General features: G+C 44.5%; 1 protein-coding gene across 1 annotated transcript; it reads left to right on the top strand.

Annotated features, from left to right (window-relative positions):
* Positions 1 to 14,813: 14,813 nt before the first annotated feature.
* FOXI3 (forkhead box I3) lies at positions 14,814 to 18,614 on the top strand (the record flags this gene model as incomplete). Its single annotated transcript, XM_079777788.1, has 2 exons — positions 14,814 to 15,501; positions 17,998 to 18,614. The coding sequence occupies 2 exons, from the start codon at positions 14,814 to 14,816 to the stop codon at positions 18,612 to 18,614; spliced, it is 1,305 nt and encodes a 434-aa protein (XP_079633914.1).
* Between the last annotated feature and the right edge of the window lie 42,334 nt (positions 18,615 to 60,948).

The following is a 60,948-nucleotide window of genomic DNA, read 5'->3' as shown; positions in this document are numbered from 1 at the left end:
GACAACACTGGAAGCAATCTTTACAGCATACCACAGACTGAGGGCTCCCATTAGTACCTTTAATAGGGGTATGTTATCTGTCAGGCACCGCGTGGAGTGCCGTGAGGCCGTCCTGACACTGACCACAGCCTGCGCGTGGGTGTCTCACAGCACAGTGGCTCATCCAGGGCCGCAAAGCCACCACTGACTCGCTCCGTGACTCGCTCCGTGAGCAGCTGGGCAGATGAGCCCTGGATGAGGGTAAGCAACTAGGACGATAAGTAGGGCTGAAATCCACTGCCTGCTCTCCAAGCCCTGTGCCCTAGTGCAGGGTGGTGCCCACCTGAGGAGGGGGCGCCTTTCCTAATTTTTACAGAGGCACCTTATGGACTAGCATCCTGAACCAGGATAACTGCTTAGCAAAGTGCCTGCAGCAAGTGCTCAATGCAAGTTAACAATTATCATCCACATCAGCATTATTGTTCTCCTTCTCCAAATGAGAAAATTGAGGCTTAGAGAAGCTAAGTGATTTGTCTATCATGGACTTAATGCAAAGATTCCTATAAACACATAACAAAAAGTCAAGCAATTCAATAATAATGCACAAAGGACATTATTCACAGAAAAAGAACACACATCAAAAAATATATGAAACTAGGGGCCCAGTGCACAAATTCGTGCACCTTGAAAGGAACTGTGGGCTGCGAGGCTGCAGTGGGCACGGGAGCAGGTCTTGGCCCATCCTCTGTGCCCCGCCCGGCCCCTCCCACTTCGGCCCTGGTCCTCTGTCTGCTGGCAGCCCCACTGCCGCTGCTGCCACTCGCACACGCTGACGGCACGGGCCCCGCTCGCACGTGCTGACGGTGTGGAGCAACTGGGGCTGGCGCCAACAGCGGGTGAGAGCAGGGCCAGCACCGTCAGGGGGTATGAGTGGAGGCTGCTGCCCCAATTGCCCCTCAGGAACAGGGGGAGGTGGAGAAGCCCTCAGGGGCGATCGGGGCTGGCAGCCACTTGCACCCACTGGACCTGATCACCCCGATCAGGACTGTCACCGGGCACTGGCAATGGCTGCGAATGGGGCCGGCACCAGCAGCAGGTGCAAGCGCCGGGCAGGATTGTGGTGCGCACGGGAGCAAAGAATTTTCAGTAACCACCAGAGGCTCGCCCCGATGACAGCGATTGGCGCCCTGCCTTGGTCTGGTGTCCCTGCTTACCATCCCATTGGGGCCCATGCCTGCCATGTTCCTCATGTGACCCCTGGTGGTCAGCGCACGTCATAGAAACTGGTTGTTCAGTTGTTCCACCATTCGGTCTATTTGCATTTTAGGGTTTTATATATATAGATTACTAAAATTTAAAGCAGCAAGGTAAAATAATAAATGAGATATTTTTTATTTATAATATTAGCAAATTTTGTTTATATTCAGTCTTGATAAGGGCTGGGAGAAAAATCATACTGTTGATTGGCTTATATATTGGCCCCAGGCTTCTTTCTAATGAGAGTTTCAGAATTTTTGAATCTCAGGGCTCTGATCTTGGAACACTGGTGTTTGAGGCCAGCTGACCTGGACCCGTGCAGCCTCAGCTGGCTCATCATTGCGGACAGGGTTTCTCTGAGGTTTTCATATTCATTTTCATTTTAGTTACCAAGGAATTTTTACCATCTCAGAGCTTAAAAATAAGAAAAAGAGTGCTTCATTTTCTACTTTGTATAAGATTTATTTTGACTATTGGGTGATGAGATGTAAACTTTCTTTTTTTAAAAAAATATATTTTATTGATTTTCCACAGAGAGGAAGGGAGAGGGACAGAGAGCTAGAAACATCGACCAGCTGCCTCCTGCACAACCCCTACCGGGGATGTGCCCTCAACCAATGTACATGCCCTTGACCGGAATCGAACCTGGGACCCTTTAGTCCGCAGACCGACGCTTTATCCACTAAGCCAAACCGGTTTTGGCTAAACTTTCAAATAATTGCCTTTAAACAACAACAACAAAATGGTAAATGAGTATTTAAAATCATTCTATATAAATCATTCACTCCCTTTCCCTCTTAACAGAGGCTACACAATAATATGATTTAATATTTATTGTAGCCTCAGGTTCATTGTTATTGAATATCAGTCACTCTGCCATCAGAACTCAACACCAAACTGTTTTATATTATCTACAAGCCCAAACAACCTAAGGGGACTAATCAATACATGGTGTTAGGACATCTGGGTAGTCTTCTGGAAAAATAAAATTGAAGCCTTATCTCACATCCAGATGAGTCACAATGGATCAGAGATTTGAATATAATAAAAGAAACTGCATAAGAACTAGAAGGAAGCATGGGAGAATTGCTTCCTAATTTCAGAATGCGGAAGCCTGACAACTATGATGCAACACCCCGAAGCCCTTAAATAAGATGATGTAAAATGACATCTGCAGAGTAAAAACAAAACAAACACTGCAAAGTCATAAGAGAATATTGGGAAAAAATTATAACTCATATTACAGACAAAGGCTCAATCTTCCCCAAGTATAAGGAGCTCTAGAAAATAATGAAATTACTAATTTTTGTTACTAATAACTATTTACTAATAATTACTAGTAGTTTTATTACTAATAATTATTAATAAGTCCTTAATCCATGCTTTAACTATGATCAAAAGCAGTACACTTCATTCTCAGGTTTATCAATTTAAAAAATTAACAATAGGCAATAATAAAAGCTATCAGTGCTTTATGCACATGACTACCTTTAATCTTTTTAACAATCTCAGCAGCCATCTACATTTTACACATGAGAAAATCAAGACTCAGAGATTCTTATTGGTGGTTCTATTCCCTAAGCTTCAGAAGCAGCAACACTGAGACCTGAGCCCAGGTCTCTTCCATTGCAGAAACCAGACACCTGGGACCTGCTGCTCTGGGGCCCAGATGCTTCTGTGCTGCGTCCGCGGTCTGTGGGAGGACCTGCTCCAGGAGGGTAGATCTAACTGGCATCCCACGACGATTTTCTCTGCATTCAAGTTCACTCCATTTTCACCTTCCAACTCTCTATTATGGATTAAAAAATCTCCCCTTCCCCCAAAGAACTTCCCTTCTTAAAAAAAGTTATGTACACAAACACGTTTATAAGAAGTGTTCTTTGATTATTTCTGCCCCTTGTGTGCTCTTTGCTCCTCAGCATAGCTGTCAACTGTCTCCCCTGCCCCCGACTTCTGAGGGGTGACACAGGCACACACCCACTGGCCCCGGCTTGCCATGACAGCCCTCTCCAAAGAGGCAAGGGCAAGGAGCAGGACTTAGGATTTGAAAAAGATTTTGATATTTTTGTTTTAATCCTCAACCAAGGATATATTTTCATTGATTTTTAGAGAGAGAGGAAGGGAAAGAGAGTAAAAAAAATCAGTGTGAGAGAGAAATAATGATCAGGTTGCTTCCTGTACTCGCCCTGACTGGGGATCAAACCTGCAACCTAGCTATGTGCCCTGACCCGGGATGGAACCACAATCTTTTGGTGTACAGGAGGACGCCCCAATCAGCTGAGCCACCCAGCCAGGGCAACACTTTGATTTTTGATGGCCCTCTCTAATCTTCCCAACTTGAGAATCACTGCTTTATCATTTATGTGTATCTATAAAGCAACACTTTCTCTCATTTTAAAGTTTTGAATAGGTAATTATGCTCCCAAACTCAAGTGTCAGGGTAATGGGGTGAGGGGGGGAAATGGAGGTTATACAGCCTGAGGTACCCCACACCTAGAGAGTCAGACTCATGGGGGTGGGGCCAAGGAATCTATACTTTTTTTAAAATATATTTTTATTGATTTCAGAGAGGAAGAGAGAGGGACAGAGAGATAGAAGCATCAATGATGAGAGAGAATCATTGAATGGCTGCCTCCTGCACACCCCCTATTGGGGATCGAGCCCATAACCCGCATGTGCCCTTGACCGGAATCAAACCTGGGACCCCTTCAGTCTGCAGGCTGATGCTCTATGCACTGAGGCAAACCAGCTAGGACAGGAATCTGTATTTTAACAAGCTCTACCACAGACTGGGAAATACTGATTGAAAAATTAGGTCAATCCAGCTTCAGTTTCACCCTGGCTGAGTGGGGTTGACCCAAGCGATCATAGAGTCAGGAAGCAGCCATAAGGTCAAGTTTATCATCATCATTATCATCAAAAACTATCCATGGGGTACCTATTATATGAAAGGCAACTACCAATCTTAAAAAGTAGGGAAAAAAGTAAAGGGCTCCAGGACAGAAAGGCTGTGAGGACTGAAATTAGAAGAATGAATCTGGGTTCCACTGGACGTTGGCTAAAAACAGGGGCAGTAAACCAGTAAAATGCATCTGATGCTTATACAAAGGTTTTATATGGAATGGAGGCTAGCAAACTGCTGAAACCATGGATATTATAAAATCAGCTCATCTGTGTGTTTGCCAAACAGGCCCAATTAGGATCATAGATCTCTCTCTCTCTCTCTCTTTTTTTTTTAAATATAACTTTATTGATTTCAGAGAGGAAGGGAGAGGGAGAGAGAGATAGGAATATCAATGATGAGAGAGAATCATTGATCAGCTGCCTCCTGCAGGCCCCCTACTGGGGATTGAGCCCACAATCCAGGTAAGTGCCCTTGACCAGAATCGAACCTGGGGCCCTTCAGTCCACAGGCCGACGTTCTATCCACTGAGCCAAATCAGCTAGGGCTCATAGATATATCTTGACCTGCCTACTACATCTGAGGAAGAGAACTGACTTTTTAACTTTAAAAAAATATATATGTTTTATTGATTTCAAAGAGAGAGAGAGAGAGAAATATCAATGTGAGAATCAATTGGCTGCCTCCTGTACGCCCCGTCCTGGGGATCCAGCCCGCAACCCAGACATGTGCCCTGACCGGGAATCAAAAGTTCTGTGCACAGGACAACGCTCAACCAACTGAGCCACACTGTCCACGGCAGTGACTTTTTTTAACGTATTGATTCATTCATGGCAAAACAGGACAAGACATGGGAACAATGCATTAGGAAAAGCATGGAGGGTACTGGGGTTGTGGCTAGCTCAGTAGAGGAATGAACGTCCTTCATTCAGGCTGGAGAGCCAACACTATCCACTGTGTACCCTGGGCAAGTCCTGGCCACAGAAGAGAGGCAGGAAGATCAATGAGGCAGTTAAATTGTCAAGTTATGTTAACCATAGGTCACTGTCTTCTCAATCTTTTCAACTTGATGGAGTGTTGGGCAATGATGACTGCTTCGTATGCAGCCCCAGGCCTGTCTTTTCAAGACAGAAGAAGAAGTAAGTCTTTATAAGAAAACTTCTGTCTCCATGGACATCATCTGCATGATTGGTGAGGATTTGCAAGTTGGCATATCTTACAGAAAAGTCTTCTTCGTTTGAAAGCCCAATTTACCTTTGAAAGACAAGATTATTTCAGTATTCTCAAGCCAGATACAGTGACCGTGACAACCGTAAGCCTGTAGCCTGGGTCCCTTGGTCCTCGAGGTCATTTTGGGTGGAAACTTCTCCTTGTCTGAAGCTATGTGAGGGTAGGGACTCATGGTTTATCCTGTTTGTTTGGAGCCAGGGACAGGGTCTGTACTTCTCAATAACTATTTCTTGAATTTATAAATGAACCGGGTTATAAACACCTGAAAGATTTGCCGGAAATATTTTGAAGAGCGTAAAAAACACTTGACAGGATTGGGGACAGGATTCCATAGGCAGCACCCAGCGGCAGTAGTCAGGGCACAAGAATCCTTGCTCTATCCCATTTTGAAGGTAATCTTGGATTATGTCTTCACAAATTACCACAGATCCCAAGGATTACGTCAGATGGCTTCTTGAATCAACCTTTGTGAATACTAGCCAAACCTATCAAGTGGGGCGATTATGTGCCTTTTTCCATTCCCATGTAAATTGCAATTTGTCATGATGGTTAAAAATGTTTTACTAATGTAGAAATTTGTCTTCATCTTAATTTTAAAATAAACACCATTAAGCTGAGCATCACTGTTACTAAGTTGATCATTAGTTGAGGAATTTATTTTCAGTTTTGGATCAGCTTACAAAATGAGCTGACTCTCCAGGATCACTTACAGAGTTTGGACTTTATCTTTTTAAATACATTTTTATTTATTTCAGAGAGGAGGGAGGAGAGGGAGGAAGGAGAGAGAGAGAGAGAGAAGGAGGGAGGGAGGGAGAGAGACAGAGGTCAATGAGGAGAATCATTGATCAGCTGCCTCCTGCATGCCCCACCCTGGGGATCGGCCCACAAGCCGAGTATGTACCCTGACTGGGAATTTAACCATGACCTTCTGGTTCATAGATTGATGCTCAACGACTGAGCCACGCTGGCTGGGCTGGACTTTATCTTAAGAGCAGTGGGAGCCCTAGCTGGTTTGGCTCAGTGGATACAGTGTTGGTCTGTGGACTGAAGGGTTCTGGGTTCAATTCTGGTCAAGGGCATGTACCTCAGTTGCAGGCTTGATCCCCAGCCCTGGTCGGGGTGCATGTGGGAGGCAACCAGTCGATGTCTCTCTCATATTGATGTTTCTCTCTCTGTCTCTCCCCCTCCCTTCCACTCCATATTAAATATATATATATATGCATGCCCAGGGGTGAGGATTAACAAAAACAAAACAAAACAGAGTAGTGGGAGCCACTAAAGAATGAAAGCAGGAGAGGGTTTATGACTTTTACAGATTCATTATGAGAGTGGTGTGAAGAGAGGATTGATTGGACAGTGACAAGAGGAGGCAGGGAGGCCAGTTAGAAGCCAACTTCAATAATCCAGGAGACAGATGATGGTGGCCTAAACCTTGGTGTTGCAAGTAGGACAGAGAGAGTGAAGGGAGAAGAATTTCTGGTTTCTGACTTAGATACCTGGGTCAGGGGTGGAACGGGGCCCTTCAGAGAGATATGGAATACAGAAGGAGAAGTAGAGTTTAAGAAAATTATGATGACCTGCTTAGACATGTTGTACTTGAGGTGAATTGTAAGAAAATGAAAAAATATCCAGTAGGAGATATTTACTGGGCCAGGAGCTCATGGAAGAGATCTGGATTAGAGTCACCAGCACTTTCTTTAGAAAGAGACAAAAACTCACCTGTATCAATCAATCAGCTCCAGCTGCCAAAATAAAATACCGGTATCATAGACCGACTGGCTTAAACAACAGAACTTGATTTCTTCGTATATCTGGAGTTAGAAGTTCAGGATCAAGGAGTCAGCAGGGTTGGTACCTCTGAGGCTTGCAGGTGGCTGTCTCATTTCAGTATCTTCACACGGCTTCTCTGTGAGTGCGCATGTCTGTCCTGATCACTTCTTAAAAGGAAAAAGTCACATTGGGTTAGGGACCACCCTGATGATCTCATTTTACTTAAAAAATATTAACAATTTTAAAAATATTTTTATTAATTTCAGGGAGGAAGGGAAAGGGAGAGAGAATCATTAATTGACTGCCTCCTGCATGCTCCTTACTGGGGATTGAGCCTGCAACTTGGGCTTGTGCCCTGACTGGTAATTGAATGGTGACCTCCTGGTTCACAGGTCAATGTTCAACCACTAAACTATATTGGCCAGGCCCTAATGAACTCTTTAAAGACCCTATCTCCAAATAGATAGGATCACATTCTGAAATAGTAGGGGTTAGAATATCAACATATTAATTTAGGGGGTGGGGTGCGGAGACATGATTTAGCCTATAACAGATACCATCCTAACTTATTAAATGAAAAGGAAATTTGTTGGCTAACAAAACCAGGAAGTTCAAGGGCAGGGGGTAAAGGAGGATTCTGGATGAAAGGATTCATATCTTGGACCCAGGATGTTTTCACTTCTGTCACTTAACTTTACGTGGGGTCACCTGCATTCACAGGCAGGCTCTCTCTCATGGTACCCAAAGTGGCCATTTCAGGGCTATAATTTCTGCACAGAAAGCAATCCCTGTGAAGAAGGATAACCTGCAGAAGTCCTGAGGAAGATCTTACATGACCTGTCTGACATCACTCAGCACCTCAGATAGATCACAGGAACAGTGAGAAGCTCACTGGGCGGCCGGTCTCACTCTCCGGCCGATCCTCAAGGACCAGGGATGATGAGAGCTTTTCCTACAGGGCTGTTAAACAGGCCATCACAGCTACAACAGATTCTAAAGCCACAGAGGGAGCTGGGTCAACCCATGAAGAATGTGTAGAAGAAAAATAAGAGGGATGAAGTTAAGAGCCTGAGGGAAGAAACCACTGAAGGATGAGGGGAGACACAGATGTCCTTGAGGAAGATGTAGAAGAGGAAAGAAAACAGCCAGGACGGCCAGTTACCACAAATCCTAAGAGAAGGGACAGTTTTACATGGGAGCCATGATTTGCAACAGCCTTGATATGCTTAATTGCGAAGAGCTCAGACACATCAATTAAAAAAGATACACAAACAGAAAAATGGGCAAAATGTCAAAACAGGCAGTTCACAAAAAAAGAAATTAAAATGACATATGACAAGGTACTGAAATTCATTCTTAAAGAAAAAAATCAAAATATTGTTGAGAAATATTGTTGTGCTTTTAAGATTGGCAAAAATAAAAAGGCAAAGCCATTGTGAGCGAAGGTGAAGGAAAGCAGGGCACCTGCTGTGGTAGAACAGTGGCCTCGGGTAGGCGCTGTCAGAGTCAGACATTAAAGGCACACACACTCACCAACCCAGCAAACCCCAGCCAGGGGTTTCCTGTCATAAGTCAATTAAGCCATCTTTTAAAAAATATACATATTTTTATTGATTTCAGAGAGGAAGGGAGAGGGAGAAAGAGATAGGAACATCAATGATGAGAGAGAATCATTGATCAGCTGCCTACTGCATGCCCCCTACTGAGGATAGAGCCAGCAACCCAGGCATGTGCCCTTGACCAGAATCGAACCCGGGGCCCTTTAGCCCGCAGGCCGACGTTCTATCCACTGAGCCAAACCAGCTAGGGCTAAGCCATCTTTTTAAAACAATAGCCCTAGCCGGTTTGGCTCAGTGGATAGAGCTTCGGCCTGAGGACTGAACGGTCCCCGGTTCGATTTCGGTCAAGGGCATGTACCTTGGTTGCGGGCACATCCCCAGTAGAGGGTGTGCAGGAGGCAGCTGATCGATGTTCCTCTCTCATCGATGTTTCTAACTCTCTATCCCTCTCCCTTCCTCTCTGTAAAAAATCAATAAAATGTATTAAAATAGATAAATAAAAAAGGAAATAATCCAAATACACATAAAAAAGAAGTTAAATTCAAAATATTGCCCAACATGCATGGAGGGGCACAAACAAATTGGAGCGGACCCTGCTATGGACCACTCACAGCCATACCGGTGGGTCCTGCCTGAGACCCAGGAAAGGATTGTCAGGTGGGTAGAGTTAGGCTCACGCAGGGACATCTGGGCTGTTTTGGAAAGTGATCCAACAAATATTCATGTACGCGGAAGGTGCAGAGCCATGCGAGTAGCACGGGCTTCACTTTTGTACACTGTGAAATGTTACAGCTGTGTGGGTCAGCACCTCAGAACATCCCGGAGGAAAACAGAAAACACTGAGAGCCAGCAACTGCCTTTGCTGAGAGGCAAAGAGGGGTAGGAGGTTGTAGCGTGAGACTTTTTCCATTTTATACTTAAAGAAAAAAGCTCTTCAATTTAGTCAAGCAATAAGCAATAATTGAGCATGCATTAAGGTCAGGCACTGCACTGGGCACTGCAGAAACACTGGAGGAGGTCATTAGGGCATGGGCTCCACAGCAAATCACAGCGAAATTCCTGACTGCCTGCTGCTTGTAAGATGGGGGCTACCAGCTCTTATCTGATAGCATTGCTGTGAGAATTAAATGAGATAGTGCCAGGTATTTAGTACCTGTTCCTTACTTGTTAGCTCTAAAAAAAAGTGAGGTCCCCATCTAGTAACACCCAGTATAGTGAGTACTGACCTGCAGCAGAGGAGTTGGTTACTGGAAATAAAAGGCCAGGTTGTTGGATGAGCCATCCAGGCGTACGTGGGCAGCACCCAGCACGATAGCAGGGCTAGAGGGCCTTCTGGCCCAGAGGAGGGAGGAGTGCTGCGTGTGTGACCTTCACTTCAGGTGGCCCCAGGGCAGGGAGCTGTGCACAGCAACTCCTGAAGGAGAGCTGAAGACACTCTGGAAGCCTGGAGCAGAAGGAAGAGTCGGAGAAGTTAGCTGAGGAATGGGCTAATTAGCTGGAGCCAGAGGCCAGGAAGCATTCCAGAGGAGCAGGGAGGGGCAGGGAGGCAAGTGGAAGAGCTTCAGGGGGAGGGGAGGGGATGCAGATCAATAATTGTTCAAAGGAATTGGTTGGAGCCCAGTGTTTTGGCTGATTATTTTTTTCTGGATTAATTACATGGAACTTCTGTGGTATCCCCAGATACTTTAGGCTTCCACAATCCTCAGGATTTATCCCTTTTGCTACACTTCCTGTGCCTAATGTTGCAGTGGGAAGAGGGTCATGAGGCTTGGGGTCAGCTGCCTGAGGCTGGGTTATCTCTGGGCCATGCCCTTGCTTCTGAGACTCCCTGAGTTTGATTTTTGTCCCACTCTGTACTTGCAGCTCACTCCAGTCTTCCCTGACCCCCAGGGGCTGAGTGGGTGACTGGCTGGGGCAATTTGGCAACATCAACATTAAGGGCTTCCAAGGGAAAAGTATTGGAACAGGAGATAAATTCCAAATTGGTGGAAAGCTTGACGTTCTGGGAGAAAAGAGCTGCCTCAGTTTCCCATCAACACTCAGTAAGTAGAGCCCTAAAATACTTGTCAGAGGAAGAAATGATGGTCCCTCTGAGTTCTGCTTCAGTCCCCTGTAAGTCACAGCCTTTGAGGTATAGATGGGAGGGGACAAAGGCTCTTCAGTTGGCCCTCATTAATGACACTACCAGCTCTAAAATGAGAACCAACAGAGTGGTCAGAAATTGGAAATAAATTACAGCAAGTAAGGAATGAACTAATGGGTCCAGGTCTGGTTATTTCAGCATCTTTTCTTAAATAATCAATCCTTTCCTCGCCAAAACAGTAAGTTCACTTATTGTGGTAGTTATTCTCACCTCATTATTCTAAACTGCTCTTCAACTACAATTCAAGTTATCTTGTATCTTTTCTCACTTCTTCTAGGTCCTTTTTCATCCCTACTTGCACCAGAGTTTGTTTACCTTTTATCTTAGTCTGATTTCTGGTTTCATAAAAGCCAAGCTTTCTTATGTCTCACTGAGAACAAAACAGATATTTTCTAAAAAAAATTTCCCATTAACTTAGTAAATTATTTTGAGTTAGGCTTTTCCTCCACATCTAAGTAATGCTTCTATTCTTTTTTGTTACAGAAAATTTTCCCGAGTCCTGTGTGTGTGTGTGCGCGCGCCCATGAGTTTATACATCCTTGAGTGGGCTTATGTATATTCCACGTGGCACTTATTAGTAATTCTTTAATTCAACAGATACTATTTTTTTTTAAATTGATGTTTGTTTATTCTATGGTGGGCAAGATGTTTAAAAAACTAAATTACATAAAAGGATTTGTCTTTGCCCTGGCCCATGTGGCTCAGTTGGTTGGGGCGTTCTCCAGGTTGCAGGTTTAACCCCGGGCAGGGTGTATGCGACAGGCAACCCATCGATGTTTCTTGCTCACATTGATGTTTCACTTTCTTTCTCAGTCACCCTCTCCTTTCCCCTCCCTCTAAAAATCAATAAAATTATTCTTGGGTGAATGTTGTTTTAAAAAGGCTTTGTCTTGAAAAAAACCTCTGATTTACTAGAAGAGGTCACATAGGCATAATAATAATCATGCAAGGTGGAAAACCAAGTAAGAGACATGAGCAGATTTCATTATTTTCACCTGTGGCTTTTTCATAGATGATGCAGGTACACGTGATGCTGAGACAGGAGGACGACTCTGTGCACAGCTCAGTGTTCTTCTAAGTTGGCAGCCATTAGGAGTTAAGAGCACTGAGGCTATTTCCAATTTACATTACCGTTCGCTTCCTCTGGAAATGTGTAAAAATACTAGCAAACACTAATGTGCCAATGTTTCTGTGATGCTATAAATTCATGAGTGTAATACATTTTACATTCTGTTACATAATTTATTTAAAATGACAGCATTCCATTATAAATCACTCAGCTATTTCAAAGAAAAACAAGAATGTTATAAAATGTTAGTGGAAAATAAATGAGATTGTTTTTTTGTATAGAATCATATCCCAAATGTTTATTTTCCAGTGATGAACATATTGAACAGTCCATCCTTATTTTATACTGGCAGAGATACATGAATCAATTGCCTTGATTATATCTTTCTGTGAAAAGACATTTTGACAAAACATTATGGGGATCTTGTTTTTAAAAATTTGTTTAATCTTTAAAATAGAGATTTCAAAACATTATTATCATTTTGACATTAAAAAACACAGGCTATGACCAAGAACAGTTTTAATCTTGCCTAATTAAGATATGATTGGAAATAGAAAAGTAACTTCCAGATCTTTGGAGGGTGTGTCTGTCTCACAGATCCCTCCCCAGACAGACACTGTAACAGCGGCAAAGAGCCACTAGGTGGCTCTGTCATTTTTAAATAAAACTGAAGTCCGAAAAAGATACTGTATAGTTAAGGAACAAAATACTGTACAGCACCTCTAGTAGGCAAAACCTTTCATCAAAGCAAGAAACAAAAATCTGCAATTATGGCCTCTCAGAATAATTTGGAGCTATTCAATTGAGAATTAGACTTAAAAATAACCCTGCAAGACTGCAAAGTATGTATGGGTAAGCAATTTGCTAAAAAATAAGGGAAGGTATATTCTTAAGGACACTAATTACTAAAGGGAAGGTTGTTCCAAATTTTTCCTAATTTATTACCATCTAGGTTCCCAGCTTTTGCTGTTGTTGTTGTTAATCCTCACCTGAGGACATTTTTCTATTGATTTACAGAGAGAGTGGAAGGGAGGGGGAGAGACAGGGAGAGGGAAACATCTATGTGTCTCATAGATTGGCAAGCCTGCCACCAAGGTACATGTTCTTGACTGGAATTGAACCCACGACCCTTTAGTCCGCAGGCTGACACTCTATCCACTGAGCCAAACTGGCTGGGACCCCAGCTTTTCTTTTGGACTTTCCCTATTTAGTTTAGACTGTTACCTTTAAGAAAAAAAAGTTAAACTTGGTCATTATAACTCATTAAAAATTACTTTCCAACTTCCTGAACTATCCTTGTCATCCTTATTAACACCCCAAGAGAATAACAGAACAAAACAACGTCATTTAGGGCTATATGGGAAGGGGGGGGGAGACCATGTTTATCTAACTTAAGAAACATTTAGACCCTTAAATCAGAATACAATTAAGGCAAACACTATTCCACTCTAGCATTTGTCAGGAGATTGAAAGAAATAGTGTGATTTAAGAGTTGGCAAATAATTCCTTTCTGGTTCCAGAAAAGATGGGAAAATAGTTACATTTGAAGTGTGATTTGGATCTCAGGTACCAAAATTTGCTAGTTAAGTAGTTCTAGATTTCATTTGCCCTCCCCCCTCCCCTGAAGTTATATGCAGAAGACGATAATTTCCCCCCAAGTACATAACTAATTTTCTCATGAAAATAAGTGCAAGTTGGGAGGTGTGTGGGTTCAGGATTAAGTACTCTGAGCTGCCAGTCTGCAATTGGCAAGTAGGGGAAAAACGTTTTCCTCTCTCCTCTCCCTTAAATGAAAATTCTCCATCCTGTCACTTATTAAGAACATATTTAGGGAGAGTTTTAATTTGTAAAAAAACCCACAATTTTCCTATTGTTGTTGGGAGCCAATAAATAATGATTTCGTGGCATGTGGTGTCGATACAGGATTATACTGGTTTTGTTTGTTTTCCCAGGCAGGAACTGAATTTGAGAATTTACAGAAGTAGTTTGTAAAAGTGCGTTTTTACAAAAGTAACACGTAATTTGTGACCTGCTCCCCCCTCCCCTTACCCCTCCTCCTCCTCTCCTTCCTTCTTTTCTTCTTTTTAAAGAGCGCTTCTTGCACACAGTATAAATTAAACTTGGCTTTAAAATGCTAATTCCGAACCCACTTATTTAAATGTCTTTGAAACATTCACCCTTCTACTTTTGAAGACAAATCACACCAAAGGAACGCACACAGCGAACATAAAAATGAACAAATACGGCCCGAATGTGAACGAACAAATAGTTCTATGTTTAGAGAAATTAAAAACCGCTTTCAGTCCCTCTGATCACAGAGGATGCCTGTTAATATAAACTACCCTGTATCCCAAAGAGCTGTAAATCACATCTATTATGCTTAGCTGGTAGCGGATCCGTTGAGACCAGACCTGAGTCCTGAAGCTCAATGCACCTGAATCACAAAACGTGCAGAGGCTGGAGGTGGAAACATCAGAGGGGATTCGGCAGGCGGCCCGAGCGGCCATCCAAAGTTAACGCACAGACTTAGGAGAAATGTTTGTGCTCTTCGCGATCATCTCTTTGTTTTAATATTCGTTACTTTATTTCATGGTTGTGCTAAGAATATATCAGCTGGGAAGGGGTCCTCTTCGCCTTACACCTGGCGTCGCCCGTCTCCCCCGGCCTCCCGGGCTCCGGGCGCAGCGAGGAGGGGCTGCGAGGGCGGGGCGCGCTCCCGGGCGGCGCGGCAGGTGGGGCGGGCGGGGGAGGGAGCCCGCCCGGGGCCGCCGCCCACCCCGGCCCGGGGCCGCGCGCCCGCAGGTATAAGAGGCCGGCTCCCCGCGCTCCGCGCATCCGCCCGCCCCGCCCGGAGCGACGGTCGCCGAGCGCGGGCCGCGCGCCGCAGGCTGGGCGCCCAGAGGGATGCTCTTGCCCGGGCGGCGAGACCAGCCCCGCTCGCCCCCCGCAGCCGCCGCCCCGCAGCCGCCGGCGTCCGCCGACATGTCCCTCTACTGCGGCGACAACTTCGGCGTGTACTCGCAGCCCGGCCTGGCCCCGGCCGCCGCCGCCGCGGGCGCCCCCCCGGCCGCCAGGGCGCCCTACGGGCTGGCCGACTACGCCGCCCCGCCCGCCGCCGCCGCCAACCCCTACCTGTGGCTCAACGGGCCGAGCGCGGGCGCCCCCCCGGGCGCCTCCGCCGCCGCGTACCTGGGCGCCCCGCCGCCGCCGCCGGCCCGGGGCGCGGCCGGGCCCTTCCTGCAGCCGCCGCCCGCCGCCGGCACCTTCGCCTGCGCCCAGCGGTCCCTGGCGCCCGCCGCGCCCGCCGCGCCCTCGGGGCCCGCCGCCCCCTGCGACCTGGGCTGGCTGTCCATGGCCAGCCGCGAGGACCTGATGAAGATGGTGCGGCCGCCCTACTCGTACTCGGCGCTCATCGCCATGGCCATTCAGAGCGCGCCCGAGCGCAAGCTCACGCTCAGCCACATCTACCAGTTTGTGGCCGACAGCTTCCCCTTCTACCAGCGCAGCAAGGCGGGCTGGCAGAACTCCATTCGCCACAACCTGTCGCTCAACGACTGCTTCAAGAAGGTGCCCCGCGACGAGGACGACCCAGGTGAGGGCGGCTGGACCGGTGCTTCCCGCCGGGCCGGGGCGCAGGGAAGCGGCGCGCGCTCGGGGCGGGTGGGGGGTGTCCTCGGCGAGGCTGACTGAGGTCCACGCGGCGTCTTTGGTTCTAACTGGGGATGAGGGACGGTGGAGGGATAACCACCCAAACCGCGTCTGATTGGGGTGAGGAGAACCCGTGGGACAAAGAAAAGTATCAGAGGATCCTTGGGGCGAGGACCCGGGGAGGGAGAAGCTCGCCCCCCGCCCCCAACCCCCCGTCTGCACTCGGAGAGGCTGGCGGGTCTGAGCCGGTGCCGCCGGAGGGGAAGTAGACGGAGAGAGAACCTGTGAGCTCTCACGTGAAGGGGACTATAAAGGGATTCGGATGAGCTGAGAATCCCATCACAGTTCACAAAAGAGGTGGTGAGAGCCCCCGGCACCAGCACCAGCTTCCTGAGCCTCCGGGGTCCTTCCCAAAGCAGATCTTCTGCCTGTCTCGAGAGGATGAGTGGCACCGACACGAGACGGGGCAGAAGGATCAGAGAGCGTCAGCCGAGCCCTGCAAATTGTGGTTTTGGTACTTTAAGTATTTGAAAATGCAAAAACCAAAACCCCCAATTTGCTTCTCTCTGATCTGAGCCCTGGGGTGAGGAGGGCTGGGGTACAGGGGAGTGCTGTAATTGTTTCCCTCTACCTGGGGAGTGGAGGTGGGGGAAAGCTGAAAATGAGAGAGAAACAGCATCCTACTTGAGGTTTTCAGATGGAGCCCAGGACAAGGGCGGTATGGCCAGAGTTGTGATAGAAAAAGAAAAGAAATAGAAACCGTTTCAGTTGCACACTCCAGAGATTTAGAATTTTGTTTAAATTAAATAGTGGTTTCTAGTAGAAATACAGTATAAACCTCATGTGATTGTAAGTTTTCTAGTAGCCACATTAATAAAAAGAAACCGGTGAATTTCATCCTAATGTGTTTTTTGTGTAAACCAAAATTTGTTTCAACCTGTAACAAACATAAAAAATTATTAGTGAGGCACTTTACATCACTTTCGGTACCAGGTCTTCAGAACCCCGTGTGTCCTACCCCACATCTCGCTTTGGATTAGTGACTTTCCAGGTGCCCACCAGCCACGTGCGGCTGGTGATTACTGCACTGGACCAGGCACGCAATTCTGGATGTGCATCTTCCACCTCCGCCTCTAAAGCACCGGAGATGGTCACATAAACTTTACATGCACTCCTCGGACCTTCCAAAAGTTCAAGGATCTGTAGAGTGTCTTGTCAAAGTGCTTGGAACAAAGGTGGCACAATATAATTATCCTGATAGGTGAGGGCATTGTTGAGATGGTAGTTAGGAATACGTTTTTTTTCCGAGACTTTCTGTGGAGAATGTGTCAGTGGAGAAAATGGGTGTGAGGAGTGTGTGTTAGTTTGTGGAGGTAGCGTAACAGGGGCTAGTGAGGTATGCGGAATCTAGAGCATTCCTGGCTCTACTGTTGTTAACTGGGCATACAGCAGGTTACTAACCAGTCTGCACCTCAGTTTCCCCATCTGAGAAAAGGAAGCAATAAATTACCTATCTCCATGGAGCTGTGAGCAGTACCCTAGGCTGTCCGTGCAAGGCGCTCCGTACAGGATAAGTGCATAATAGTACTTTCCAACACCGACAGCTGTTTTTGCCAGAAGTGAAAAGAGCTTTTGAGAGATAAAATCCTCCAAGATGATTGTGTTAGATAAATTGTGAGTGAAATTTTCAAAGCAGGAGACTAGCATTTTCTGCATTAAATGGGGCCCCGATCCCTGAGATTTGCCCAGTGGAGGGAAAACCTGGAAGAGATGTGGGGGCCCCTCCTGCCTAGGGTGAGGGATACAGAGACTCTAGGAGAGGCGTTCCCTTGTCCTCCAAACATGCCATCCGAGACGCTAAAACAAGTGGTTGCTCAGTACTAACTGCTGTCTTTTTTTTGTTCGGCAAGGCACAGGATTGGGTATTTGGGATTGCCTTTTTTCCAGTGGAATATTTTTAGGGACAAGTGTTACACACTTTCAGCAAATAATAGTGATAGCAGAGACTGTTTTTGCACTGCTTTCTGTGTGCTGCCAGCTACTGGGCAAAGGTATCATTTAATCCTCACAGCCAACCTAGGAGGTGGGGGCTATTGCTATCCCTATTAAATAGCGCCAGGATTTTGTGAGGCCACTCCATTTGGATCCAGAAGGGAAGGTGTTGGGTAATTATAAGTGCCTCGTGAATTGAATTAGGTTTTAAAATTTAAGTAGCAGACACTGCCAGGAGGAGGTGAAAGCAGACAGAACCTCTTTGTTCCAGATTTCTCTTTAAAGGTAAATAAAATCTCTCCCATAAGAATAACTCTAGACAGTATAGTCGACTGAGCATCTTCATCAGCGTTTAATGAAAGTCTGCCCTCCTTCTCTGAAAATAGAAGCCGAACGAGCAGGCATAAACTAGCTCCTTCTCTAACACCTGTCTTTTTCATCTCCACAGGGAAAGGTAATTACTGGACTCTGGATCCAAACTGTGAGAAAATGTTTGATAATGGGAACTTCCGCCGAAAGCGAAAGCGCCGCTCTGAGGCCAGCAGCAGCTCCACAGTGGCTGCAGGGACGGCAAAATCAGAAGAGGGTCTGTCCTCAGGATTAGGGGCTGGAGCGGGTGGGAAGCCGGAAGAAGACAGCCCTTCTGCTCTGCTAAGGCCTTCCCAGTCTCCAGAGCCTCCTGAGGGCACCAAGAGTGTCTCCTCCCCTGGAGGAGCCGTGCTCACCTCCACCCCTTGCCTCAACACCTTCTTCAGCAGCCTCAGCACCTTAAGTGTCAGCAGCAGTGGGAGTACCCAGCGAGCTGTCGCTGGTGGCCACCCCCTGGGGATCCAGGGGGCCCACCTGCCCTCCAGCAGCACGTTTCCCGCCAGCTCCGTCTCGGAAGCCTCAGACAACTTGCAGCTGAGCACCAGCACCAGCAATGGCAGCAGCCAAAGATCTTCCTATTATAGCCCTTTCCCTGCCAGCACTGGTGCGGGGCAGAGCAGTCCCTTCAGCCCGCCTTTCTACAACTTCAGCATGGTCAACAGCCTCATCTACCCGCGGGAGGGCTCTGAGGTATAGACTTGAAGATGCACGTCTTGAATCTGGATTTTAACAAGAAGAGATCTTGTTAAAATCCAGATTCCAAGGCAGCTGGTCTGGAGCAGGTTCTGCGTTTCTCTGGAGCTCCTGGCTGATCTGGTCCATTAACCACATCTGGGAGTAAACTCTTTCTACAACCCAGCAAGCCTCTCCAGGTTGCTCAGGATAGGGCCTCCCTGGAGAGACAGCCATCCCACTCTGTCCTAGGATGACAGCACCGGTGAGCCCTGTGCGGACAAGGGACTACATCTGTTCCGTTCATCACTGTAGATCAGGGTTACAAGCTCAAAGGTGTACATGGCCAGCTAACAAAAAAGTGAATGACGTTATTGGGGAGGAAAAAGATAGCAATTGGCATTGGAAGCATCAGGGAGTAGTTGGGACTGACCCACTGAGGGCTGCTGTGGGCAGCTAATTCTTTCCTTCTGCCTGGCAGCATTCTGATTTTCCTAGAAAAGACACATCTGTATTTTCATAGGAAACCTCCATTTGAATTCTTGGCCGCTAATTAAAGTTTAAAAAATACTGTACTGGGAAACCCCCAAAACCCATGAGCTCCATCCAGCTCATGAGTCCCCTTTACTCATGCTCAGCATCTGGTACATGGGAGATGACACTGCCCTCGTTAGCCCTCACAGCCCGGGAGACAGGGGCCATTACCGGCCTCATTTTCATATGAGGCTGTGAAGCACAGGATGTCAGGTGGCTCGCTCCAGGCCATGCAGGTATCAGCCAGGCAGCAGGGCAGGGCAGGGCCGGCCCAGGCAGTCTGGCTCTAGGGCTGGTGCTTACAGCTTTGTGTTTTAGTTCCTGCGGACAGACAGCGCATAGAGAGTAGGAATGAGCTAGATCACATCTGACCAAAGATTCCAGTTGAAATAAATGTCACTTGAGATGTTCCCATGAGCAGCACGGATGGACGCCCACCTCCGTGTTACTTCTGCTGCCGTATTCCTGGGGCCTGGGCTGACCATTGTCCTCGCGAACCTGACATCCTGTTCCTTTTAGCATGTGTCCTGGGTTTTTCTTTAAACGAAGTATTAGAATTTTATTAAAAATAGCTTTTAAATTGAATTTTTATTTACCACAAATGGTTTTTTTAAAAAACCATTTGTGGTAAATTTTTAAAAAATATAATTTATTTTTAGCACTCCCTTTTACTTCTCAAGAGGTATTTTCTTTTGAATAATTTGTATGGTTAGCCTCCCAGCACCCAGCAGAGAGCCTGGTGCCTGGCAGACACCCAGTCATTGCTTGAACTTGAACTTATCCAAAAAGTATTAGTTGATTTTATTGGAACAATGTTACATTAAGACGAAGATAATGTCCTATGAATTGCCTTAGTGCCATGTTGTTGGTTTGGGGTTTTAATTTTTTTTTTAAAGGAACACAAGTACATTGTCAAAAAATTAGCTTTCCTCTGTGTATTCTTTCTTGAAACTCACAGCATTACTCTTAAATTTTTATTTTGAAATAACTTACAGAAAACTATTTTTTAAAGTAGCTTATTGAGGTACAAGTAACATCACCATTATTTAAATATTGTGAACAGGTGTACCTGGTTTTATTGCGCTTCACAGAGGTTGCATTTTTTTTTACAAATTGAAGGCAAGACCCCTCACCAGCAAAAAGATGACACTGCTTTCTAGGAATGGTCTGGCACAGAAGCTGCAGTATCCACGGCTTGCCTGCAGAAAGAACCAAAGAGCGCCCACCCACACTGTGCACAAAATCCAGTTTCAGGGGATATTTTATGTGAAAATCCTATGGACTTTTATAAATATTGTTTCTAACACAGTTCTATATTTGTAAAATAAATTATAATGTGAACTGAGACAAAAATTCTCCCTAGGAAAGTACACTACGTGCTGAGAATCTCATGAAATAAACTAAGTGGGATGGCTTCTGGCCATTTGTCAGCATTGCTGTTTTCCTGTCTTCAGTTTCTTCTAAAAGAAGAGCTGTGAGTGGCATGGCACCATCGCCACTACAGGGACTCTGTGTTGAGAGGGGAGCGACTGACCTTTGGCATTTTCCACCACCCCCATCTGAAAGGGCAGGGAGGGAGCAGCCACTCTGGGGAGGGTCTTACAGGCATGAGCATTTTGTTGGAATCACAGTTCTGTCATTTAGATTAAAGTGCAACCCAGTGCACCGGACAGTTTCTGTTGCAGAAAGAAATGTGCTGGAGAAGTTTCACCAGCTGACGGCAGTCCTTGGGTGCAGCCCCAGGTGTTCCAGTCCTCGAGGGGGCCACAGGCAGCCCAGCGTTTCCCAGGAAACTTGAAAACGGCTTTGTCTGGAAAAACCTGAAATAGGCTTCTGGGCTAGGGTTTCTCGGCACCAGCATTGCTGACGTTTGGGGCTAAGTAATTTTTGTTGTGGAGGTGGCCCCTTATACCACAGGGTGTCTGCAGCATTCCTGGTCCCTACCCATTAGACTCCCCCACCCCACCCCCTTCCTCCCCGGCCCTGACCATGAGTGACAATCAAGAGTATCTCCAGACATTGCCAATGTACTCTGGGGCACAAAACGAGCCCTGGTTGAGAACCACTGATGGAGGCCAACAACCACAGTTTGTCAAGGAGGAAAGGAAGCCCCTTAGTCCCCAACAGAAAGTCCTAGGTCTTGGGGCCAGCAGCTGAGCCCTGAATGAGTTAGACCTCTGGGCTTGTGCAGGTAGTTTGTCCTGAGATGCCTGTTCTAAGGAGAATAAGTTGTGAGCAGGTGTAACCCAGTAACAGGCATTTCTCAAAGCCTGGGACCTATGGTTCGCCCAGTCACATTGGAGGTAGGCTCCTTCAATATTTTAGTTGTTGATTATAGATTTCTTATGGTAGCTTCCTTCTTGGCAACTAATTCTTTTATTAGAGATCTAGGCTGGGGATAATTTTAATTGAACAGTAGTAAATGATCTGGGTTATTTGGGGTGGGGTGAGGGGGGATGGGACACAGGCATAGGGAGGACATGCTAAAAGAACACGATTAATCTGTATTTGGAAGTATCTAGATCTGGGTGGTTGATGGCTATTAAATGCCAGAACATTGGTATCTGTGAGAACAAAAGTGATGAGAAGAACAACTAACTGGAAAGGGCAGCAGGTGCCTCAGACCCCACTCCCGGGATTGAGGAAGCTGTGCCTCCTGCTGGGCATGGGATTAAAGGGAAGGGGACTAAGCTGCCTGTGCCGGTAATATTTTCAGGTCAAAGTCTGCACCTGCTTTCCAATTGGGAACCAGGTCAGGAATACAAACCTGAGCGAAATCTCACTCTGGTGCTCAGACTGCAGAGGAAAGGGTGTGGACCCACGGCACGCCGTCCCGCAGCTTCCATTCTCTCGGGTTGCTGGACTGGGGGCTGACGTCAGGTTGAGGCCAATTATGCACCTTTATAACCTAAAGCACCTGCCTTTGGCCTTCTAGAACCTCATGTACCATTCAGAGTCAGACAGGAGCCAAGGAGAAGGTGAAAACCGAATCAGCAGTGCTCAGGTTTTCTGTTTAATACTTTTGGATCCTTTCACCCCGTTCTTAAACTTAATGGAAAAGGACTTTGAAAACTGCCTTTACCCCAGCCCCCAAGGGCATTTGCTGGTTCCTCCCAGGGCCAACTGGGCCCAGCTTGGTACAGGAAGAGCCTCACTGAGCTTTGGAGGAAATTCCAAAAGTGGGCTCCTTCCCTCTGAGATCCCCAAATTTGAAAAGAGCCTAAATCTTTGGGGTCTAACTGGATCTTGTCTTCTTTAGATGCTCTAGTCACTGACACCAGTGGTTGTCGAAAAAGCAGCCACTGTGGTTTTCTGTGCCAGCAGGAGCTGGCCAGTTCTGGGGTAAAGACCTGGTGGGCCCACCAGGCCTTGCCTTTTGTTATGGAGAGCAGTCAGCTGGAGTGAGTGGCTAGCACCACAAAGGAGAGGAGTTTCCAGTCAGATTTGAAAACAAAAGAAACCAGGTAGCTACCAAATTCCTCCCGGGTTTTTTATTCATGATGCCAGGGCATCACCAAAACCCTAGGAGGCCAGGAGAGCAGCCCTTTATCATTCAAACAAGGGAACATTACAATAATAATAATAACTCACTTCTTGGATGCCAGGCACTGTCCCAAAGCATGTCTATAAATTAGCTATACTAACCTCCCAACAGTGCATTAGTAGATGCTATTTTCATTCATTTCAGCAATGAGAGCACTGAGGCCTGTGGCATGGGTATAACCAGGCCTTAGTCAAAAATCTGAGGAAAGTGGTCAAACTAGGATTCAAAATCAGGCCAACCAATGTCAGAGCCCACCTGCCCTTACCTTCTGTGCTGCATCTCCATTTTGGAGATGAAAAGAGAGGCACAGAGGGGTTAAATGAGGTGCCCAAGGCCACACAGCTTGCTGGTTGCAGATTTGGGTCTAGCTTCAGGGCTCCTGCCTGCTATCCCCCATAGTGAGCTGCTCTTCAGGCATTTTCTCTGTATGCTCTCTAGGCTGTTGTGTCTGGGGATCCTTTTCCAGGCCGCAGGAAGGTAAGCAGTGGGGAGAAAAGTCACTTTTCTTTGACCAGCCAGCAGCCAGGTCAGGGGCCCAGATCTCAGGCTCTGAAGCTGCTGAGGGAAGCCAGAGGTTGGGGACACTGACTTCCATTGGATATTTATCCATTGGCTCAGGAAATCCCTTTCGGTTATCAGACCCTGTGCTAGGCATTGAGATGGTCCTTAGCAAGCCAGTGGTGGCCTAGAACAAGTATTCCCAGGCTGAAGTATCCCCTAGAACAAGTATCCCACCTGGCTGCCAGCCTGTGATGAGAGAGATAGGATAGTTTAATCAGGAAAAGCTTACACCATCACTCCTCTTTCCTGTGTCTGGTGTAAGGACACAGGACCTGGACCAGTGTTACTCAAAGCTGGGCTGACTGAGTGACAGAGTACCAGAGGGTAAGTGGAGTGCTCTTAAAAGCCCAGGGCCTTGGTGTAGACTAAGGTCCTTTCAATTCCCTCCCACCTTTCCAGCCCTGGCTGGCCCAGCTACAGTGAGGCCACATAGCATCCCGGCTGTCAGCTTCCAGCCCCGGCCCCAGCCCCAGGGGCAGAGAATGGTGTCTGTCCTGCACTTCCAAGGAGGCCTGAGGCTTCCTCCTCCCCACTTTACCTTCTTGAAATGCATTAAACAAACCACATTGTAGGGATCCCTCTGCTCCAAGTTGAGATCTTAAAGCTGAGCATTAACAAGCATGAGGACCTCTCTTTTCTTTCATCTTCAAGATGATGCCAACTAACTCCATTCTGTAACTACTCACCTCCAATGCTCCACACCTGGTGACGCACAAACTCCCCAGGTCTGTCTTCACCTCTATAAAATGAATCATGGTGTTAACAGAGAAATGCGTGAATGGCCTTTCTCTGCTGCTAGTGCGAGGGGGATTCTTGGGATACCACTGGAAGAAGCATTTTGAGAGGCCCACGTGGGAGGATGAGATGTGGTAGGAAGCTTTATTTGAGTGGAATTACATTCTTGGGTTTCCAAAGTCCCATTTCCCTTAGTCCAGTCCTGGAAAATGTGCAGCTAGGAATTCAGCTGAGCTAGAAGCAAAGCCAGTGTCCATGGTGGAGCTGGGTCCAGTGTAGCATCAAGCTTCTTACAGTCCATTAGTCCATTGTGTGTTGGTCCACATGGCTGTGGGCCATGTAGGGAAGTGCATGGGGGCCAAGAGGGCACACACCCTGCAAGAAGAGTCCCAAGAGTCTAAAGAACACAAGAGCAAGAGATTGAGAAAACAAACTCTTTTGTTTAGGAGCTTAAGTATCTCAAATCTCCCCACATTTGCAGTGCCCACACCTACTCTGGGAAATGACCTGTTCCCAGGTGTGACTGACAAGAAAATAACTTCCCTATTTCACCCAGACCTTACTGGGCATGCTACAATATTTGGCCTTCCCTTCGCTACTTACCAGTTATTCATAACTAGGTTAAATTACAATGGTATCAAATAGCAATATCCACCTCACAGGACTGTTGAGAAGGTTAATATATCTACTTTATATTGAATCTGTGTGTTTTCCCAAAGGTAACATCAAGAAGGGATTCTCATCCACCCACAGAGCCTCCAGTGTCTCTTTTCAGAAAGACTGAGGTCAATATTATCCATTTTGTTTTCCCACAGCCTTAGAGGGTCAGTATTCTGTCCTCCTATTACAGAAAAGTAAAAACAGAGCCACCCAGCCACCAGGGAAGGGAGATTCACTCAGTAACTGATCTGGTTAATGGAAGAGTCCAGTGATAAATATTCTGAATACCTACTAACACTTACTCTGCTTCCTCTGTTTCCCTCACCCTCCACATCCAAGCCCTAAGCAAGAACTCTTTGCTCTAGTATCCCAAATTGGTCTCCAGAGATTAAAAATGGTGGCAGAGTAAGTGGATGCTACACAGAAATGCTCCCAGGACCAAACTGGAATTATGACAAAAATATATCCTGAATAATCAACTGAAGACTACCTGGAGAGAACCCTGATAACCAAGGATGGAAAGTGGAGACCACATAGAGGCTGGAAGGAAGGGCAGAAGTGTGAAAGGGCTGGCTGGGCGCCCACAGACAGCAGCTGATGTTCAAGAGAGATATCTCAGCTGTGGAGGGTTGCCACTGAGAACTCTGGTATCTAATCCCCAAGCTAGGTCTCCCAGCAGAGAGCACCAGAACTGAGAAAGGTGCCCACATAACATCTGGCTGTGAAAAGCAGCAGGAATGCTGTCTGCAAGGGAAAAACAGCTGGAAATGCAGGCACCCTCTTAAAAGACCAACATACAAAATTTCATGTGTAGCCACTCACCTTGTGCTCTGGAAGAGGGAGGGTAGACTGGAGCTGTGTGAGCAGAAGCCAGGGTTGGGGGCTCTGGGGTTAGAGCTCAGAAGGCAGACGTCCCGGTTTCCTGTGCTGAGTCATTCCCTCATGCTGTGGAGGACATCTTTCTCAAGCATATATTTGCTATCCAGGGGGTTTTGCCTGGGGGGAAGACAGTTAACCCACTCTATTGGAAAACACCTTGCCCCACAGTGTGGAGTTTCTGAGGCCCATTAGGAGACTGAGAATAATAATTAGCCTCCAGGCAGAAGCAATTGTGCCACCCTGTTGGAAAACCTCTCACCACCTGTGAATGATTGCCTGAGGGCTACTCAAGACTGAATCCAATCAGTCTGCAGACTGAGGTGGTCACTGGAGACTTTGAGTTCTTACCTGATCTAATTAATCAGAAACAGCATTTGACACTATCCTGCACTAGAAAATGAGAGGCATAGCAGAGCTACCTAATACATAGTCACAAACCCAAACAGGCAGCCAAAATGAGGAGATAAACAACCCCCAAATGAAAGAATAAGAGAATTCTCCAGAAGAAGAGATAAATGAAATGGAGATAAGAAATTTATCAAATATAGAATTCAGAATAATGATGGTAAAGATGCTCAACAGCGTGAGAAAAGATATAGAAACTATGAAAAAAGAACAGTTGGAAATAAAGAATGACTAGCACAAATAAAGAACACATTGGAAGGAAGTACACAGCAGATTAGGGGAAGCTGAGGATCAGATCAGTGAATTAGAAGACAGGGTAGAAAAATCATTCAATCAGAGAACCAAAAGAAAAAGCAATTACAAAGCAAGAGGGCAGCTTAAGGAAGCTGTGGGGAAACATGAAATGAAACAATATTCACATATTAGGTGAATATCACATATTAGGTGTGCCAGAAGGGGAAGAAAGGGAGCAAGGGATAGAGAATGTGTTTGAAGACATAATGGCAGAAAATTTCCCTAACCTTGTGAAGAAAAAAGTCACACAAGTTCAGGAGGCATAGACAGTCCCAAGCAAGAAGAACCCAAACAGGTGCACACCCAGACACATCATAATTAGAATGTCAAAAATTAATGACAAAGAGAGAATCTTAAAGGCAGCAAGAGAAAAGCAAATTGTTACCTACAAAGGAGTTCCCATAAGGTTGTCATCTGCTTTCTCATCAGACACTCTACAGGCCAGAACAGAATGGCATGAAGTCCACAAGGTAATGGAAAGCAAGGATCTGAGACCAAGATTACTATATCCAGCAAGGCTATCATTCAAAATAGATGGTGAAATAAAGGGCTTCCAAACAAACAAAAAGGCTAAAGGAGTTCATCATCACCAAGCCCGCATTACAAGAAATGCTAAAGGAAAGAATAGAGAATATGAGAAGAATAAAGAGAGAGAGAAAAACCTATTCATACAGAATTGAAATGGCAATAAATAAGTACTTATCAATAATAACCTTAAATGTAAATGGATTAAATGCTCCAATTAAAAGACATAGGGTAGTTGAATGCATACAAAAACATGATCCAACTATATGCTATCTACAAGAGATGCACCTCAGAACAAAAGTCTCACATAGGATGAGAGTGAAGAGATGGAAAAAAGTTCTCCATGCAAATGGAAATGAAAAAAAAAAAAAAAAAAAGCTGGTGTAGCAATACTCATATCTGAAAAAATAGACTTCAAAATTAAGGTCATCACAAGAGACAACAAAGGTCACTACATAATATTAAAGGGATCAGTCCAACAAAAGGATATAACCCTGGTAAGCATACATGCACCCAATATAGAACCACCTAAATATGTAAAAAATTTCTAGAGGACTTTAAGAGAGAGGTCGACCACAATACAGTCATAGTAGGGGACTTTAACACCCTTCTGACTTCACTGGATAGATCTTCCAGACAAAAAATTAATAAGGAAACAGTGACTCTTAAGGACATATTGGATCAGATGGATTTAATTGACATTTCACCCCAAAGCTGCAGAATATACATTCTTCTCAAGTGCAAATGGGTCATTCACAGGGATACATGTTAGGATGCAAAACAAGTCTCTATAAGTTCAAGAAGATTGAAATCATATAAAGCATCTTCTCAGATCACAGTGGAATGAAATTAGAAATCAACTAACTATAGTAAAAACACCCTAAAACATGGAGGCTAAATAGCATGTTATTAAACAATGAATGGGTTACCAATAAGATCAAGAAAGAAATAAAAAAACTTCCTATAAACAAATGAAAATGAACACACAACAACCCCAAATCTCTGGGACATAGAAAAAGCAGTCCTGAGAGGGAAGTTCATAGCACTACAAGCCTAACTCAGAAAATAAGAAACATTAATAATAAACTATTTAACCCTACAACTTAAAAAATTAGAAAGAGAACAACAAGAAAAGCCCAGAGTAAGTAGAAGGAAATAATAAAGATTAGAGCAGAAATAAATGACAATACAAAAAATCAATGAAACCAAGAGATGGATCTTTGAAAAAATAAGCAAGATTGATGAACCCCTAGCCAGATTCATCAAGAAACAAAGAGAGAGGACTCAAATAAATAAAATAAAAAATGAAAGCAGAGAAGTAACCACTGACACCACAGAAATACAAAAGATTGTAAGAAAATAGTGGATGGAATGGACAAATTCCTAGAAAAATACAACCTTCCAAAACTGTATCAGGAAGAATCAGGAAACCTTAATAGGAAAATAACAACTGATAAAATAGAAGCAGTAATAAAAAAACTTCCACCAAACAAAACCCTGGCCTGGATGGCTTCACAGGGAGTTTTACCAAACATTCAAAGAAGAACTAACACCTAGACTCCTCAAACTATTTCAGAAAATCCAAGAGGAAGGAATACTTCCAAGCTCTTTTATGAGGCCAGCATGATCCTAATTCCAAAACCAGATAAAGACACTACAAAGAAAGAGGATTGCAGGCCAATATCCCTGATGAACATAGATGCTAAAATCCTCAGTAAAATATTATTGGATCTAACAATATGTTAAAAAGATCATACACCATGACCAAATGAGATTTATTCCACGGATGCTAGGCTGGTACAATATTTGCAAATCAATAAATGTGATATATCACATAAACAAATTAAAAGACAAAAATCACATGATCATATCAATAGATGCAGAAAAAGCATTCGACAAAATTCAACACCCATTTTTGGTAAAAACTCTCAGCAAAGTGGGAATGGAGGGAGCATATCTTAACATGATAAAGGCCATGTATGATAAACCTACAGCAAACATCATATTCAATGGGCAAAAACTAAAACCATTTCCCCTAAGAACAGGAACAAGACAAGGATGTCTGCTTTCACCACTCTTATTCAACATAGTAGTTCCTGCCACAGAGATCAGATAAGAAGAAAATATTAAAGGCACCCAAATTGGAAAGGAGGAAGTAACACTCTCATTATTTGCAGATGACATGATAGTGTACATAGGCTAAAAAAAATAAAATAAAAAATAAGACTAGATTTAATAAATGAATTTGGCAATGTAGCAGGATACAAAATTAACACTCAGAAATCAATGGCATTTTTATACACCAATAATGAATTCCCAGAAAGATAAACTAAACAACAATCTGATTTACCATTGCAACAACAAAAAAACTAAGATACACAGGAATAAACTTAACCAAGGAGGTGAAAGACTTGTACTTGGAAAACTACAGGACATGTGTGGCGGGCTGTGTGGAGGGAGGGAGTCCATGTGTGTGCTGGGCTGTGTGAAAGCAGAGTGCAGGCCTGGCAATGAGAGCCCACGGCTCCTTCGGGGAACTGAGAACAGCTGTACTGAGGCGCGTCACCTACAGCACTTTTAGGCAGGAAAGAGCAGTGACGGAGGTGGAGGTGAATCTGGAGTCTGATAAAGTCCATCAAGAGAATAGAATTGGGCAGAATAAAACAGAATGGAAAGGAATTCAATTTAATTTTGGGAATGCAATCTGTAAAATACAGTTCTTTGTGGAGAATTCTTTGGAAAAACAAAACCTAAGAGAGACCCTCTAGAAACCACTGTAGTAATATAAAGGAGATGATGGGAGTCTGAGTAGGGTGGGAATACGGAGAAGAAGACAGTGGGAAGTTTGAGAGACATTTAGGAGGCAGGCAGGGGCAGACTCAGTGATTTTCTGAAAGTGGCAATTCAGGGGATGGAAGGCCCTCAGGAAGACTGTGAGAGCCCGGCCTGAAGCAGGGGGAGGGTGCTGCTGCTGGTCAGGGCCCCCAGAGGAGGAGGCTGTCTGGGCCACTCAAGAGGACCTTTCCCGCAGGAGCTGAAATCTTGTAGACTGAGGTTAGGAAGGAGGACCAGGCTGGCTATGTAAACCTGGGAGATATCAGGATGTGTATGAGAGACTTAATTCGGTCATTTAATAAATAGTTCTCAGCAGTGTCTTTGCTAGGCATTGAGCTATGGGCTAAAGACACAATGGTGAGTAAAACAGACTTGTTCCTTCTCTCTTGGAGTTTACACTCTAGTATAAATAGAAATAATCTCACTAATGAACACGTCACTGCAAAGTGGCCTGAGCACTGTGAAGGGGTGGACATGGTTCTGTGAACTCCTAAGTAATTTAGCCTGGGGAGCCAGAAGAGGTTTCCCTGTGGGCCCGGGCCTTGACTTGAGTCTGAAAAAGTGGGCAAGTGCGGACCAGTGAGAGGAAGGAAAGCACACTGCAGGCAGAGGGAGCTGAGTTTACCAACTCCCTGTGGTGAAGAGGGCCGCCCCCTGCAGGGCCAGAAGAGCGCCCAGAGGGCCTGGGCACAGGGAACAGTGTGGTGGGTGGGACGCAATCAAATCTGCATTTTCAGTGCTTGGGTGAGTCTCAGGAATGAGGTGAAGAGAGCAGGACATGATTGCAGTTTTTCAGGTAAGTGACTTGGACCAGGATAGTGACAATAAAGAGATATGGATTCTTTTGAAAGGTATCAAGGTAGTACAATCAACAAGAATTGGGTACAGCGGTGTAAGAAAGAAAGGTATCCAGGATGAGTTTTAGATCTGTAGCCATTTCTGAGATGAGGAAAATTGAAAGAAGATCAGTTATTATTTGGGGGAAAGGGTGGAGAGGATAATAAATTTGGTCTCAGATACGTTGAATTGTGGTGCTACTGAGATATTTAAATGGGAATATAGATGATTCTGGAACTCAGAAGAGAAGTCTAGGCTGGAAATGTAACTTATGAGTCATTGGTATGCAAATATTAATTGAGAGACTTCTAAATAAGAAAAAGGTGAAAACGGAAATCAACTTTTCTTAGATTCATCAGGGGTCAAACCACTACCCCTAAAATTGGAAAGAGAAGTGGATACTGAGGATCACAGTTTACTGAGAGCAGAAGCCTGCTACTGGAGCCAGGACTGGTAGGAAAAATTGGGATGTAATTGACAAATTGTTGAAAGATCAGTGTGAACAAGTTTGAGAGTTAAATCACTGGGGGCTCGGGCCTTGGTCAGGTAGCACAGCGAGTTAGAGTTTCGTCCGGATACACCGAGGTTGCAGGTTTGATCCCGGTCAGGGCACACACCAGAATCAACCATGAATGCATAAATAAGTGGAACAACAAGTGGAACAACAAATCAATGTCTCTCTCTCTCTCTCTCTCTCTCTCTCTCTCTCTCAAATCAACTTAAAACAACAAACACTGAGGGCTCAGTCTCACGGGGTCCCCACACTGTTATGAGTTTTACCTCTAGGAGCCCTTTCAGGTTCTCAGAGTCAGGATTGGAGAAAAAAAATCCTCTCTCGCTTCTGACGGGGAGGGGGGAGGTGGGTGGTGGGCGGGTGGGGGAGGTGGGTGGTGGTGGGAGGGCTCAGGGGTTGGGAGTGCTGCGGGGGCTGGTGGGAGAGGCGTTTATGGGGTGGGTAGTAGGAGGGTTTAGGGGGTAAGGGGGTAGGAAGGGGGAGAAAGTAACTATTTTGAATAAACTAGAGGTTCTATTGGCCATAACAGCTTGCCCTATTTATTTTACCGGAGCCTAACTAACTAACTTGGGGGAAGGGAAATAGCCAAATCCAACCTCCTCTAGTCTTCATGTCTCATCTAAAGGAAAAAAACAAAGAAAGCCCAGAAACACCTATGAAGGTCATCGGCGGGGTACCCTCAGCTGTGGTACCCTCTTCTCTGGAAGACAGAAAGATTCCTAGAAGGAGGAATGCTTCCTTTCCCCCCACCTCTCCACCTCAGGGGCTCCTGGGAGCACAGGCCACTGAAAGGCAGATTCCTAGAGGAAGGAATGCTTCCCTGCCCCCACTCCTCACCACCACCTCAGTCGGGCTCCTGTATAGTAACAGTGGATCACAGCTAAAAGACCTGTAAGGATCAGCCTCTATTTTAAGAAGGAGTCTCTAGGGAATCCTCAAGACAACAGTGACTGAAAAATATGAGGACATTAAAGGAAGTGTTACCCTCTGACACATAGTTAGAGCAAACAGTAAACATAGCCTAATTCCTAGACCAGTGATGGGCAACCTTTTGAGCTTGGTGTGTCAAACTTCGCCAAAAAACTGAGCATAACTCGGGTAGTGTGTCACTTTGAGGAAAAAACATTATTTCGCGATATTTATAGTTTAAATAACATAAATGTATAATTGTTATATATAATTGTATTTAATAAACCTCAGCGGCCGCGTGTCATCAGAAATGGCTATGCGTGTCAGTGCTGACACGCGTGTCATAGGTTCGCCATCACTGTCCTAGACGAATAAAGATACGATAAACCCTCACATTGAAGACCTATCTGACTCAGATCCTTTAAGCCAATACATCATGACTGGCTTACAAAAAAAAAAAATGTACAAGGCATGCTAATAGTTTGAAGAAACAAAATAGTTTTAGAACCAGACTAATGTGGCAGGGGTATTGCAATTAAACTAGGAATTTAAAATAACTATGATTAATATGCCAAGGGCTCTATTGGAAAGAGTGGACCATCAAGAACAGGTGGGTAATGTAAGCAGGAAGCTCTAAGAAAGAATCAAAGAGAAGTGCTAGAAATCTAAGACACTCTAACAGAAATGTAGAATGCTTGTGATGAGCTCATCAGTAAACTGAACACAGACAAGGAAAGAGTGAGTTTGAAGATAGAATAGAAGCTTCCAAAACTGGAATGCAAAGAAAATAAAGGATGACAAAGACAGAACAGGTTATCCAAGATCTGTGGAATGATTACAAAAGGTGTAACTTACATGTGACAAGAATATCAGAAAGAAAAGAAAGTGAGAAGAACAGAAAAACTAAAGTAATAAGGCTGAGAAATTTCCAAAATTAATGATATATTAAATGAGGCAGTAGATGTGGACGAAATCAGTTAGCAAGTGGAGTGTGAAATGAGGAGAGAAGAGGGCACCACAGCTGAGTGGAGGACTCCCATGAGTTACTGGTGGAAGGGGATGACTCCACCAAAGGGGCACAGGAGGAATGAGCAGCAGGGAAGAAAGGGAGTTTGATATGTCCCAGAAAGCAAAGACATTGAATGAAAATAAAGAAAGGAAACAAAGTAAGGATGGTCTGTTATGGCCAGTGCACCATAATTGTCATTTTAATTTTAAAAGAAAATGTCAAACTGTTCTCTAAAAGTTTGCCAGCCACCTACCAGGTGTACTGGTTAATAATGCAGATTTTGTAATCAAAGAAAACACGATAATTTCAAGAGGAACATCAAAAGTGTTTTATTCAAAATGATGTCCATCGCTACATTTCCCCCAACTTTCAGGTAATTTGTGGATACTGTCTCAATAGAACTTTTCTTGTTTTGAGGCAAACCATTCAGAGACCCAATTTTCTACTTGTTCGTACGTTTTGAAGTGCTGCTCAGAAAGATCTATCAGAACAAGTGGTAATCTGAAGGAGCAAGGTCTGGTGAATAGAGCAGGTGGGTTAATACTTCCCAGGCAAGATCTTTTAACATGTCTTTAACTGGTTTTGAAGTGTGTGATGGTGCGTCATCATGAAGCAAAATTACCTTGCCGTGTCTTCTGGCCCATTCTGGTCGTTTTACGATCAAAACATGGTTCAAATTGATTATTTGTTGTCAGTAGTAGTGATCAGTATTAGCGATTTCACCTGGTTTTAGAAGCTCATAATACACCACACCTTTCTGATCCCACCAAATGCAGAGCATTGTCTTCTTTCTGAAGCAATTTGGCCTTGCAGTCGATGTTGATGGTTGACCTAGATCAACCCATGATTTTGTGTATTTGGGATTCTCAAAATAAATCCACTTTTCATTGCCAGTCACAATTCGATGCAAAAAAGACTTTCTTTCATGCCATTGAAGCAACATTTTACTGATGATTTTTCGGTTTTCCATTTGTCTTTCGTTCAGTTGATGTGGCACCCATTTTCCTGCCTTTAAAATCTTTCCCATTGCTTGTAAACGATTGGAAATTGTTTGCTGAGCAATGTTTAATCTTTCTGCAAGTTGTTTTTGAGTTTGACACGCATCTTCATCCAATAATGCTTGTAATTGTTGATCTTCAAAGTTTTTCAGTTGACCTGGATGTTTTTTGTCTTTCACATCGAAATCATCACTTTAAAAAGTCAGAAGACAATGGGAGAGAGAAGGCTGCAAGCAGACAAGTGTATATAATATATATAATCTAGAACAACTTATGTAAGAAAATGTAGTAGGGAGGAAAAAGATAGTGTGTTTTGTTTATAAATGCATAAACTCTTCCTGATAGCAACGAAAGAAGCTGGTTCTATGGAGACCCTGGACTGGTGAGTGGGGTGCTAAGGAAGAAGTGAAAGGAAGACCTCAGTGCAGAATCTCTTGTACTTTTGAACTTTGAGCTATGTAATGTGTTGTCTATTCAAAAATAAATTACTGTAATTTAAATTTAAAATAAAAATGTATTCCAAAGGGGGAGGTAGTCAGTAAACAAATAATTGTATGAATAATTACAGATACAACAAGGTCTATGGAGTCACCGAAGACCCTTAGATTTCACCTGGAGGCTAAGCTGGCCCAGTAGACAAGCAGAAGGCATTCCAGACGGAAGACAGGGCACCAAGGGGAGAGGGACAGGGAGTAGCTTAGTGGGACTCAAGTTTCTTGAGTGAGCAAGCACAGGGACAAGGGCAGATCCCATGCAGCCCTGTCAGCCAGGAGGAGGATTCTGAACACTGTTCTGTGCATACTGGGGAGCCATGGGGATTTTAAGCAGAGGAGTGGCATGACTAGATTTCCATGTTGACGAGAGTCATATTCAGGCTTCAGTGTGGAGATCCTAGTAAGATCATTCAATAAAGTTGCTGCTTATAAAATAAATATGGAAAACATATTTTCTTTCCATTATACAATATTAACAAGGTAGAAAAGGAAACTAAAAAAAAAAAAAATTCCTACAAAATGGCAACCTTAGCTTTAAAATAGAAAACAAAGAAGATAATTCAAAGAATAGAGCCCAGCCAGCATGGCTCAGTGGTTGAACATTGACCAATGAACAAGGAGGTCACAGTTTGATTCTCAGATGGGCTCTATCTGCCGTGTGGGGCATGCAGGAGGCAGCCAATCAATGATTCTCTCTCATCATTGATGTTTCTATCTCTCCCTCTCCCTTCCACTCTGAAATCAATAAAAATAATTTTTAAAAATAGAAGAAATCTTTCCAGAGGTTAAAAAAGGCTTGTCTTTTTAGTTTTCATCATTTCTCATTTTTTATATCTTTAAAATATGAATTTGTTGATATTTATAAGCTTCAGATGGAAAAGTCCCACCCAGAGCCAAGCAGGATTTTTTCAAAGATCTATATATGGACACTCTGGTCCAACTCTAAAACTTCGTTGGTAATACCTACTGAGAAAGGAGAGTCAGATGGGCAGCAGACTCCTCCTCAACAACACTGGATTCTGTGAGGGCTCTCAGTGATAAACAAGATAGACTGATTCCAGCTAATTTAGGCTAAAAAGAAACTTATTAGGAAGGTATACAGTAGCTCACAGAATCAAAGAAAACCCTGAAGAATTTGGTCTTGGGAAGGGATTTACATGAGCTCTGAGGGTGTCAGCATCAGGTCTCCTCTGGACCCTGTCAGAGGGACGAGGGGGCTACAGCCATGTTTAGTGTCCGTGTCCCTCTGCAGAGGCAGATTCCAGTGGGAGAGTGTCTGATTGACTCCTGGGCTAGGAGGAGGGTGCAATATCTGACCAGGCACAGTTACATTGGGGAGGTGTGTGTGTGTGTGTGGGGGGGAACTTTGCAGATAAACAACCCAGGAATTCATTTACTCAACACATGGTTATTGAGTCCTTCTATGCACCAGGCATTTCCGGGCACAAATATTCCATGAAAAAACCAGAGCCACTGTTCTCCTGGAGTGTACATTCTGGTAAGATTTGACAGAAAATAAATACACTTCTACAATCTTTTATCTCCAGTGTTGAAATGGAAAAAGCTTTGAAAACCAAATTGTGTGTGTGTGTGTGTGTGTGTGTGTGTGTGTGTGTGTGTGTGTTTGATATAAACTGATTTGGCAGGAAAACCTGACCTGAATGAATGTGAAACATTGAGTATTTATCCATCCCGATCAGAATACATTTGACAGCACAAATATTAATGAATGTGATTGCAGGGTGCTGCCCCTGAAACACTGGTGGTGTCATTTAAAATACGGTCTATGCACCCTATTCCTCTCTAAAATTTGAAAATTTCAGGATTACAAAACACATTTGGCCTCAAGGATTTTGATAAGGGATTCTGGATCTGTGAATAAGTAAGTGTCCTCTAAGTATATATGCTGTTAGGTACCATGGACAGCCCCCAGGACTGTATTTGTGCTCAAGGGCCAGTACCATGGTTTCTGTGGGAACTGGGGATCCTGAACTTGTCGGCACTATCCCTTCCCAACAAGAACAATATTCATTTGGATTTACACTCTTGGTGCTGGCTATGGAGGGGGGAAAAAGTAGAAAAGGGAGGCTAGTGAGTGCTGAGAATGGAGGTGTGGGAGGAAGCTTTTATTTTATATAGGGTGGTTTGGGAAGGCCTCATTGATAAGATGACAATTCAAACAGAGACCTGCAGGGAGCAAGAGAAAAATTCATGTGAATATCTGGGAGAAGAGCATTTCAGACAGAGGGTAGAAAAATGAAAAGATCCTGAGATGAAAGCATGTTTGAACTGCTGGACTGGATGGGGCAAGGTGAGCACATGGATGGGATGAGATCTAAGAGGCAGTGGGTGAAGACAGATTGTATAGGGACTGTGGCTTTTAGAAGAGATAAGACTTGATGGTAGGATGCTTCTTAACAGGAGGGGGTCTGACTAAAGTTTTAGAAGAATAAATCGGGCTTAGGAGGTCTGTGTTGAGAATGGACAGTTAGGAGTGAGGGCTGACATAGGGGGATCAGTCAGGAGCTGTGGGAAGGTGGTGGTGGTTTGGGTCAGGGTGGCAGCAGTGGAGGGGAAAGCAGTCCATATCCAGCAGAATTTGTATATATTTTTGAGGGAAGAACTCATATAACTTGCTGATGCATTGGAAATGGGACATGAGGAAAAGATGGACTCTCCAGGTCACTGACTGAAAGTGGGGAATACAAGCAGAAAGGTGGAGGAAATGTTGATGTCTAAGGAGAAAGGGGTAAGAGCAGATAAGAGAAAGGGCAGATCCTGACAAGTCCAGCTGGTGTCTAGATGATTTGGGATGCTGAAGAAATCTCACACTTCCTATTATGCCCCCAAATAGGATTAGCCTATCTGGGACATAATAGGATTAGCCTAGTGTCTTCCAATTTGGGTAGTGAGGTCATGAGTACTGGTGGTGAGCAGGGTGGAAAGAAGTCCTTAAACAGTAATTTTATTATTTTATAAGGACAATATTTGTTTGGATTTACCTAAATGTTAATCAGTGTCTTTGCTTACCATATTTTCTTTCATTTTTCCAAAGACAATTTCCTTTAAAAAAAATCTTTATTGTTCAGATTACAGTTGTTCCTCTTTTTTCCCCCCATAGCTCCCCTCCACCCGGTTCCCACCCCACCTTCTGCCCTTACCCCCCATCCTCATTCATAGGTGTACGATTTTTGTCCCATCTCTTCCCTCACCCCCACACACCTCCCCCCCCCCCGCCCCCGAGAATTGTCAGTCCACTCCCTTTCTATGCCCCTGATTCTATTATATTCACCAGTTTATTCTGTTTGTCAGATTTTTTATTCACTTGATTTTTAGATTCACTTATTGATAGATATGTATTAGTTGTTCATAATTTTTATCTTTACCTTTTTCTTCTTCTTCCTCTTCTTAAAGAATACCTTTCAGCATTTCATATAATACTGGTTTGGCGGTGATGAACTCCTTTAGCTTTTTCTTATCTGTGAAGTTCTTTTTCTGACCTCCAATTCTGAATGATAGCTTTGCTGGGTAGAGTAATCTTGGTTGTAGGTTCTTGCTATTCATCACTTTGAATATTTCTTTCCACTCCCTTCTAGCCTGCATAGTTTCTGTTGAGAAATCAGCTGACAATTGTATGGGTACTCCCTTGTAGGTAACTGTTTTTCTCTTGCTGCTTTTAATATTCTCTCTTTATCTTTTGCTCTTGGCATTTTAATTATGATGTGTCTTGGTGTGGTCCTCTTTGGATTCCTTTTGTTTGGGGTTCTCTGTGCTTCCTGGACTTGTAGGTTTATTTCTTTCACCAGGTGAAGGAAGTTTTCTATCATTATTTCTTCAAATAAGTTTTCAATATCTTGCTCTCTCTCTTCTTCTGGCACCCCCATAATTTGGATGTTGATACGCTTGAAGTTGTCCCACAGGCTCCTTACACTATCTTCATGTTTTTGGATTCTTTTTTTTTTTCCGTTTGGGTGTTCTTTGCTTCTTCGTATTTCAAATCTTTGACTTGATTCTTGCAATCCTCTAGTCTGCTGTTGGATCTCTGTATATTATTCTTTATTTCAGTCAGTGTATGCTTAATTTCTAGTTTGTCCTTTTTCATATCTTCGAGGGTCTCACTAAATTTATTGGCAAATTCTGGAAGATTCTTGAAAAACCTTATAACCGTGGTTTTGAACTCTATATCCAGTCGTTTGCTTTCCTCCATTTCTTTCATTTGTGGCCTATTTCTTTTTTCTTTTTTAAATATATTTTATTGATTTTTTACAGAGAGGAAAGGAGAAGGATAGAGAGTTAGAAACATCGATGAAAGAGAAACATCGATCAGCTGCCTCCTGCACACCCCCAGCTGGGGATGTGCCTGCAACCAAGGTACATGCCCTTGACTGGAATTGAACCTGGGACCCTTCAGTCCGCAGGCCGATGCTCTATCCACTGAGCCAAACCAGCCAGGGCTGTGGCCTATTTCTTTGTCTCCGCATTTTGGCTGCTTCCCTGAGTTGATAGAGTGGCTTTGTGTGCTAGGTGTCCTGTAGGGCCCAGTGGCTCAGCCTCCCCAATCACCTGAGGTGGACACTCTTGGTACACCCCTTTGTAGGCTGTGTGCACAGTCTTGTTGTAGTTAAGCCTTGATTGTTGTTGGTATCACTGGGAGGAATTGACCTCCAGGCCAATTGGCTGTGAGGATCAGCTGTGTCTATGCTGGGAGAACTTCTGTGCTGGAGACATCCTTATGGGGCAAGACTTGCTTCAGTGGGCCTTTGGTGCTCACTGAGTCTGGCCCTTGAGTGTGTCCCTTATGGATCTGAGGAGTTGTAATCTGGATGGTCCCACTCTGACCACTGGGTACACTGGCTCTTGGATCTCCAAGGAAGTGCAAATTTAGCTTCTGCCTGAGGCCACCCAGCAGGAGCTACGGAGAGATCTGCAGATTCCACTTCTTTGTTTGGGGTTTGGATGTGCCCCGATGAGGCCCAGCTGTGAAGCAATGCAAGCTGCTGTGGGGCCTTGGGTCTTCTTTTGGAAGTTCTGGGGCTCTCTGACCCAGCTACAGTTTATTAGGTAATTTTAGATTGCAAAGGGCCAGGCCATTCATATGCAAAAGCCTCTGTGCACAGCTGGGGTGGGGTTGTAAATTGAGTGGGGTGGGGTCTCAGGGAATCAACAGGGTGGAGCAAACAGCTATGGCTGATCCTCAGCCCTGCCCTAAGAGGCCCCCAGATTTCAGTGTCCCGCAGTAATCGCTGCAAGCACCTCTGAGAGAAAGCCACCCTCAACTTGTGCCCGATGCCAGACAGTCCAGTTTCTCCCCGTATGAGTCTGGGTCCCAACAGTCTCTCCTGGAACTGGAGTTCAGAGCAGTTAGGAGATTGTGTCTCCCTCCCGATTGAAAAAGACAACCGCGTACTCAGTTGCCAGCCCTTTCCACTCGAGCCTCCATACCTCTGCACTTTACTTCCGCAGCTCCTGTGAGTCTCAGTGTGCTTTTCTCTTTCCTTCTAGTTGTAGAATTTCCACTCAGCCAGCCTTCCTGTGGTTCTGGATGATGTCCATTTTGTCTTTTAGTTGTAGTTTTGAAATTGTTGTGCGAGGCAGCAGTTTAGGTGTTTACCTATGCCGCCATCTTGGTTTCTCCAGACAATTTCCTTTTTGCTGAAATAAATCATATAGATTTTATTTTAGTGAACTTCTTTTGGCCATATTCTCCCTCAGTTTTTATTTACATAGAAATGCTTCATTTTGCCTCTGTACTTGAAAAATAATATGCTTTCAAGACACAGAAATCTAGGCTGACAATTGTTTCTCTCAACTCTTTTTTTTTAAATATATTTTTAAATTGATTTCAGAGAGGAAGGAAGAGGGAGAGATAGAAACATCCATGATGAGAGAGAATCATAGATAAGCTGCCTCCTGCAAGTCCCCAGCTGGGGATCGATCCCACAAACAGTGCATGTGCTCTTGACCAGAATCAAACCCAGGATAGCAATTCTGACAGGTGTGAGATGGTACCACACTGTCGTTTTGATTTGCATCTCTCAGAGAATTAGTGACTTTGAGCATGTTTTCATATGTCTCTTGGCCTTCCTTCTGTCTTCTTTCTAAAAGTATCTATTTAGGTCCATTGCCCATTTTTTGATTGTGTTGTTTATCTTCCTTTTGTTAAGTTGTATGAGTTCCCTGTAAATGTTGGAGATTATACCCTTATTAGTGATAACATTGGCAAATATGTTCTCCCATGCAGTGGGCTTTCTTGTTGTTTTGTTGATGGTTTCTTTTGCTGTAAAAAAGATTTTTATTTTGATGTAGTCCCATTGGTTTATTTTCTCTTTAGTTTCCATTGCCCTAGGAGTGGTATCGGTGAAGAAATTGCTTTGGCATATGTTTGAGACTTTGCTGCCTGTTGATTCCTCTAGTATTTTTATGGTTTCCCATCTTATGTTTAAGACCTTTATACATTTTGAATTTATTTTTGTGCATGGTGTAAGTTGGTGATCTAGTTTCTTTTCTTTTCTTCTTCTTTTTTTTTTTTTGCATGTATCTGTCCAATTTTCCCAACACCATTTATTGAAGAGACTGTCTTGACTCCATTGTATGTTCATGCCTCCTTTGTCAAATATTAATTGAGCATAGTGGTTACACGGGCTGCTTCCCTGTCAATTTCTGGGGTCTCTATTCTATTCCATTAATTTATATGTCTGTTCTTGTGCCAGTACCAGGCTGTTTTGAGAACAGTGGCTTTGTAATACAGCTTGATATCTGGTATTGAGATCCCACCTAGTTTGTTCTTCTTTCTCAGGATTGCTGCAGCTATTCGGGGTCTTTTTTTATTCCAGATGAATTTTTGGAGAGTTCGTTCTAGGTCTGTGCCGTTGGTATTTTAAAGGGGAATGCATTAAATCTATACACTGTTTTGAGTAGTAGGGACATTTTAATAATGTTGATTCTACCAATCCATGAACATGGTATGTTCTTCCATCTGTTTATGTCTTCTTCTATCTCTTTTTTCAGTGTCCTGTAGTTTTCTGTGTATAGGTCTTTTACTTCCTGAGTTAAGTTTATTCCTAGGTATCTTAATTTTTTTTGGTTCAATGATAAATGGGATTGCTTTTTTAGTCTCTCTTTCTGTAAGTTCACTATTGGTGTATAGAAATGCCATAGATTTCTTGGCATTAATTTTGTATCCTGCTACATTGCCGAATTCATTTATTAAGTCTAATAATTTTTTGATGGAGTCTTTAGGGTTTTCTATGTACAGTATCATGTCATCTGCGAATAAGGACAGTTTTACTTCTTCTTTTCCAATTTGGATGCTTTTTATTTCTTCTTCTTGTCTGATCAAAATGGCTAGTACTTCCGGCACTATGTCGAACAGGAGTGGTGAGAGTGGGCATCCCTGTCTTGTTCCTGTTCTTAGGGGAAGTGGTTTTAGCTTTTGCCCATTGAGTGTGATGTTGGCTGTGGGCTTGTCATATATGGCTTTTATTATGTTGAGGTATGATCCTTCTATTTCCACCTTGCTGAGAGTTTTTATCAGGAAAGGGTGTTGGATTTTGTCAAATGCTTTTTCTGCATCAATTGATATGACTATGGGATTTTTATCTCTCAATTTGTTTATGTGATATATCACATTTATTGATTTGCGGATATTGTACCATCCTTGCATCCCTGAGATAAATCCTACTTGGTCATGGTGTATGATCTTTCTGATGTACTGCTGGATCCGATTTGCTAGAAATTGTTGAGGATTTTGACATCTATGTTCATGAGGGATATTGGCCTGTAATTCTCTTTCATTATGTTGTCTTTATCTTCTTTTGGTATTAGAGTGATGCTAGCTTCATAGAATGAGATTGGAACTGTTCATTCCTCTTGAATTTTTTGGAATAGTCTGAGGAGGATAGGTTTTAGTTCTTCCTTGAATGTTTGGTAAAACTCCTCCGTGAAGCCACCTGTCTCCGGGCTTTTGCTTGCTGGAAGCTTTTTGATGACTGCTTCAATTTCTTCCATAGTTATTGGCCTAGTGAGTTGTTTAGATTCTTCCTGATTGAGTTTTGGAAGGTTGTATTTTTCTAGGAATATGTCCATTTCCTCCATGTTGTCTTGTTTGTTGGAATAGAGTTTTTCAAAGTATTTTTAAACAATACTTTGTATTTCTGTGGGGATCTGTTGTTATTTCTCCTCTTTCATTTCTGATTTTGTTTATTTGGATCCTCTCTCTTTGCTTCTTGGTGAGCCTGGCTAGAAGTTCATCAATCTAGTTTATCCTTTCAAAGAACCAGCTCTTGATTTCATTGATCTTTTGTATTTTTTTTTGTATCTATGTCATTTATTTCTGCTCTGATCTTTATTATCTCTTTCCTTCTGCTCACCCTGAGCTTTTCTTGTTGCTCTCTTTTTAATTATTTAAGTTGTAGAGTTAGATGATTTACTACCATTTTTTTCTTCTGTTTTTTGTTTGTTTGTTTTTGTTTTTGTTTTTTTGAGGTAGGCCTATAGAGCTATAAAATTCCCTCTCAGAACTGGGCTGCTTCCACTGACGCTCTATCCACTGAGCCAAACCAGCCAGGGCTTTCATTGTGCCCCATAGATTTTGGATTGTTGCATTTTTATTGTCATTAGTTTCCAGGATGTTTTTAATCTTTTCTTTGATCTCTTTGGTAACCCAAACATTGTTTAATAGCATGCTATTCAGCTTCCAAGTGTTTGAATTTTTTGGATTGTTTTTATTGTAGTTTATTTCTAATATTATGCCATTGTGGTCTGAGAAGATGCTTGATATAATTTCAATCTTCTTAAATTTGCCAAGACGTTGCTTGTGACCCAATATGTGGTCTATTTTTGAAAATGTCCCATGTGCACTTGAGAAGAACATATATTCCATGGCTTTGGGGTGAAATGTTCTGAAGATGTCAATTAAGTCCATCTGATCTAGTGAGCCATTTAGGGTTGCTGTTTCTTTGCTGATTTTTTTTTTTTTGTCTAGAGGATTTATCCAGTGATGTCAGTGGGGTATTAAAGTCCCCTACTATGATTGTATTGTTGTCGATCTCTCCCTTGATATCTTCCAGGAGACTTTTTTTTTTTTCTAAATGTATTTGCGTGCTCCTGCATTGGCTGCATATATGTTTATCAGGGTTATATCCTCTTGTTGTATCGATCCCTTTAGTATTATGAAGTGGCCTTCCTTATCTCTTGTTATGGCCTTCACTTTGAGGTCTATTTTGTCAGATATAAGTATTGTTATCCCAGCTTTTTTTTCATTTTCACTTGCCTGAAAGATATTTTTCCATCCCTTCACTTTCAGTCTGTGTGAGTCCTTTGTTCTGAGGTGGGTCTCTTGTAGACAGCATATATATGGGTCATTTTTTTTTTATCCATTCAGCCACTCGATGTCTTTTGATTGGAGCATTTAGTCTGTTTACATTTAAAGTTATTATTGATAGGTACTTGTTTGTAGCCACTTTTATTTTTTGTGCCTGTGTTCCTTCTTACCTTTTTATTTCTTCTTTTTACAACAGTCCCTTTAGCATTTCTTGCATTGCTGGCTTGGTAGTGATAAACTCCCTTAGCCTTTTTTTTTTTTGTCTATGAAGCTCCTTATTTCCCCTTCAATTTTGAATGATAGCCTTGCTGGATAGAGTATTCTTGGATTCAGTCCCTTGCTTTGCATCACTTTGTAAATTTCCTTCCATTCTTTTCTGGCCTGACATATTTCTGTTGAGAAATCATTTGGTAATCTAATGGGAGATCCCTTGTATGTAACTTTCTGTCTCTGTCTTGCAGCCTTTAAGATTCTCTCTTTGTCCTGAATATTTGCCATTGTAATTATGATGTGTCTTGGTGTGGGTCTTTTTGGATTCATCTTGTTTTGGACTCTCTGTGCTTGTGTGACATTTTTCTTTCACACATTAGGGAATTTTTCTGACATTATTTCTTCAAATAGGTTTTCTAACCCTTGTTCCTCTTCCTGTTTTTCTGGCACCCCTATTATTCGTATGTTACTTCGTTTCATGTTGTCCCATAGCTCCCTTAGGCTCTCCTCCTGTCTTTTAATTTCTTTCTCCAATTACAGTTTAGTTTGGATGTGTTTTGTTTCCCTGTCTTCTAATCCGCTAATTCGGTCCTCCACTTCTCCTAGTCTACTGTTGAAACTTTCCATGGTGTTTTTTATTGTAGCTGTATCACTCTTCATTTCTTCTTGATTCTTACATAAGTTGTTGATTTTTTAAAAAATATATTTTATTGATTTTTTACAGAGAGGAAGGGAGAGGGATAGAGAGTTAGAAACATCGATGAGAGAGAAACATCGATCAGCTGCCTCCTGCACACCTCCCACTGGGAATGTGCCCGCAACCAAGCTACATCCCCTTGACCGGAATCGAACCCAGGACCCTTCAGTCCACAGGCTGACGCTCTATCCACTGAGCCAAACCAGCCAGGGCAGTTGTTGATTTTTTTCATCCATCCGGTTTATGAACTGTATGACCCTTATTCTGAATTCTTTTTCTGACACATTGCATGCCTCTTTTTCACTTAGCTGTTTTTCTGGTGATGCCTCCTTTTCTTTCCTTTGGGGGTTTCTTTGTCTACCCATTTTTTATCTCACCAATGGATCTAGATGTAGAGTCATATAGGGGCTGCTCCTTGAATTGCAGTGGCTCCTCGGGCTGTGGTTGCTCCTCAGGTGGTCAAGGCAGTGGCTGCTCCTCAGTTGGCAGTGGCTCTTCTGGTGGGTGCTGTTTGCAGCAGTGGTGGCTCCTTTGGCTGGTGGGGGGAGGCTACTAGCACAGCTGCTGCTCCTGGGATGGTGGCGGGCTTTTCACGTGGCTGCTTCTCCTTGGATGTGGACGGACTGCTCACGTGGCTGCTGCTTCTTGGATGGGGGGCTGGCTGCACATGGGTGCTGCTCCTCGGATGGGGTGGGCTGCTTGTGCAGCTGCTGCTCCTCGGACAGGGGCAGGTTGCTTGCAGGGCTGGTGCTCCTCAGATAGGGGATGGGCTGCTTGCGTGGCTGCTGCTCCTCGGACAGGAGTGAGCTGCATGTACGTCTGCTGCTCCTTGGACGGGGGCGAGACGCTTACCCGGCTGCTGCTCCTCAGACAGGGGCAGGTTGCTCACACATCTGCTGCTCCTCGGATGGGGGCAGGTTGCTCACACATCTGCTGCTCCTCGGATGGGGGCAGGTTGCTCATGCAGCTGCTGCTCCTTGGACGAGTGCAGGGTGCAGGCTGCACACAGCCTCTGCTCCTTGGATGGGGGCAGGCTACACGGGCTGCTGCTCCTCAGATGCGGGCGGGATGCTTGTGTGGTTTCTGCTCCTCTGACGGCAGAGTGGGCTACTCACACAGCTGCTGCTCTTTGGACAGGGGCAGGCCACATGAGGCTTCTGCTCTTCAGCCTGGGGAGAGCTGCTCGCGGGGCTTTTGGTCCTTGGACAGGAGCGGGCTTCTCACATGTCTGCTGCTTGCATGGTTGCATTGCCCTGGGCCGGTCAGAGGGGAGCACACTTCAGAACTTGCAGAAGCCTGCGCCCGAGGTGGCTGGAGACTCAGTGACTATGGGACCACAGCTGAGGTAGCAGGTCCCTTGGCAGGGGTGGCTGTAGAGTCCCAGGTGTTCTCTGAGGGCACCCCTGGGTGGAGGTGAGGCTGGGCTCCCAGTTACAGCAGCTCTCCCCTTCAAAAAGGCGAGGCCTCTGAGGAAGAGCCAGCCTCCCGGTACTGTTTGCAATGGTAGCAGAAGCTGCCCAGTTAGGTGAGCCCAGTTAGCCTGCCCTCATCTAACTGTGACACACACACACACACACACACACCCCACATGACCACACACTCCTCTTTTGCTCCCTCACTCACTCACGCTCTCTCCCTCACTGCCACCTTCTTCCTGCCTCTGCCTGCCTCTGTAGTTGGGTCTGGGGTATTATTGACCCATTCGTGCATGGAGTTTCCTCTCCAGGTGTCTGGTTATGTGGCTCGCTCTCTAGCCCATTGGCTGGACAGGATAAAATTCACCTCAACAAGACATGACACAAAGGGAACAAAACAGGTTGAGAACCGCTAGCAGGGTTGCCTAAGACCATTGGAAAACACAGATATTTACATTACGATTCATGACAGTAGCAAAATTACAGTTATGAAGTAGCAATGAAAATAATTTTATGGTTGGGGGTCACCACAACATGAAGAACTGTATTAAAGGGTCACAGCATTAGAAAGGTTAAGAACCACTGCTGTAGAGGCTTAGCTTATATACAGAAAATAATATTAAGAATTGGATAAATATGGGGAGGAACTCAGTTCAGTATAGAGGAAGTAGAAAGTTCAGTATCCATGAGTGGATAAGAAGAAAGAGAATGAGAAGAAAATAATAATAATAATGAATTTACAAAAAATTGATTTAAAAAGTGGTATAAAAATAAAAAATAGCAAATAAAATAAAATAGAATGATTGAAAATAATGCAAAAAGAAATAGAAAATAAAGCAACAAACAAAAAAGGAAAATAATGAAAAAAGAGATAAAATAATAATAATAATAAAATAAAAATGAAAAAGTGAAGTGTCATCCTTTGGCTGGCTTAAGATCCCAGTCTTCTGTACTGTCTGTGGTTTCTCAGTTTCCTGTTGCTGGGACTGAAGGACTCTCTTTAGGCCAGTCCCTGTGGACTCTCAAGGCCTATTCAGAATTTTTTTTTAATCCTTTGTACCATTCAGGGTGTATTCTGAGTGTGGCTGTATTGGTTGCCTGGAGCCTGGAGGGAGGGGCTATCTCTCCAGGAGAAAATGGCTGCCCAGGTCCCGGGCTCAGGTATGACTCAGCACCAGACTCACTGCCACTTCTCCTGGACCCCCTCCTCTCCCCAGGCTCTCCCCAGACTCCACAAGTCCGCACCTTCTCCTGCACCTCAGCCACGGGTGAGTGTCTGTATCTGAAAGGTCCTATGAACCAGGTTCAGTGAAGCAAAGCACAGGCCACAGAGAGGGGAAAGACTGCGCCTCTGTGAGCTCCTCTCCTGCCGGCACTGTGTGTCTGGTCAGCCCTTCAGGCTGCCCCTTCTGGGCTCAGTCTTTCATGACTGTGGACCCAGATCTAGAATCCCCTGCCAACAGCAGTCCTGCGGACCTCCTTTCCACAGTCAGATGCTGTCCCTGTCCCAAGGGATACGGCTTGGTGCCATGCCGTTTCCCTCTGACCCTCTGGGCTCAGAAGTCTGGCAGATCTCTCCTGCTCAGAACCTTGATTTTACCTTTCTCCAGGTGTCCTCTGCCCTTCCTGGTTGCAAATTGTCTCACCAGCTGAGTGTCCTTCACCAATTCAGGGTGGATGTTATTTGTTTCAGCTACTCATTCTATCTGCTCCAGGACAAGGCTCAGGACAGTTCCTCTATTTTGCCGCCATTTTGTCCTCCTCCCTCAACTCTTTATAGATGTTTTTCCATATCTTCTGGCTTTTCTGATCAGCTGTCGGAATAACTGTCATTCCTCTGGAAGCGTTTGTCTTCTCTCTCTGGCTACTTGTAACATGTTCTTCTGGCCCTTTGTGTTCCATTGTGTCAAGGAATTATGTGTAGGTGTGGGTTTGTTTCTGTTCACCATTATTGTTGTATACTGTGCTCCTTGTGTCTGTGGATTCTTGCCTTTCATATATTCTGCAAAATTCAGTCATTATCTCTCTTTAAATATTGCTTCTCTTCTATATTCTGTTTTCTGTTTCTGGGACTATGAATAAATGGATATCACATTCTCATTTAACCTGCTTGTCCTATGTCTCAGCACTTTGTCTCTGAGTTGCATCCTCCATAATGTTACCAGCTCTACCATCCAGGTCACTGATTCTTATTAATTTCTCCTGTGCACTTTGTTTAACTTTTTCCACTATTAATGTTTAAGTTCAAGCAATATTTTTTGTTTCAAAAAGCTCCATTATTTCTTTTTCAAATCTGCCTTGGCATCTTAGTCTCTTATAGCTTGCTTAGCTATACAATCCATCTTTTATTTTGTAAATGTGTTGTACATGTTTTATATTCTATATCTAATAATTCTAATATATGAAGTCTTTAGAAGTCTAAATCTATTAACTGTTTCAGCTTTACTTCCATTAATTATGACTTGTATCAGTGTGTGCCAATTGCCTTTATTGTAAATTTATATTTGGTTGATCCTAATCTGTGGGAATTCTACTAAAAAGGGTTTATGGGAGCTTCTGCTACCAGATGGGGGTGTTCTCAACACATGAGCATTTTAACTCTTTTTGAAGGTTCCAACTCAGGTCAGGACTCCCTGCAGTCAGCTACTCCTGCTGCTGACTATAGTCAAGTGCCTTCCTAAGTATGCAGTGTCAATTTCACTATTTGCCCTCAGGTCACATTCTTCTTTTGCACTTGCTTGCTTACTGGTCCCTAATCTGGTTTCAGTTCATCTTTTTGTTTGTTTTTAACTTTTTATTCTAAAACTAGAGGCCCAGTGCACGAAATTTGTGCACAGGCCCAGCATGGCCTGTGCCCTTTCACAGTGCAGGAGCCACGCGATCGATTGTCCCAAAGAAGTAGGCCCCATGCACCCATTCGGGGCTCCTTGGTGGATTGCCCCAAAGAGGTAGGCTGGAGCCAGGGGTCCCGCCTCTGCGCCGCACGGAGCCGCGGGACCCCCAGGCCTCACTGCACAGAGCCGCCGGGACCCTTGGTGTCACCACACGGAGCTGCCGGGACCCGCCTCTGTGCTGCACATGCAGCATCAAGTCCCCACCCACCTGTGCGCACCTCGCTGCACATGCAGCCCTGCCCACCCACATGAGCCTGCCGTGCACTCTGCCTCCTGGTGATGGATTGTGACAGTGTGAGGGCATCATGGCGTGATGGTGTGATGACCATTTGCATATTAGCTCTTTATTATATAGGATGATTTCATATATACAGAAAAGTTATAAGAATAGTACAAAAGACTCATATAGTCTTCACTGGGATTCCCCAATTAACATTTTACCACATCAGTGTTCTCTGTTCTCTATCTCTCTCATTGCAACTTGATAAAGGGCTACTTCTGAGCAAGCCGAACACAGTTGGGTATTTGGAGTCTACCAAATTTCATTCTTAAGATAGGCACTGCATCTTTAACAAAAGTGTTACATACTGAACGTTTTTAAATTTTAGTACCTTCCACAATCATTCTCCTGCTACAGCTTGCCATAGGCTCCACAAAGCATTCTAGAGACAGCTACTTATGGTGTACTTTGGTGTAAGCCAGAGAACCTTGTCTTCCTCTAGGCTCTACTCAGAGATGTCATATTGTAGGTTCACCCTTGGAGCAGCATAAACACATGTATTATATGTGCTTCTCTCTTAGTTATAGGTGTGAGGAAGCACGGGACTTGGTTGAAAAGTCTGTAAGGAAGAATCTCCAAAAGGTCAGGGGCCTTTAGGGGGACCTTGCTGAAGGCGGCAGACCCTGCCTTGACTTTTCCCAACAAGTCTGAGCCCCTGGGTATTTTACTGGAATCTTGATGTTTAGTCTCTAGATGTCCTTGCTTAAAGGACACTACAGATGCCTGTGTCTTCTCAAGGATGCTTACCCTGCTGATAGTATCTAATAGTTAATTTTAGTTCAAGCTGTTGTTACAATAAAAGCCTAAAGAGTCAGGTGAATGGGGCTGTTTGGTTTCTCAAGCCAAGCAGTCCCTCAGCCCTTTCTTTCACAGAAACGTGTGTCAGAGTAATCATTCATCCATCACTCAGGGTCTGCTGGTTAGCCCTGGCAAGTGGTGCCCCGTGTGAGGACAAAGGAACGCAATGAGGCAGTGTGGATTCCTCGAAAACGAAGAGTAAGAAAACGAAAGTACATGAGCAGTAAGTCATTGGAGCCCACTGGGAATTTTCAAGTTTGAGAGGATTGTTTCTCAGCTAAGGTTTTCTAATGTGACAACAGTTGTCCACAGAGCAATAGTGATATATCACAGTGCTTAAACAGTTATTAAAAGCAGGTAGTGCCTCGGTTATAGAAGAACAACTAAAAAGCCTGTTGCAGACTGTTTTAATTTATAATCCTTGGTTCCCTGATGCTGGAACACTAGACCTTAATCTCTGGGAACAAGTGGGCAGGATTTTAAAGAGAAATCAGGCCCAAGGAAACAAATACCTTTGTCATCATTAACTCTGTGGGCTCTTGTTCAAGCTGCACTATGCCCATTTCATATTGAGGAGCAAAAGCCTACGGAACGCCAGGAGGATTTACCACTGCCCCCTCCTCCTGAAGTAGAGCCTGTAATACCTAAAGCCCTGCTGCTGGAGGAAATATTTCCTGATCCTCCTCCTCCAGTGTGGGAGAATCCATCAACTAGATCCTCAATTATGGAATCCTGTGTCAAGTAAGCCATGTTAGAAGGAGAGCTTTTGGCTTGCCCAGTTATGCAAGATCAATCCTACATAATAAAATGGTAATATGTAAATTACCATCACTCCGCTACGCCCACGATTGGGCCAGCAGGAGGCGCAGGGGGCGGGACTCAGGGTGGCCAGGGTAGCTGATTGGGCCAGAAGGACGCTGAGCTCGCGGCGCCTCTGGCGCCGCGAGCTCAGCGTCTGTACCTTGGCTGCCAGAGGCTTTCGGAAGGCCTGGGGCGCCGGACAGGTCCCCCGCGATCAAAGGCCAAAGCGGGGGACCTGGCCGCCTGTCTGCTCCGGCGCAAGGCCTTTCGAAAGCCTCCGCAGCGCCGGAGGCTTTCGGAAGGCCTGGGGCACCGGCGGACAGCCCGCTGGTGCACCAGGTGCATGATTAAATCATGCACTGGGCCTCTAGTAAGGTAATAGAATTCATGAGCTGCTCTTCTTTAACATTTTTAAGGAAATAAGTAAGAGTATTAGAGAAAATGGGGCTAGTAGTCCATTTACAAAGGGACTTCTTAAATGCCTTTTCTAAAAATTATCACATGACTCCTTGGAGCTGGCAGATTTGGGCCAAAAAAACTCTGGACACCAATCAACATTTATTATGGAGAGCAGAATATAATGAGATCTGTGAACAACAGGCTGTTTATGGGTGTTCACTGGCCACCCCCACTGGGCTGCATTCTGCCTGTAAGTCCCAGGCACTATAAGACATCTTCTAAAAGATCCATGGAAAGGACTCTGATTTATTAAGTTTTGTCTGTAGGTTGTGTGCGCCTGTAAATATTATACATAGAGTGTCTCTGTTGGTTATTGTTTTGTATCTTTGTTATTTAGTTTAATTTGTTTAGAGATGGGGCATATTTCACTTTGCTAGGGGCCCCAACTAGTTGTAGCAGGCTGAACACATGGCAGGGACTGCAGGAGCTTCCCAGCAGCTGCCAAGAATTCTTAACCTTGGGGACCCTTCCTGCTCTCCTTCTCAAGGCGTCAGCCACTGGACACTCTTACTAGTGAGAGTTCTTGTCTGTCTGTAATGTAACTTGGTTACTGATTGATGTTCTTTGCTTGCTTTCTTTTCTTTGGAGGACTTAGTTTGCACTTCACCATTTTATGAACATAAGGAATCCTCCATCTCTGCTGTTTGGTTTCTCAAGCCAACCAGTCCCTTAGCCCTCTCTTTCACAGAAACGTGTGTCAGAGTAATTATCCATCCATTACTCAGGGTCTGCTGGTCAGCCCTGGCATATAGGAAGTGCAGATTTTTGAAATTTGACCCTTTGGAAGGAATATTTTGTCATGATCCAGATTATGTAACCTACAGAAACTTCACTAGGTAGCAGCCCTATGTTTTTTTGCTTTCTCTTATATGTATGTCTTATAAAGACAAGTATGGATAGCTACTTCTTGCTTTCCATTATATTATTAACTAGTAGCCCATTTGCAGGTCTGCACCCGCGCGCCGCTGCCGCCCGCCCCGCTCTGCCTCACTCCGCCCCGCCCCGCTGTGCTCCGCCCCGCCTGGGCTTTCCCTCTGGCAGCCACCTTGCTTTCTGCTTTTCCTCCCTCTTACTTCTAAGTTGTCTTCAGTCTTCACTCCTCCCTCCCTCAGTGTATGCAAATTAACCGCCATCTTTGTTGGGTAATTTGAATACTCGCCCTGATTGGCTGGTGGGCGTGGCTTTGGCTGGTGGGCGTGGCTTGGGCATAGCGAATGTGCAGTCAATTTGCATATTACTATTTTATTAGGTAGGATTATTGTCACTAATGGAGAGTGCTAGAATGACTTTCTGTGGAGTGGTAAAATGGTAAAGTCACCAGCAGACAAAACCTGTGATGTGTGCTTAGAGAATCAGCATGTCCTCTAAGCAGAGTTGTGAAGGTCTATATAGATAGCTACCCTGCCAGACGGAAGCGAACCACCTCTACTTGTCTCTGTATATGGAATGAAGAAAAATCAAGCATTAAATCATCTAATAAATATATTCACATCAGGTACCAAAGACTATACAGGCATACCTCATTTTGTTGTGTTTCTCAGAGACTGTTTTTTTTACAAATTGAAGGTTTGTGGTAACCCTGCGTTAAGGAAGTCTATTGTTACCATTTTTTTTCAAAAGCATTTGCTCATTTCCTTATCACATTCTTATAATTCTCACAATATGTCAAACTTTTAAAATTATTATTATATTTGTTATTATGATTTGTGATTAGTGATCTTTGATCTTACTATTGTAATTGTTTTGGAGCACCATGACCCATGCTCATATAAAATGGCAAACTTAATTGATAAATGTGTGTGTTCTGACTGCTCCACTGAACAGTTGTTCTTTGCCTCTCTCTCTGTCCCTGGGCACAACAATATTAAAATTGAGACTATTGAAATTAGGCAAATTAATAACCCTACAATGGCGTCTAAGTGTTCAAGTGAAAGCAAGAGTTGCACATTTCTCACTTTAAATCACAAGCTAGAAATGATCAAGCTTAGTGAGGAGGGCATGTTGAAAGCCAAGATAGGCGAAGGCTAAGCTTCTTGTGCCAAATAATTAGCCAATATGTGAATGTAAAGAAAAAGTTCTTGAAAGAAATTTAAGTTGCTACTGTAGTGAACACATAAATGATAAGAATGTGAAACAGCCTTATTGCTGATATGGAGAAAGTTTTAGTGGTCTGGATGAAAGATCAAACTAGCCACAACATTCCCTAATCCAGAGCCAGGCCCTAGCCTGAGGGAGGTGATGAAGCTTCAGAAGAGAGGTTTGAAGCTAGCTGAGGTTGGTTCATGAGGTTTAAGGAAAGAAGCCACCTCCATAACATAGAAGTGCAAGATGAAGCAGCAAGTGCTGATGTAGAAGCTGTAGTAAGTTGTTCAGAAGATCTAGCTAAGACAATTAATAAATGTGGCTACTCTAAATAACAGATTTTTAATGTAGACAAAACAGTCTTTTATTGGAAGAAGATGCTATCTGGGACTTCCACAGATAGAGAGAAGTCATGCCTGGCTTCAAAGCTTCAAAGGACAGGCTGACTCTCTTGTTAGAGGCTAATGCAGCTGGTGACTTTTAAGTTAAAGCCAATGCTCATTTACCATCCGAAAACCCCAGGGCCCTTAAGAATTATGCTCAATATACTCTTCCTGTGCCCTATAAATGGAACAACGAAGCCTGGATGACAGCACATCTGTTTATAACATGGTTTACTGAGCATTTTAAGCCTACAGTTGAGACCTACTGCTCAGAATAAAAGATTACTTTCAAAATCTTCCTGCTCATTGACAATGTACCTGCTCACCCAAGAGCTCTGATAGAGATGTACAGTAAGATTAAAATTGCTTTTATGTCTGTAACACAGCATCCATTCTACAGCCCATGGATCCAGGAGTAATTTTCACTTTCAAGTTTCATTATTTAAAAATGCATTTGTAAGGTTGTGGCTGCCATGTGTACTGATTTCTCTGATGGATCCAGATTGAAAACAGTAAATTGAAAACTTTATGGAAAGGATTAACCATTCTAGATGCTATTAAGAACATTTGTGATTCATGAAAGAGGTAAAAATGTCAACGTTAACAGGTGTTTGGTAGAAGTTGATTCCATTCCTCATGGATGACTTTGAGGGGTTCAAGACTTTAATGGAGGAAATAACTGCAGATGTGGTGGAAATAGCAGGAGAACTAGAATTAAAAGTGGAACAAAAGATGTGACTGAATTGCTGGAATCTAATGATAACACTTTAATGGACAATGAGTCACTTTTTATGGAGTGATTTCTTGAGATGGAATCCACTCCTGGTTACTATACTGTGAAAATTGTTGAAATGACAACAAAGGATTTAGAATATTACATAAACTTAGTTGATAAAGCAGTGGTAGGGTTTGAGAGGGCTGACTCTAATTTTGAAAGTTCTATGGTGTGTAAAATGCCATCAAACAGCTTCAGAGAAATTGTTCATGAAAGGAGAGACAGTTGATGGGGCAAACTTCATTGTTGTCTTATTTTAAGACTAGAGGCCCGGTGCACGGCATTTGTGCACTGGCGGCAGGGGGGGGGGAGGTCCCTCAGCCTAGCCTGCACCCTCTCACAGTCTGGGACCCCTCGGGGGATGTCCGCCTGCTGTGTCTAAGCCGGCAGGCAGACATCCCCCGAGGAGTCCTTAGCAGGCTCACTGCTCCTTAGCGCTGCCACAGAGGTGGGAGAAGTTCCTGCCACCACTGCTGCACTCTGCACTCGCCAGCCAAGAGCACGGGTTCTGGCTGAGCGGCGCTCCCCCTGTGGGAGCACACTGACCACCAGGGGGCAGCTCCTGCATTGAGCGTCTGCCCCCTGGTGGTCAGTGCGTGTCAGAGTGACCGGTTGTTCCACTGTTCAGTCGATTTGCATATTAGGGTTTTATTTTATAGGATTGGCACAGCCGTCCAACCTTCAACAACCACCACCCTAATCAGTCAGCAGCCATTAAAATCAAAACAAGACCCTCCATCAGTAGAAAGTATTTGACTCTCTGAAGGTTTAGATGATGGTTAATATTTTTCAGCAATCAAATATTTTTTAATTAAGGAATGTACATTTAAAAAATATGTTTTTATTGATTTCAGAGTGAAGAAGGGAGAGGGAAAAAGAGAAACATCATTGATAGAGAATTATTGATCGGCTGCGTCCTGCACGCCCCAAACTGGGGATGGAGCCTGCAACCCGGGTATGTGTTCTGACCAGGAATCGAACAGTGACCTCCAGATTCATGGTCAATGCTCAACCACTGAGCCACACTGGCCAGGCAAGAAATGTACATTTTTAGACCTAATGCTGTTGCTTACTTAATAGACTACAGTATCGTGTAAACAACTTCAATATGCACTGAGAAACCAAAAATATTGTGTGACTGGCTTTTTAAAGATATTCACTTTATTGTGGTGGTCTGTAACTGAAGCACAATATCAATGAGGTGTGCCTATATTCCTTTTCTTTAGTAGAGAGACCTCATCTTGAATAGTAATTGCATTTAGAGTTATTATCAGATTCAGTTTATAATAATATATTGCTATTATCTAAGCCTCTCACTTTTTATACTTGCCCAACTGGAACACTAAATGTAAATATAAAATAAAGGATCAATCTTGCATCTCTCATGTGGATGACTTTTCTGATATATCAGTATTATTTAGTGTGAGTGAGAATTAAATCCAGGTTTTCATGAGGCTACCTAGTAAATTATTACAGTCTCAGCCAGCTGGCTAAGCTAACACACTGAATGAAAATTCCTTTATAACTAAATCCTTATAAGTAAATTAAACCAGATCTAAAATTATATCCTGCTCATAAAATAAAATTCTATACTGTTCTCCATTAAAAATTAACATAAATTAGCTAAGTCCCACATATTGAATGCTATATAACAGTAAACAATTAAATCTTGATGAAATGGAAAATTTTCCAGGACTATATCAATTCTTAAAACTGACACAAAAGAGGAAGAATTCCCAAACAGACCAATAACCATGGAAGGAATTCAAATAGTGGTAAAAAATCTACACCTGAATGTAGGGGAGGGTGGGGGTAAGGGGGAGAAATCAACCAAAGGACTTGTATGCATGCATATAAGCATAACCAATGGACACAGACACCAGGGTGGTGAAGGCATGAACGGGGGTGGGGGTGGAGGGGCAAGGGTGGATAAGGACACATATGTAATACCTTAATCAATCAAGAAAAAAACAACTACACCTAAGAAAGGCATGAGGCCAAGACATGTTTATGAGGTCAAAGACCACATGGTCCAATGTTACTTTAAACATGCACAAGTATGGCAATTTATTAATTTGTTCTATGAAACCAGCAAAATCTCGATACCTCACAGACTGGATAACTCTCCTAAAGAAAACTGTAGAGAAATATTACTTACAAATATATGCCAACATATGCAAGTCTATTGGGAGGCAGACTCTATGGGACTTGTGTTTCTGCATGTTTGGCAAACAGGTACTAACTGGCCTTTTGTTCCAGACTATATTTTTAAGGATGTTTGTAGGTGAACAACCTTGGGAGATAGTGACAGAAACTCCATCTGGAATACTGAGCAGGTTTGCTTACTGTCCAGTATAATGAAAGTAAAGTCTCTCTCAGCAGCTTTGCTTACGTCTCTTTATAAAAGATTCTTGTCCCTGAGCTTGGAGTTCCTCAGCTGTGATGCAGGCCCACGGCGGGGAAAGCACCCACCTGTGCTGTCCCTGTGGGACTTGGGGGCAGTGGAAACCACAGGAACATGCTGCTTGTGCTGCTTGCTGTGCTACGAGTAACCAAGGCTTCACCTCTGACCTAGGAGACGTGTGTGTTCTGTCAGCACGTATGGCAGGCTAACTGGTTAGGTTACAAGCAGAGAAAAAATTCCTGACACTTCACAGTTCTCAATAAAGTCTTTTTTTTTTTTTTTTTTTTAAATCTTCACCTGAGGATTCACTGATTTTTAGCGAGAGAGGAATGGAAACATTGATGTGAGAAAGAAGCATCGATCAGTTGCCTTTCGCACTGCCGCAACCAGGGATCAAACCCGAAACCCAGGTATTCGCCCCAACTGGGATCGAACCCACAACCTTTTTGGTGTATGGCATGACACTCCAACCAACTGAGCCACCTGGCCTGGGCTCAATAAAGTCTCAAACTTTTATCAGGTTGAATTCAGTAATGCATCAAACAACCATGGCAAAATATGATTTATTCTAATTATTTAAGGATGATTCATTAGAAAATCTGTTAATGTAATTGACTATATTAAGAAAGCAAGAAAACAAAGCATATGCTGAAAAATTTTTAAGATTTATCACCTATTTTTATTAAAACTAAATAAAACAATGAACATTAACCAAACTATTCGTTTTTTAACAAACTAGAAATAGAAGCAACATTTCTTAATTTAGGAAAATGTTTTCACCAACAACCAACAACAATGCTTTAAAATATGCCCATTTGTATGCATATCTGCATAACCCATGGACACAATTGGGTGGTGAGGGCCTGGGGTGGGAGGTAGGGGTGGCCTGGAGGGGGTCGATGGGGGACAAAAGGGGACATATGTAATACTTTCAACAATAAAGATTTTTTAAAAAGTATGCCCATTAAAGATAGAAACAAGGCGAAATTTTACTCCATTACCTATGCTATCAGAACTAGACTTAACTTTTATAAAAACCATAAAATCTTATTGAGTATAATAAAAAAAAAGCCATGTTCTTTTTTTTTTTTTTTTTTTTTTTTTTAATTTCTTTATTGATTAAGGTGTCACATATTTGTCCTCATCCCCCCATTCCCATCCCACACCCCTCCCCTTGGATGCCCCAACCCTCTGTTGAACTTAAGCATTGGTTAGGTTCATATGCATGCACACAAGACCTTTGGTTGATCTCTCCCCCCTCCCCCCACCCTCCCCTATCCTCCCTCTGAGGCCCGATAGTCCGATCGATGCCTCCTTGTTTCTGGTTCTGTTCTTGTTCATCAGTCTATGTTGTTCATCATTTCCCCTAGATGAGCGAAATCATGTGTCACTAGAGATATACTTATAAGAATTGAATGTGCGACGAGCAATAATAGTTATGCTGACAGGCAAATGAATCAGTCTGTAGTGAGTTTCTTTCTGGACCAACAGTTCTTTTGAGACCCAATATCAATGTCCTCCAGTTCCCTATGAGTACATGTTGGCACTGACCCCTCAGCTCTGGATGGTGGACAAATGGTGGTAATGCAGGTCCGACTCCCTCTGGTTTGGTCTCGGCCGGACCCAGGGGCACTGATTCACCCGGATCCAGGGGCCCACGGCCTCACCCGGACCCGGGGCCAGGCTCACCCGGATCCAGGGGCCCACGGCCTCACCCGGACCCGGGGCCAGGCTCACCCGGATCCAGGGGCCCGCGGCCTCACCCGGACCCGGGGCCAGGCTCACCCGGATCCAGGGGCCCGCGGCCCCCCCCGGACCCGGGGCCAGGCCCACCCGGATCCAGGGGCCCGCGGCCCCACCCGGACCCGGGGCCAGGCTCACCCGGATCCAGGGGCCCGCGGCCCCACCCGGACCCGGGGCCAGGCCCACCCGGATCCAAGGGACCGCGGCCTCACCCGGACCCGGGACCAGGCCCACCCGGATCCAAGGGACCGCGGCCTCACCCGGACCCGGGGCCAGGCCCACCCGGATCCAAGGGACCGCGGCCTCACCCGGACCCGGGACCCAGGCCCACCCAGATCCAGGGGCCCACGGCCTCACCCGGATCCGGGACCCAGGCTCACCCAGATCCAGGGGCCCACGGCCTCACCCGGACCCGGGACCCAGGCCCACCCAGATCCAGGGGCCCACGGCCTCACCCGGACCCGGGACCCAGGCTCACCCAGATCCAGGGGCCCACGGCCTCACCCAGACCCGGGGCCAGGCTCACCCGGATCCAGGGGCCCACGGCCTCACCCGGACCCGGGGCCAGGCTCACCCGGATCCAGGGGCCCGCGGCCTCACCCGGACCCGGGACCCAGGCTCACCCGGATCCAGGGGCCCACGGCCTCACCCGGACCTGGGGCCAGGCTCACCCGGACCCGGGACCCAAGCTCACCCGGAGCCAGGGGCCCACGGCCTCACCCGGACCCGGGGCCAGGCTCACCCGGATCCAGGGGCCCGCGGCCTCACCCAGACCCGGGGCCAGGCTCACCCGGATCCAGGGGCCCGCGGCCTCACCCGGACCCGGGGCCCAGGCTCACCCGGATCCAGGGGCCCGCGGCCTCACCCGGACCCGGGGCCCAGGCTCACCCGGATCCAGGGGCCCGCGGCCTCACCCGGACCCGGGGCCAGGCTCACCCGGATCCAGGGGCCCGCGGCCTCACCCGGACCCGGGGCCAGGCTCACCCGGACCCGGGACCCAAGCTCACCCGGAGCCAGGGGCCCACGGCCTCACCCGGACTCGGGGCCAGGCTCACCCGGATCCAGGGGCCCACGGCCTCACCCGGAGCCAGGGGCCCACGGCCTCACCCGGACCCGGGGCCAGGCTCACCCGGATCCAGGGGCCCGCGGCCCCACCCGGACCCGGGGCCAGGCCCACCCGGATCCAGGGGACCGCGGCCTCACCCGGACCCGGGACCCAGGCCCACCCAGATCCAGGGGCCCACGGCCTCACCCAGACCCGGGACCCAGGCTCACCCAGATCCAGGGGCCCACGGCCTCACCCGGACCCGGGGCCAGGCTCACCCGGATCCAGGGGCCCACGAAAAGCCATGTTCTTGAATAGGGAGATTCAATATGTAAAGATGTCACTGTCCCCCCAAACAATTAATACATTTAATGTAATGCCAATTGAATACTCAAAACAATTTTTTAATATACCAATGAATCTCAATACTTATCTGAAGTAGAAAATGTACAAGACAATTCTGAAAAAGAATATATGTGGGTTCATATAACCATATGTATAACAATATATATATATATATATATATATATATATATATATATATATATATAAAATATTAAATGCACTACATGTAAATATCTATATATATAAAAGCCTTATATGCAAAGTGTCCCCTTGGGAGTTCGACCAACCGGGAGTTCAATCACTTGCTATGACGTGCACTGACCACCAGGGGGCGGCTCAGAACGAAGGAAGGTCCAGGCTGGCAGCTGCTAGGGACCCTACCCATGCACAAATTTCATGCACTGAGTCTCTAGTATAAGTACATATACAGTATAAATATATATTATATAAGTATGTAATATAATTATAATATATTTCCCCTTGCCCACCTCTTACCAGCTCTTAAGATATAATATTTAGAAAATCTAAACATTACATATCAGTGCAGGAAAATACAGATGAGTTAAGGAGACACGACACACCTACATATTGGAAGTTACAATACTATCAAGGTGGTATTTCAAAGCAAGGGGGGGGAAGGAAAAAACACCCTAAATAGAGTTTGGGCAATTGGAGTTCATAAAGAAAACATAAATTTAGTTTTTTTTGTAATTTTTTATATATTTTTATTGGCTTTTAGAGAGAGGAAGGGAGAGGGATAGATAGAAACATTGATGAAAGAGAAGCATCATGGATAGGCTGAGTCACTCTAACATGCACAAATATATATATTCATATATAACATTTGCATAGTATCTGTTTACCTGCCTTCTATACTGTAACCTTTTAAAGTCAGTTTATTTCTGTTGTGCTTCTTTCGCATAGTATATTGTGGGACTTTGTATTGTGGGGCATTCTAAAAATCTGGCTCTT

The sequence above is a fragment of the Cnephaeus nilssonii genome (genome assembly GCF_951640355.1).
Source record: "Cnephaeus nilssonii genome assembly, chromosome: 7".
Classification (NCBI taxonomy): domain Eukaryota; kingdom Metazoa; phylum Chordata; class Mammalia; order Chiroptera; family Vespertilionidae; genus Cnephaeus; species Cnephaeus nilssonii.
This window is presented reverse-complemented; position numbering and strand designations above follow the sequence as displayed.